The 69,932-nt window shown below is 45.8% G+C and overlaps 4 protein-coding genes and 2 long non-coding RNA genes across 21 annotated transcripts in view; 2 read left to right on the top strand and 4 right to left on the bottom strand.

Moving 5' to 3' along the window:
- SOX12 (SRY-box transcription factor 12) overlaps positions 1-1,330 on the bottom strand; it is a 3,226-nt gene extending 1,896 nt beyond the window's left edge. Inside the window, exon 1 of the mRNA XM_086332607.1 lies at positions 1-1,330. This exon is cut by the window's left edge and continues 1,896 nt beyond it. Coding sequence (XP_086188733.1) covers positions 1-899 — 899 coding nt within the window. The 5' untranslated portion in view covers positions 900-1,330.
- Positions 1,331-2,724: 1,394 nt separating this feature from the next.
- Positions 2,725-12,662, bottom strand: LOC147360463 (uncharacterized). Of its 5 annotated transcripts, none has more exons than XR_015139178.1 (5): positions 12,017-12,343; positions 10,119-10,196; positions 7,657-7,755; positions 7,417-7,549; positions 2,725-2,862 (listed from the first exon to the last, which is right to left on the bottom strand). It is a non-coding gene; the product is annotated as an uncharacterized LOC147360463 (long non-coding RNA). The 5 variants fall into 5 exon arrangements; XR_015139181.1 differs by having other exon boundaries at positions 7,657-7,814; positions 12,017-12,340; XR_015139179.1 differs by lacking the exon at positions 7,417-7,549.
- Positions 12,663-19,403: 6,741 nt separating this feature from the next.
- Positions 19,404-22,087, bottom strand: ZCCHC3 (zinc finger CCHC-type containing 3). Its single transcript, XM_086332606.1, has one exon. It carries the CDS (start codon positions 22,068-22,070, stop codon positions 20,856-20,858), a length of 1,215 nt encoding a protein of 404 aa, XP_086188732.1. The 5' UTR covers positions 22,071-22,087; the 3' UTR covers positions 19,404-20,855.
- Positions 22,088-30,410: 8,323 nt separating this feature from the next.
- C13H20orf96 (chromosome 13 C20orf96 homolog) lies at positions 30,411-50,437 on the top strand. 12 transcript variants are annotated; one of them, XM_086332595.1, is made up of 11 exons: positions 30,411-30,603; positions 30,893-30,941; positions 31,403-31,520; positions 40,806-40,918; positions 43,211-43,369; positions 43,853-43,952; positions 45,064-45,221; positions 45,302-45,403; positions 45,587-45,673; positions 46,356-46,474; positions 50,084-50,437. In XM_086332595.1, exons 1-11 carry the CDS (start codon positions 30,584-30,586, stop codon positions 50,142-50,144), a joined length of 1,086 nt encoding a protein of 361 aa, XP_086188721.1. In that variant the 5' UTR covers positions 30,411-30,583; the 3' UTR covers positions 50,145-50,437. The 12 variants fall into 12 exon arrangements, with proteins under 12 accessions (XP_086188721.1, XP_086188720.1, XP_086188726.1 ...); XM_086332594.1 differs by having other exon boundaries at positions 43,853-43,970; XM_086332600.1 differs by having other exon boundaries at positions 30,411-30,616.
- An 838-nt stretch (positions 50,438-51,275) lies between these two features.
- On the top strand, positions 51,276-59,926 carry LOC147360460 (uncharacterized). The gene is made up of 2 exons (XR_015139182.1): positions 51,276-51,817; positions 58,171-59,926. It is a non-coding gene; the product is annotated as an uncharacterized LOC147360460 (long non-coding RNA).
- A 2,247-nt stretch (positions 59,927-62,173) lies between these two features.
- Positions 62,174-63,949, bottom strand: DEFB132 (defensin beta 132). Its single transcript, XM_086332608.1, has 2 exons — positions 63,835-63,949; positions 62,174-62,382 (listed from the first exon to the last, which is right to left on the bottom strand). The coding sequence occupies exons 1-2, from the start codon at positions 63,947-63,949 to the stop codon at positions 62,174-62,176; spliced, it is 324 nt and encodes a 107-aa protein (XP_086188734.1).
- Positions 63,950-69,932: the final 5,983 nt, after the last annotated feature.

The raw sequence follows: 69,932 nt of genomic DNA, 5'->3' as shown, positions 1-69,932 counted from the left end.
CCTGCGATCATCTCGGTAACCTCGGGGGTGCAGTAGTCCGGGAACTCGAAGTGCGACGTGCCCGAGGGGGGCGGCAGGTCCGGATCGCGGTCCAGGGCGCTGCAGTCCAGGCCCGCGGGGCCGGGGGGCCCTCTGGACAGAAAGCCCAACGGCTCCTCCCCCGACGCCACCTTCTCCTCTTCGCCTTCCTCGGCCGCCGCCGCCTCCTCCTCCTCTTCCTCCGGCTCCTCGTCCTCCGACGGAGTTGGGGAGGCGGCGGTGACAGCCGCCCCCTCGCCCGACGGCCCTTGGGCACGCTCGGCTGGTCCTCGGGCGGCCCGCCCCGCCGGGACCATCCTCCACAGCTCGCGCCCGGGGGTCTCCACCAGGCGCACTTCCAGCAGCTCCTCGTCGTCTTCGTCGTCGTCGTCCTCGGGCGCCGCCGCGCCGCCCCCCAAAGGCCCTCCCGCCGCTCGGCGGCCCCCGCGGCCAGGCAGCTGCGGCCCGGGCTTGAGCCTGCTACCGCCGCCGCCGCCGCCGGGGGGGCGGGGCCGCGCCTTGGCGGGCGCCCCCTTGCTCTTTTTGCGCGGCCGGTACTTGTAGTCCGGGTAGTCCGCCATGTGCTTGAGGCGCAGCCGCTCCGCCTCCCGCACGAACGGGATCTTCTCCGAGTCCTGCAGCAGCTGCCAGCGGCGGCCCAGGCGCTTGGAGATCTCGGCGTTGTGCATGTCGGGCCACTGGTCCATGATCTTCCGCCGTTCGTGCTGCGACCACACCATGAACGCGTTCATCGGTCTCTTAATGTGGCCGCTCGGGGTCTTGCACCAGCCGGGCTCACGCGCCCCCTCCTCGGCCGGCCCGGGCCCCGGGGGCGGTGGCCCGCCGTCCCGCTTGGCCCTCGCGCCCCGCTGCTGCACCATCGCGCCTGGGCCCGGGGCCGCTAGACGCCGCCGGGGGCCGTCCGCATCCTCCGCGGCTGGGGGTGGGGGAGGAGGCAGCAGCGACGGAGGGGCGGCCCCGCCCCGCAGCTCAGCCCGGCCCCCGCGAGCTAGGGAGCGAGGAGCTGGGCGCTCCGGCCCAACGGACGGCGGGGGGGAGAAGGTCAGCGGCGCGATCTCAGGCGGGCTCAGCGCGCCCCCGCCGCCTCCGGCAAGTTGTGCCCCGCAGCACGCCACACATTGTTTTGCGGGGGGCGGAGGAACGGCACCCCTCAGGCCCCGGCGGGCTCTCCTTGCAGCCTCCTGCTCGGCTGCGGCCCGCGCGCGCCGCTCCCCACCCTGCCGCCTTCCAGTGTCTTTCTCCCCGCGCGGCCCCGCCGGCGCGCGCGCCACCCCTCCCCCTCGCCGTCTGCGGGCCGCTGCGGCGCGCGCGGGGCCGCCCCGTGTAAACACCGAGGTGCCCGCTCGGGCTGCGGCCGGGCCACGCCTCGCGTTCGGGCGACGCGTCACCCGTTGCTGGGCAGAGAACCTGGTATTTGCATCTCCCAATCGCTGGCTGCCGAAGCGGGGCGGGGCTCGGGCTGCCAGGCTGGGCGGTCTGGTGGCTGGGATTGGGGGTGTCGGATGAAGTCGGTTTCTTTTCTTAGGCTGGGGACTAGCGGGAGGGTGAGGGGACGCCGAGCAGGCTTCCCATCTGGCTCCCAAAGACAGTCCCCGCCCCGCGTAGCCTTTGAAATTTTAGCTTACTCAGTGACACCTGCCGCCAGGTAGGACCTCGGCTCCCTCCTTTTTAGGGGGCGTCCTTTTGAACCGTCCCAGAACAGGTGAGGAGACGTAGGCTCAGGAAAGCTCCTTAAGGGGACAACCTCATCGTGTCATTGATGTAACCCTTGCCTAGTATCCAGCCACATAGGGGCTCAACAAATGTTTTGGGTGCGATGAACCAAACCTCTTTCACATTTTTCTTCTCCTTTGAGGCACCACGCGAGTCCTGAGAAAGAAGGGCACATGCCGCCCACTTTCCAGGTACGAAACACCAAAGATCTGCAGATTAGGACTCTAGGCTCGCGGTCCCAGCTCTCTCTTCCCTGCTCAGCGCACGAAGGGGCCGGGACACCTCGCCTACCAACCGAGGGTCCTGAGGAGGAAGAACTTCCCGCTTTTCACAGTTCTTAGGCGAGGCTCGAAGATACGTGGGTGCCCCATTCTCAGGTCCCACACCCACATCGCGGCCAGCCGGGTGCCAGACGGGCGCGATTGCCCCTCCCGAGTCTGGAAAAGCGTGCGCGGGCACGGGGGCGGAGCCCGGCCAAGGGGCGTGTACGAGGCGCACGCTCGAGGCGCGTGGCGGGGAGGGGCTGCGCGCTCCCATCTCACCACGTGTGAGCCCGCTCGGGCACTGCGGGGCGTGTGCTGCCCCTGGGGGAGGTCACCTTCACCGCGCGCACGTGGGCCCGACGATGGGATGGGGCGCTGAAGCGTCGCTCCACGGAGTCGGGAGCTGGGAGGGGTCGGTGTGAGGGTCTCTAGGGTAGCATTTTGCTGGGGCATAGTGGGCAGTATCCAGGCTGGAAGGTGCCTGTCTCAGGCTGTAGACCTCACCCACCCCTGGGCGGGCGGGGGCTGAGAGCGCAGCCGGGAAGTCTGGGGTAGCGGGGAGGAAGGGTCGGGGTGCGGCTCCGCAGATGCTGGGGGCGGGGTGATGCTCTGGGTGCCCGGGAGGGAAATTGGAGCTTTGGTGGCGGGAGGGGGCGACTCTTAAAGGCACAGGGCTCTCGGAAGGAAAAGGCTCTGCTCCCAACCAAACTATTCTTCCGGCCTTTTATTGGAAGCTGAGGTCTGACGATCCCCGAGTTTAAACCTTCACAACGGTAGCCTGGACGGTTCAGTGCTCGATGGAGTGAGGATTCCTGTATTCATATCTCAACGCCTCCTTTTGCTTGCCCTTAAAATAGAAAAAAGCAGTTTCTTCCTCATATGGTTATTTTACAGATTAAATGGGATATAGATATTAGAATTTCAAGTACTGGTCTCCTGAATATTCCTCAAACACAGAAGGCTTGGACCAACCTCAGGGCCTTTGTACACGCTGTCTCTTCAGCCTAGAAAATTCTTCACCCCCATCCCCACATGGCTGGTCCATTTCATTCTAGCTTCAGTTCACACCGACTCTCCGGAGATGGCCTGCCCTGACCACTCTCTGCTGTTGCCCACCCATTCCCCTGTGTCTCAGGTACACAAAATTGTAGGTCTGTGACAGTTTTATCATTGCCCATGATTGGTTCGGGTCATGGTTGTATATACTTATTTGTATATAATACAGTAAAACCTGGTGACATCAGCAGCCCAACACAAGAACTGGAACATGGATAACAACCTACCTTCCCCTATGAACTCCTTTCCCATCCCATCCCCTGCTTCCTCTCAACTGATGTAATGTCTATCCTAAGTCTTCTCTTACACTTAAAAAAAGCTGAGCAGCTTTATTGAGATATAATTTACATACTAGACTATTTACTCATTTAAAATATACAATTCAACGAGATATTAAGTGAGCTATGCATCCATCACCACAATCAGTTTTAGAATATTTTCATCATTCCCCAAAGAAACTCTACTCATTAACTCCTCCATCTCTTCCTCTGCTGTAACCACCAGCTCTAGGCAACCATAAATCTACTTTCTGTCTCAATGGATTTGCTGCCCCATTTTACATTCCTATCAGCAGTGTATGAGGGTTTTGATTTCTCCTTTCTCTTTTTAAAATGTTTTCTTAAAAATACATTATCTTGCCTTTAGCTTTAGCATGAAGGTATGCTGTATGTAATGCAGGAGACCTGGGTTGGGAAGATCCCCTGGAGAAGGGTAAAGCTACCCACTCCAGCATTCTGGCCTGGAGAATTCCATGGACTGTATAGTCATTGGGGTCGCAAAGAGTCAGACATGACTGAGCAACTTTCCCATGCTGTATGTAATACTCTGATATTTACTTTCTCATTATTATAGTGGTAAGATTCATCTAAATGATTGCACCTGTGTAGGGTTCATTCATTTTTCCATTCCATTCCATCCCATGTACTACACTTTTTCTATCTAGTGTCCTGTTCCTGGACATCTGTGTTATTGCCAGGTTTTTGGTCTTATGAAGAGTGTTCCTGTTAACAATCCTAAATGTGTTCCTGGTCTCCCAGGACCTGGAAGGTCTCTCAGGTATCTTATGGGAAATGTGGTGGCTGCATCTGAGATATATGAATGCTGTACCAGTTTACTTTTCCACCAACAACATAGAAGAGATCCTCTTCATCTGGACATCTTGTCCAAAGTTTGGTATTGTTAGACTCTTTAATTTTTGCTTGCAATATTCTAACTCCTCACCCTTTCTCTTTGCTTTGTACCACTCACCGCATTTCAGAATATTTTATTTGTTCAGTTGTTTTTTGCCCTTCTCCCCTCCACTGGACTGCCAGCTCCAAGACAGCAGAGATTTTTGTCTTTTGTTTCCTGCTCTGTCCCTAGGAGAGTGCCTGGTGCACAGTGGGTACTCAATACATATTTATTAAATGAATCACAGTCAGTGGTCTAATATAAGTGTGCTCAGATTCCTCTGGGAGCCAAGGGAAGGAAGTGAAATTTTGAAACCCAAACCCCAAAACTCCAGGCTGCCACTGAGATGTGGTATTTATCTGTGCACACAGATTACCCTGAATCATTTCAAATAGGGGTCCCAGAGTCTAAACCTTGCAGGCCACAGGAGTTCAAGGTCGGGCTCACCGCTGAACTGTTTAATCCAGACTGTGGCAGATAGACGGTAAAATTCTCAGACAGGGTTTTCCCTGGTGGCTCAATGGTAAGAATCCACCTGCCAGTGCAGAAGACACGGGTTCGATTCCTGTCTGGGAAGATCCCACGTGCTGAAGAGCAACTAAGTCCGTGCACCACAGCTATTGAGTCTGTGTTCCAGAGCCCGGGAACTGCAACTACCGAAGCCCCCAAGCCCTAGAGCCCTGGTGCATCCGAAGAAAAGCCACTGCAGTGAGAATCTGCAGCACCACAACTAGAGAGTTGTCCCCACTCGTGGCAACTAGAGAAAAGCCTGCACGCAGCAACGAAGATGCAGTGCAGCCCCCCAAAAAATTATTCTTAAAAATATCTTTAAAAAGATTCTCAGAGAGATGCTCACCACCACTGCCCTTCTAGTCCAGACCACCATCATCTCTTATCTGGTACCTGTCCAGCCTCCTTTCTGGTCCCTGTACCCAGCATGTCTCCTTCCATTCCATTCTCCTCACTGAAGCTAGAAGGATGTTGTTTTTCAGTCACAAAACTGATTGTGCATCTTCCCTTCTTAAAACCCATCAGTGTTTTTCCCATTACTCTCAAGATAAACACCGGACTTTCACCTAGGCCAAGCATGATCTGACCCTGCTCACCTATCTGACTCTCCTCTTTGAGTTTCTCAGTCTTGAGTCACTTTCAATTTGTGGAAAAGGCTGAGCTGACTCCGCACCCAGGGTGCTAGGAAGTCTGTTCTCTCACCTTTCCAGCACTCCTGCCTCTTGTCTGCCTCTTTAGAGCTCTCCTAACCCCATGTTCCTTTTCTTCAGAGCACCAGTGACCTGCCTAGCTCATCTGATACTTATAACAGAAAATTAAAAAAAAAAAATTACTTGGCTGTGCTGGGTCTTAGTTGCGGTGCACAGCCTCTTTGCTGTGTGTGTGGGCTTTCTCTAGTTGTAGGAAGTGGGGACTCCTCTCTAGTTCACGTGCTCAGGTTTGGGTTTTTGCTTGTGGGCTCAGTAGTCGAGGTGCACGTAGTTGCCCCAAGTCATGTGAGATCTTAATTCCCTGACCAGGTATCGAACCTTGTCCCCTGTATTGCAAGATATCTTTTACCACTGGGCCACAAGGCAAGTCCCAGAACAGATAATTTTTTAACATCCACCTTCGTTAAATGACAGTATTTTCAGTAAGCATGAAACACAATGAATAATACTAATGGTAATGGCCAGATAAGAAATGTGGATGGTGAAAATATTCCTTTATTGAACTTTGTATATGTAATCATGTCAGTAAAAGTAAATATTGTAGTACAAAAAAAGGGAAAGAGTATTTGATCCATACTTTCCAATTACTTTAATATATTTCCTTGCAAAGATAAAGAAAATAAAAAAACATACCCACATAGCAATCTGTTGCAATAATTCCATTACATTAATTACATTAAAATTGAAAAATAAGAAAATACTTTAAGAATCAACTTTAATGTTAAATATATGATTCAAATTTGGTAAAACATAATTTTTCTAAATAATAATATTATATATAATACTATTTTACTAAAAAATAAAATTTGCAGTTACCACACTCTGCAGTTCACTGTTTCACTGTTTTGAATTTTAAATACAAACCTTCAAGTGGTCACACAGAATGGCAGAATTGAAGCAACTCAAGTTCTGGTTCTTCAGCTTCCTAATCACTGGGCTATCATTGTTTATTTTCAATCTATTGTTTAAACACAGCCATATGTTGTACCAAAGGGGCTAGAGACACAAGTACTCAGGAAGCGAGCTTGAACAATTCTGGACTGTTATGAACTTATTCTCAAAACTAACACGTATAACTGTGTCTGGCTTGGTGTGTGTTAGGGGCTGAATGTATAGCTGGGAGTGCTGTGATGTAAATCCCTGGTGGGTGATAATGTCGACTAGTGTACAAGTGATTAAAATATGCCAATTCGAAGCTTACAAATATATCATTAGGACTCAGGTTAGACCAACAGCTTGATTTTCAGGGAGGAATGTCTTAATCAGTGGCATGGTTTAGAATTGTGGGCACATGGTAATAATAAAATGCAGACAGATATTCAATCAGTTTTATTGTTTTCAGAGTCTCTGCAGACAATACACCCTCTCATTGCCTGCAGGGTCCTACTTGGTACACCATGGTAGAGCAGGAGCTCCATGGGCTCAGAGGACCCACCTGATTTCCAGTTTCCCCAGCACCTAGCACATCTTGGCACAGCACAGCCTCTTAATATCTATGTAGTGAAAGGAGGAAGGAGCCAACTCGACTGTGGGCATGGCTGTCACAGCAGCATGCAACTCTCCCCACCCTGAGTCTAGCTCTAAAACATCAGTCTTTGAACTGGCATGGTCCTCAAAGACATTAATAATAAAGAGAAAGCAACAGGAACAAGGGAATTCAGTTTTTGATTCATCTAAATGTCTTCTCTGAAAAATTCAACAATTATGATCATATGTGAATGTGTGTATATATTCCAGGGCTCTTTTACTGACTAATGGGAAAGAACTGTTCATGAAGGAACTGCACTGCTCTCGAGCACTTAAATATAGCTACTGCAAATTGAAATGTGCTTCAGTACAAAATTCTCACTGGTTTTCCAATAGCACAAAAAATGTAAACTATCGCATTAATATTTTTGAGATTATAACATTTTGGATATATTGGGTTAAATCAAATATATTAAAATTAATTTCACCTGTCTATTTATTTGTGGTTTTTCCTGGTTGCTCAGTGGTAAAGAATTTGCTTGCCATCACAGTTGACACAGGTTCAATTGTTGGGAAGATCCCCTCGGAGAAGGAAATGGCAACCCACTCCAGTATTCTTGCCTGGAAAATTCCATGGACAGAGGAGCTTGGTGGGTTACAGTTTGTGGGGTCACAAAAGAGTAGGATACGACTTACCAACTAAACAACAAAAACTTTATTTATTTTACCTTTTAAAACGTGCTTTCTGGGGTCTTCCCTGGTCGTCCAGTTGTTAAGATTCCAGGCTGTCAGTGCAGAGGGTGCGGGTTCCATCCCTGGTCAGGGAACTAAGATTCCACATGCCATGTGGCGTGGCCAAAAAAAAAAAGAAGATGAAATGTGGCTTCTGGAAAATTTAAAATAACACTTAGAGTTGGTATTATATTTCAAATAGGCAGTACGAATACAGAAGATGGAGGTTTCCCTCATTTTTACTTGGCAAAATAAAAAGCTGGCAATCTTTTGTCCATCTCCAAATTTTAAAATAAGTAGTTTTTTTCAAGGGAGGGAGGATTTTATATTTTATTTACTTCTCTGTGAAATCCCCCAAATCTTAAAGATCCTAATGGAATTATGGGTTGCCAGTCCATGAGATATAGTTTGAAATTCAGAGAAGCACAAGGCAGAGAAGAAAGACCAGACTGGGAGCACGTTCATGTGGAGAAGAGGACAGCATCAGAGGCATTTCAGCAGCACCAATAGGACTGGTGGACTTGGAGAATAATCATATTGGGAGAAGGAAGGGGAAGGAGACTAGATGAGGAGCTGACTTTATTTGGATATCTGGCACACCCCATTGGCACACTTCCACATCTCCTAGAATATAATTCTTACTCCCACAACCTGACTCTGAAATTCATTAGATTTTTCCTTTGGAGGTAACCATATTTTTTTTCATGAAAGGGGATACTATTACTAATTATGCTGGAACAGAGATAAACTGAGAGTGCCTGGGTAAACTGGGAAATAAATCATTCTCCTCTTATTGGCTATATATAGAGGACTCCCATAGATGACTGAGAAGTCAAGCATGGACATACTGGGGCTTTAAACAATCAACGCATCCAGGATGTGAAGTCAAACTTTGTTCAATATTATGAGACTTTACAAAGTTACTTCAACTCATGTGCCTCAGTTTTCGCATCTGCAAAATGGGAGAGCATAATAGTTCAGGACATGGGACATGGTAAACAGTCAATGAGTTGTAACATGAGCAACAACCAAAATACTCTATTGTGTGTATTCCCTTTTTTTAAAAAAAGGTACAAAAAGACAAAATATAGCAAAAAGATCTAATGGTTGTCAAGGTTTTCGGGGAGAGAGGGTTGAATAGGTGAAGCACAGAGAAATTTTTAGGGTGGTAAAACTCTTCTATTAATATATAGTATAATGGTGGATACAAGACCTTATGCATTGTCAAAACCCATGGAACTAAACAATAGAAAGAGCAAATCTTAATGCATGAAAAATTATAAAAAATAATTTAGAACATGGGGAGAATCTCAAAATGGAAAGCAGAATGTGACAAAGCAATGAAACTGTATCACAAACGTATGAAACAACCCCACTAAAGGCAGGGGTGTGGTGGGGGTCGGGGGGTGGGGGAGGATCCTGACTTAAGTAATTTTAGAAATGAGCAGAGTCTGTAAAACTAAAAGCAAAAGAAAGTGTACAGAAAGTTGATAACTTTTCCCACAGGGGTATGGGTTAACAATGCTGATACTGATATACATGTATACTAGAATTAAACAATTAAGTAAATGGCTGGTGGATGATGGGAGCCAGGTTTCTCATTGTTGGAGTGGGAATTTACAGATAAGCAAGGGGAGGAGGCTAGAATGATTCATGTGGTAATAGATCAGAGTTGAAAATATAAATAGAACCTCATAACAAATAGCTTAATATAGACGTAGATGGTTACATACAGAACTATTCATAGATATGTGTATGTGCACAGGTTAGCATATATACATGTATTTCTGTGTTTTGTTAGTTGGGAAGGCTTAAAAGAAACATCTGAGTAGCAATGAGCACACTTAGGGTCGAAATCTTGGTTTCTAATACCATTCTCTAATAGGAGGAATCTGGGTTTTTGAGAAACAGCTAATTTAGGACTGGGGCAGGGAATATACGAGATGAGTCTGAGATAACATACACTACCAGAAAGTAAGTGCTCAACAACAATAAAAAGACACACAAAGATGGGAATATATCAGAGGGACTCAGGAGCCAATTAAAAAGGCTCCCAAAGGCCAAATCGGGACCAATTTGAGCGACAAAATTAAGTAGTACTGGATTATAACCTAAAGTATGAAATAAACATCTGTGAGTCCACTGATGTAAATAATGACTGAATAAATAGAGGAAAAGAAACACACCTTCGGTGTAGAAAAATTTCAAATAACTGAAGTATAATAGATACTCCACACTCAAGGGGATAGAACATTCCTCCTTACTACTTAGTGTGGGCTAAACATAGTTCAGTTCAGTCGCTCAGTCGTGTCCGATCCTTTGCAACCCCATGAATCGCAGCACGCCAGGCCTCCCTGTCCATCACCAACTCCCGGAGTTCACTCTCTTCCAAAGAAGAGAGCAAGGAAAGGGGTAAAAGAAGAGTAACTTTAAGGTAGAGAAACCTAACAGACACTACCTTTTTCAGGGCATCAAGGTCAATGCCGATTGTGATAGTCCTGTTGATGTCTGACAAACAGCCACAGCCAAGAAGAATCTAAGGAGACATGAGATAAATGCAATGTGGCATCCTGAATGCGATCCCAGGACAGAAAAAGGATGTTAAGTAAAAACTAAGGAAATTGGCATCAGCTATGAAATTTAGTTAATAATAATGCATCAATGTTGATTTATTAATGGTAACAAATACACCATATTAATATAAGTGAAGTCCTCAATCGTGTCCCACTCTTTGCAGCCCCATGGACTATACAGTCCCTGGAATTCTCCAGGCCAGAATACTGGAGTGGGTAGCCTTTCCCTTCTCGAGGGGGATCTTCCCAACCCAGGGATAGAACCCAGGTCTCCCACATTGCAGGCGGATTCTTTACCAACTGAGCTATCAGGGAAGCCCATATTAATGTAAGATGTTGATAATAGAGGAAACAGGATGAGTGGAGGATATAGGAACTTTGTAGTATCTTCTAACAATATTTCTGTAAATCTGAAACTGTTCTCAAAAATAAAGTTTGTTTTAAAAAAGATGGCATAAGGTTTTAGAAACACGTTTAGTTTATTTAGACTTTAGAGTGTTAAAGTAATTACACAGCCTGCCTTAAAAATGGAATTTCTTCAATGGAGTAAAAGAAATATTCATTTATCCTACAGTTTCAGTATGTTTTGTCCAATAAAAGTCGACTATCAATTGCTTAGGTCAATGTCTCGGAACTCAGTAACAAATCTCAGCGTCTTTCATTTGTATGCATTTGAAATACAAAGAAAGAAAATTGACTAGCTTCTTGATCATTTTAAATTAAATGAAAACACCTATAAAGAAAGACATCCACATAGAGATGGTATCAACCCCACTGCCTAAATTTTCATTGCCTAAAATTGTTTTAGTAGAGAACAACATATACTGTGTAATTGGAACACTTTTGTTCTCCTTAAATAAAATAGCAGCCAAAGATTATTCAGGCTGCAACTGACAGAGGCGTTACTTCTAGTTCCTTCTAATTTGGAGAATTCCTTCTTTTGAAAAATCGAGTGTTGCTACATTGAATCAGGAGGGAGCAGGATCGAAGCTCACTGGTGGTGTCCCTAAGCGGAAGGCAGGACTCTAAGCCAAGAGACCTGCCCATTGGTGGGTTGCTGGGCAGCTGTGGGGCGGGGACGCCTGGATGGAGCTCGTGGCCCATTGGCTGCGTCGCTGAGGATGGTATAAAGGACCGCCAAGGCCTGTGCAGTCGGTTTCTACGGCAACGGAGGCTTGAAAGAGCCACTCATATTTCGGCGTTCGTTCCCAACTCCCCCCTTCCGGAGGGGGATGGGCGTCCTGGATTTGAGGGCTGATGGAGGAGGCGTGGGGGCTGGGAGTTAAGGGGACAGGGCCTTCTTCCGACCAAACCAACCTAGCCAAGCAACATTTGAACTGGGTTCGAGAAACCTGGCCTGCGTGCTCACTGGGGGAAAAAAAAAAAATCAAACAGTCCGTTAAAGATGTAAGAGAAAAATGACGAATAACTCCATCCTCCCTTGACCTCTCATTGATAACATTCAGCATGTGAACGAACACAAAGCCTAGCAGAGTAGGAAAGCGATACTTATGTAGGGAGGAAGGAAGAGAACAGAAGGAGGGAGGATCCCTGATGTGGGTGTGCAACGTGGCGTGAGACAGAGCGCCCTGCCTTTGGGGAGGAAAGTCCAAAGACAGACCCGAAGGGGTGTAAGAGCCTGGAGTTGAGCTTGGAGGAGGGAGGGCTGGCCGGCACACTGGAAGGACGGAGGGGGCGGCAAACTGGATCGTGACTAGGCATTTGGGAGACCTGTCTGCAGTAAGACCCCCGGGTTCTCATTCCCGCCGGCCCTACCACCTACCAGATGTCGATGCTTCGACTCTCCAGCTCCCAGTGTCTTTGTGTTTGGAGGATGATAAACAGTACCCACTTCGTTAAGTCGCTGAGTTGAGAACTGAGTTGAGATAATGACTGGGAACCTCTTAATATGGTGCCCGAAACATAAACTGTGGTCACCAGCAGCTATTCCTGTAATTGAAGAAGGACTGGATTTGACTAGGTGGAGAGAATAGGAGGTTATCAGTTCGTAGGTAACGAGGGAGGAGGAAAGAGCAGTGTGGAAATCTTACATAAGAAACCAGTTTGGATGTCACCTAGAAAATCTTGGGAGATGAAAAAAAAAAAAAAATCATGGGAGATGATAGCCAGAGGGCAAAAAGGAAAAAATAACGATGATAGCTACTGTTTACTGCGGGCCTGGCACTCTGCCAAACCCTTTATATGAATCTTTATTTCAATTTCTTATCAGCCCTGATAAGGCAGTTACCATTAAACCCATTTTTTTCTGGTAAGGAAATGGCTTGTCTGAGCTAAGAAATAACACCACCAAACAGGGATATTTGTAGTGCCCAGGACAAGTGTGCAACTGGAGGCCCATATACCATGTGTCTCTATAGTTAGAAGTGATCCATCAATTTAATGTGTTAAATTAAATATGGTATCTTCTCCTCTTTGACGGATCTATTTTCACCACCACCTGGGAGGGCCAGGTTCAAATTAGAATTCCAGGACCCTTGAAGATCAGAGAGGGGATGTGTCTGCCCAGGGAGGGCTGCTCACTGGATCCTGTTTCTAACCCTTGTCCTGCTACCTCCCACCCCATCAGACCCAGCATGCATGAATGAATACCCCAGCCCCCACATCCATTCGACTCTTAAAACAGCTACTCTGAGACCTAAGCCTCAGGTCTATAAGGGGTGCATCAGGCTGCACTGCCCTTAGCTGAGATGAACCCAGGGATGAGGCCCACGGAGGCTCTGAATGAGCGTAGAGATATTTTGGAAGGGACTTCTGAGGCTTCAGAGAATGGTCTGGAAAAGGAGGGCACAGACTCTGGGTGGGCAGTTCCTCTTGTGCCCACAGTTTCCCACCCCACCCCCTGAGGAGGGGCAGGGCTCAGGGCCAGAGCTACTCTTGCCAGGGGTAAGGAAGTGTTTTGTTAAAGCTAGGCATTCACAATCCACTGGGCCTCACAGTTTGGGGGCCATGCAGGCTAAGTTTCAATGATATGCCTTCAGAGGAATAGGAAGAATGGTCTGACCTTCAGGCTGAAGGAAACTCTTACCAAAGGGGAGAAGACCAAAGGAGTGAATTGCTTTAAAAAAAAAAATTATTATTATTTTAAAATTGAAATGTAGTTGATTTACAGTGATTCAGAACTCTCTCTCTCTCTTCCTATATATATAGAGAGAGAGAGAGAGAGAGAAAACTTTTCAGATTCTTTTCCATTGTAGGTTATTACAAGTTACTACCCCTTGTGCTGCACACTAGGTCCTTGTTGTCTGTTTTATATATAGTAGTGTGTATTTGTTAATCTCAAAATTTGAATTTGCTTTTTAAAGATGAATGAATAAGCCCTTATTCAGTAGAGTCAGTAACAGGTGTGCTAAGGGATATTTTGAATGTCATGTACATAGAACAAGGAAGATTACAGACTATATACAGTAAACAACAAGGACCTACTGTACAGGGAAGTACATTCAGTAACTTATAATAATCTATAATGGAAAATAATCTGAAAAAGAATATATATGTAAAACTAAAGTCATTTTGCTGTACAACTGAAACTAACACAACACTGTAAATCAACTATACTTCAATTTAAAAAAAGGTTAAAAAGGATAAGGAGGTACATATCCTGATCTGTAACTGTAGCCAAGTAATCTCTAGATTATCCATGCAATAAATATTTATTGGGCTTTTACTGTATGCCAGGTACAGTACACAATGTTGGAACTAAAACCAAGGGCAAAAAAAAAGTCATGTTCTTTGCCCTCTGGGAACTCAAGGCAGATATTAATCAAAACACAGCGTAAATAAACATATTGTACCTGCAGTGACCACAAAAAGGAGGGGAGAGTGTAAAAGGGTTTGGTCTAGGTTAGAGAAGGCTGTTTTTAGGAAGTAGCATTAGCGCTGAGCACCAGGGAAGGCAAAGAGTTAACCATGGGTCTAGAAGGGTGAATTCCTGGAATGGTTGTTGGGAGCCCAGCCAGGGGGAGCAGGGGAGGCTCAGAGGAGGCTGGGCAGCCAGGCAAGGCCTGGTGACACCCCGCAACCCAGGACACAGAGTCTTTGAAGGTCCTTAAGCTGGGCCTTGGAGAAGGCAATGGCACCCCACTCCAGTACTCTTGCCTGGAAAATCCCATGGATGGAGGCGCCTGGTAGGCTGCAGTCCATGGGGTTGCAAAGAGTCAGACAGGACTGAGCGACTTCACTTTCACTTTTCACTTTCATACATTGGAGAAGGAAATGGCAACCCACTCCAGTGTTCTTGCCTGGAGAATCCCAGGGACGGGGGAGCCTGGTGGGCTGCCGTCTGTGGGGTCGCACAGAGTTGGACACAACTGAAGCGACTTAGCAGCAGCAGCAAGCTGGGCCTTACTGTGATCAAATTTCACCTGGGGGACAGTTTTCCTGGGTGGAAGGAGGCGAAGCTTGAAAGTAGGGAGACCAGTGAGTTGGCTGTTCTAGAGTCTTAAACTTTCATATCAAAATGTTTTATTTTTAGAGAGAGAGAAAATGGACTCCTGTTTCTAAGGAGTCCACAGGAATTTCTTTCAAGTCTTGTGTTGCCTTTTCCATTTTGTTTTTGTTAATTTTTTTTTTGCCAGAGATAATACATGAAATAGAAACAACCCCCCACAGCCCCTACCAGGGATATACTGCGGAAAATGTTTTCCTTCCATCCCAAATCCTAAATAGCAGGTTCTTCTCAGAAGCTACAATAGTTATCAATTTCACTAATATCCTTCCACATTATTCTATACATAAATAAGCATGTGTATGTAATAATGTTTATCAGTTATCATATTGTACACTTTAAATAACTTACAATTTTGTCAATTATGCCTCAACAAAGCTGAAAAAAGTAAAATTGAATTGTAAACAGAAGCATACCATATCTTGCTTTGTTCACTTTAAAATGTGTCTTAGGAGGTTTTTAATAGCTGTTTAACAACTTCCTGCGACCCTAGAGACGGCAGCCCACCAGGCTCTCCCGTCAAGAACACTGGAGTGGGTTGCCATTTCCTTGTGTTACAGTATTTGAATGTACCATCTAACTACTATTGATAGGTAATTGATAATCAGGTTGTTTCCAGTCCTTGGTACCCCAAGTAATATATCAGTGAACATCATGATACATAACATCTTTGTGTCCAAGTTTAGCTATATATTCATCTTCTATAAATGACTGCTGTGTTAAAGATTATGTGAATTTAAAGTTTTTATAGTGCCAAACAAACTGCTTTCCAAAGATGTTGGTCCATGTTTTATTTTATAACACCACAAAGTTTGCATTCTCCTCCATAATGTATCTGTTTACCTTCGTAAAACATATCCTCCCCCAAATATTCTTAGTCACACTGACAAGCCAGCAAGTGGTGCTGTATGGGCTTTGCCCAAGGCTGATAATGCTCTCATGGAACTCTACCTTCAACTGGGTTTGATGAGACCCCTGGTCACCCTTAGCCTCCTCTTGTACCACTCTATACTTCATCATACTGAACTCCTGGTAGCTCTTTGTCAGCCATACCTGGAGTTGACAAAGAATAAGGTAATGGGCACTCTGGCTGAGAACAAGGTTCCAAAGGGGCCCAGAAGCCTTTCGGAAAAGGAGTTGTATGCTAGGCTGACTCCAAGAGCAACAGGGAGTAAAAGAGAGCGCTGCTGCTGCTGCTAAGTCGCTTCAGTCGTGTCCGACTCTGTGTGACCCTAGAGACGGCAGCCCACCAGGCTCCCCCGTCCCTGGGATTCTCCAGGCAAGAACGCTGGAGTGGGTTGCCATTTCCTTCTCCAATGCATGAAAGTGAAAAGTGAAAGTGAAGTCGCTTAGTCGTGTCTGACCCTTAGCGCTAGACTGCATTATAGGAAGATTATTAGTTCCTTAGTCCACCTCTTTCTCACAACACTCTAAAATGCCTTCACCAATGACCTCTACGTTATTCAATCCAATGGGCACCCATTCAACCAATCTGTGGGTCATGTAAGCATTTATAAAAGAATGAAGCAATAAAAAATATGAGTGCACCACCACCCACAGAGATAATACGATTTCTTTCTATATATAAACTTTTTTGTTTATATGTAAGTATACACATGTATATGTTGGATGGCTGCAATGTAAAATGTATATCCTTCTGTGGAATGTGGGTAGAGTTTGAAAACCACTGCTATAGGTCACTTGTGTTTATTCCTCAAGCCCGAGATCTGGTTAGAATTTAAGACCTGTGGATATTGAACCACACGTTCCACACCTTTTAGACATCCTCTACAGAGACCTCAAACTCAACACAGCCAAAATCAGACTCAAGACCTTCATCCAAAACTTGGATTTTCTCCTCTGTTCTCCATCTCAGGGAATGGCCCCAGTATCTATCCAAGTGCAGAGGCTGGAAGCTTGGGTGTCATCCTTGATACTTACTTCTCCTCCAGCCCATGTCTAAGTCCTGTTGACTTAACAATTTCTAGAAATCTCTTTATCCTGCCTGCTTTTTTCTCTGTTTGCATCATCCGGGTCCAAGGTACCCTGATCTGTCACCTTGGTGGACTTTTTTTACACTTGGGCTTCCCTCTGTCCCATTCTCTACAAAGTATCCTGGATGGTCTTTTAAAAATACAACCCTGAACACGTCACTTCCTTGTTCAAAAATCTTTCAATGGCACCTCATCATTCTTAGACTCAAAATTCTAAACGTGGCTGACCAGACCTCCCCAAGAGATCTGCTGTCTTATTCTGCACCATCACCCCCTGCCCCCTCTCTGCATTATTGCCACACTGGTTGTGCCAGGTGTGGTTGGTTAGCAGAGAGCTCCCATTCCTACTCTTGATGTGCCTTCTGTGCTACACGTGCTGGAAAGCAAAAGCATTTCCTGATTCCACTGAAGCTAGGGCTCCAACAATTAGGTATGCTAGCATGAGGTTTGGAAGGTGGAAATAGGCAGAAGTGGCTCAGAGGTTAAAGCATCTGCCCTCAATGTGGGAGACCTGGGTTCAATCCCTGAATTGGGAAGATTCCCTGGAGGAGGAAATGGCAACCCACTCCAGTAATTCTTGCCTTGAAAATCCCATGGATGGAGGAGCTTGGTGCAGGCTACTATCCATGGGGTCCCAAAGAGGCACGACTGAGTGACTTCACTTCCTAGTCTTTTGATCTCAGTTCAAACATTTTGTCTGGGAAGGTATCCCTCACCCCCAAGAACAGATCAATATTCCTTATTAAACATATCACTCTGTATGTTTCTTTCAGTGCATTATTACAGATTATAATTACTTATTTGCAGGACTCTAGAATTCGAGCCCCAAAGGACTTGACTATTTTGCTGTAATCCATTGCCTTGAAAGAGTTGGTGTGTTAAATGAACAGAATGAAGGAGGCCAGAGTGGAGGGTGTTAGGACAAAACCAAGCCTCTTCTAACACTGACAAGCCCTGTGTCACTTCCTCTGGGCCTTTTCCCAACCACATCTTCCTGTGACTCTCCAGCCAGCCTGAACACACCTTGTGCTCTAGTCTCCAGGTTCTTTGCACAGACTGCTTCTGTTGCCTGAATATCTCTTCCTTCTTCACCTGACTCTTCATTTGCAGGTTTCAGTCCAGACATCATCATTTCTTTTGCCAGACCTGTCCCTGAGGCAACTCTATACTCTTTTAAACATAAAAAATACTTAATATTATTTTAAAAATTGCTTATCTGTAGCTCCCTCTGCAAGTGCACTGTCTTTTTCACAGGTGTGTAAAAGCACCTTGTTTGGGGCCTTGCGCTAATGGCCTTCAGTACTGTTGAAAGTTGAAGGAATGAACGTCAGCTAGCCCATCAGCCTCAGTCTGGGGATCTGGACACCCTCCCCAGGAGCCCATGAACAGTGAGGGATTGTTATTTTGGGGACTGTTAGATCAGGAGAGGAAGTCGGGGGAGGTTTGTTCTGTTCCAGCCCATGGCCCAGTCCGGAGACGGCCAGGCAGGAGGCCCTGGAGCAGATTCTGGTGGGGGCGCGGGGGAGCAGGGAGCATGGGCAGGGAAACAGTTTGTTCCTCTGCTCCCTCCAGTTAGGGGGGAGGGGCAGAGAGAGGGAAGATTCCTTCCAAGGAGGCTCCTTGGCCCAGAGCCCGCTAGGAGGAAGGGGGAGGGGACTATGATGAATGCAGGCTTTTACCCCCATCAGGCCTCCTGCACTGCGAGGGAGGGAAACCTGTGGCAGAGTAGAAGAGGTGGGGGGGTAAGAGGACAGAGGGAGGGAGGGATGGAGGAGGGAAGAGTGTGTTTGCCTTGGGAGACAGGAAGGGAAGGAGCAGGGCTGAGCTGGCTCTGAAACTCATGATTCCCAAAAGCCATCCAGGCCTCAACTGCACCAGATCAGCTCTGGAAATACCCTCAAATCACTGAGTCAGAGAATCAATACGCTGGGAATGTTAATTCTTAGGATCAGATCATCTCATCATCTCAGAGACAGAAATTCCTTCAGAAGGTTGTGTTTAGAGTCTCCAGGGAGGCTTGGAGTTCTATGGGAAGTTTCCTGGACTTTCTTCCTCCCTTATAGCTGGAAAAGACAGCATTTTATTTTTAAGCCCATAAACAATCTGTATCCAATTCAGTACAATTACAATAACTGTAAGATGTGAAATTGACACCTTACCTTTGTCTATCCCACTGGTTTGTAATCTCCAGAGGGCAGAGTCCCTCTCATTCCTGTTAGTACTATTCAGAACTGTGGTCTCAAACTTGGCTGCCCAAGAGTTGCTTGGGGTGCTTATTAAATACATTTCCGCTCACTCCAGTGATTCTGATTCCTTGGAGGTGAGTTAGGACTTAACACTTTAGTTTTATATACTAAGTGATTCTGATGCAGAGGTTTGGGTAACAACTCCCAAGGGCCTGGGACAACATTTGTTGTTGTTCAGTCGCAGCACACCAGGCTCCTCTGTCCTCCACTCCCTCCCGGAGTTCCCTCAAATTCATGTTCATTGAGTCAGTGATGCTATCTAACCATGTCATCCTCTGCTGCCCCCTTCTCCTTTTGCCTTCAATCTTTCCCAGCATCAGGGGACAACATAGTAGGTGTAAAATGTTGCCTGTGGAGCTGGACATATATTTGCAAGGTAAACAAATGGTGTGTGGCAAGCCTTGGTTGAACTAGGGTCTGTGAACCTCTGCAGCCAATATTTTGAAAGGAAATAGTGCAGCAGCATTAGCAATACAAAAGATAAATATTTATTCAGAACAAAACTTTAAACAACCGATTTTACATTCTAAGCCACAAGGAAATAGCAAAACATAAAGGAAAGACAAAAACAGTAAGAAAAGCAGTGTACTGTCTTTTCTACTTTAACTTGGTAACACTTAGTAGACCCAATGCCCCCTCGCTTAGCCTATTTAACAAGTACATTTTAGAGTTAACAGTTCACTTAGAATTCCATTTTCTCCTGTGAGCCAGGAGGTTGCAGATGAGCTCCAGTTAGCTGCTTCTCTAGGGGCTCTAGCTACTGAAGCTAAGGTGCAAATGTAAACCTTTCTTTACTCAGGAGGGCTTCTACTTCTCACTGATGGCGATGACTGGGGAGGGGAAAGGTCACAAAGACCTGGACCACTTGAACCCAGATGTGGTACCCGGGCATCAGAGTGCACCCTGGATTGTGTTCCTTTGTCCCTGCCATATCTCCCAAGTGTTCTGAAGCCCCTGCCAAATCTTCTGCTTCCTCCCCCAGATGATGTCTTAGCATTCCCCTGGGCTCATTCTGGAAAGAGCAGACTTTCTGGGCCCTCAAGTGTTGAGGAAAATGTTGTGAAGTGTGAGAGGTAGTGGAATGAGCACCGGGCTTGGGGTCAGGGAACTCTACTCTAGGCTAGCTCTGGCACCAGACAGCTATGTGATTTCGACCCAGTCATATAACCTTCTCTGGTACTGTTTCATCTGTTGGAAAACCAGGGGATTGGTCTTAACCAACTTTTAGGTCCTTTTCAGCAGGAAAACCAGCTTCCATGATTCTGTGAAGAACGGCTTCTGAGCCACTGAAAGCGCTGTCACAAAGTCCATGCATTCTAATGCCATAGGAGAGGCCCGTGGCCACCATTCAGAGCTTATTGACTCAGGTTACATACACTTCTAACAACACTGGTTTCACAAATTCTCAGACCACACAGATTAGAAGCAGCAAATTAAAAGGGGACGGGATGAACTGCAAAAGATAAACACCCTGACAGAAGCCAGAGTCAACGATGTTCTCAATTCAACAAACACTGATGGAGTGCCTACCATGTGCTGGGCCCCCACCTAGCACTGGGGCATAAAGATGAGCAAGGCAGCTCCAAGGGTAAAAACCAAGGGAGAAGACAAGGCGTAGGAAGTAAAAAAGTACCAGAAAAAAAAGTCTCCGAATACAAAAATGAAAATAAAATTTTAAAAAGGGCAGGGCAACATATCTGCACACTACAGTTCTCGGTAGTCAATTCTGATGACAGAGTCACCAAATTCAGGAAAGGCCGAAAGGAGTAAACTCGATTTAGGAAGGCAGAGTGAGATGTCTCTTGTAGGTTTAAGAAAATCTCCTTCAAAAAACTATAAAAAACGGTTTAAAAAAAAGTTTTGGCACTTAACAGGGGTAAGCTGGCTCTGTGTTCACCCTGGCTGGTAGGCGGGTGTTCAGTGCCCGGCCACGCCGGTTAGCTGAGCTCCCACGGAATTGTGAACCGCTTTGGGACATTGGGCAAAGGCGTGTCCTCGCTTGCCACAGAGGTTACACACGATGCCCTTCCGGCAGTAAGGGCTCAGGTGCCCCTCCTCCCCGCACCTGAAGCACCTGTCCTGTGTGCAGCTGCCGCTCATGTGGGTCCGGGAACCACATTTAAAGCACGTCTTGGGCTGCCCCTTGTACCAGCTGTAGCCCCTCTCGGCCCCCAGAAAAAAGGCTCCCGGCAGGTGCCTGACCCCTCCCTCCCCCTGGCGCAGCTCGATCTCGCACTTGTACTCCCCGGTCCAGATCCCAAACCTGTCGGTCACTTTCACGGGTACGGCCAGCACATCGCAGTGGCGTTTGAGCCAGGTCACGATGTCCTCCACGTCCACCGTCTCGTTCCGGAAGAGAATGAAGAGCGTCTTCAAGCTGGACTTGCTCCGCCCCAGCACCACAAAGTTCTCCCAGCAGTCCTCCTGCTCGCGCTTCTCCTCGTAGACGCGCAGGAACAGGGCTAGCTTCTCCGCCGAACGGAAGCTCACGTCGAACTCGCGACTGCCCGGGATCTGAATGACCGCGTAGATGTCGCTCGGGTCCATGCCGATGGAACGCAGGATGAGCGCGCCCACTACGAAGTCCCTGGTTGGGCAGGCGCCCTCGTCTCCCTGGAAACAGATGCGCACGAGGAAGCGGCCCTTTCCCGGGCCTGCAGCGGAGCCAGCCGCCGTAGCCTGCTCGTCCTGGGGGGGCCGGTCGGCTGCGTCCTCGGCCGCGTCGGGCCTCGCCGGGGTAGTCATGGCTGCCGCCTCAGCCTTCTTCCTCCTGCCCGCCTCGGCTGCACCCTTTTTCTTGCGGGAGTCCGCCGCCTCTCCGGCTGGGTCTCTCCGGCGGCCCTTTGGGTCCCCGCGGCCGGCTGGGGGGAAGTCGCCGAGGCTCGGTGTCGCCAGACCCGCGGGAGCACCGAGTCCGCCTCCCGCGCTGCTGCCGCTCTCTTCCTCCCGCCGCGGCGGCCGCGACTCACGGAATTCGCCCTTCTTCTCGGCCAGGTTCTTCACCACTTGGGCCCAGCCCATCTTCTCGCGGCCGCCCTCGGCCTCCTCGGCCCTGGTCGAGGGGCGCGCGGGGCCCAGGAGCTGCGGCCGCCCCCGCTTCCTCTCCTCCTCCGCGCCGCCGCCGGTGGCCATTTTACCTCCTTCCCAGCATCCTCCACTCGCTCCCGCAGCCAAAGTGCGCCCATCGCGCGCGCCCGCCCGGGGTTGTGGGGGTTTGGGCTTTTTTTTTTTTTGAAATTCGATGCTGCTTTTCCCCGCCCAGCCAAAGTATCTACTTGAGGCGCTCGGGCGTCCTGCGGCTTTGGGCCGGGAACCCCCTGGTAAGGGCTGGACCGCGTTTCCGCTAGTGCTCGTTCCAACCCCACCTCCTCGGCTCCGAATCGGGATGGGGATCTTGGAGCGCGTCCCTGTCCGTCGCGAGGGTTTGGCAGCTTTGCCCTCGCTCTCGAGGATTTGTTGTTTCGCAAGCGGTCCTCGATGATTTCATTCAAGTGGCTTTGCTAACGGCCCACAGTCCGAAGGCGGGACAGAGTTGAGAAAGATTTCGCCCATTTTGTTTTCGTTTTTGTACCTTTTCTATTTTAAAACAAAACAGACAAAACTTAGCTCTCCCTCCTCCCAAAGCAGATCACAATGCATTATTTTTGCAACCCTGGATTATGGACATTTTCAAACACGCAGAAAGTAGAATTTTGCGGCGAACATTTTACTTTTAACATTTAAACTGTTTTAACTTTCTATCATTAAAATTTTACTATACCTTATCACACTACACCTCTATCCGTCACTCATTTTTTGAGACACTTCCAAGTAAGTGACATTGCATTATTTTTTTTAAAAAGACCTCCATCATATTCGTGATGGCAATTATATCGAGGACTTAAGTGTCCAATATTGTTCTAAGCACATTGCAAGCTTTATCACATGGAACCTTCCAAAACGGCACTGTAATTACACCCATTTTATAGGAAGCAGGGGGTTGGAGATAGGAGTTAAATCACTTGGCCAAGTGGCAGAGTTAACAGGCAGCCCCACGAGAAGGTGGCTTGTATTTCTTCCACTTTTTTGCTTCTGACATTGTGGAAAAAGGACTCTTTCGATTATACTCCCTAGAAAACCTCCTTCACACAGATTCCCTAACTAAAGCTAGCACTGGACACAATCTGTTACTCCTCCCTGTTGTCTCAACTTGTGTTTGGAAGCAGTGATAAAACTTGAGTGCTTGAAGGCAATGGGTTTAATATCTTTTGTCATCTTATTTTCTTTACCATAACTGCTTGTATTTCAGGGTGCTTCAGTGATCTTTCTGGGTTTAGTGAAAGAAAAGATGATTTGTGGAGTCAGGGAGACCCTAGTTTGACTGCTTCCAATCTCAGCTTTGTCACGTGGGGACAGTGACCTCGGTTTTCATAGCTCAATTTGCTCATTCATAGCAAAGGGTATATTAATATCTACTCTCAGAGGACTAAAGTGGGGTTTCTAGGAGATAATCTGTGTCAAAGAGGTTAGTCCACGGTGGGCTTCCAGAAAAGGTTTTTCTTCCTTTCTGCCAGTATTGGATTCTTTCCTATTTCTCTTGCAGTTCTACCTACCATCTGGGTAGGTAGAATCCCTGTGAGTTCTTTAAAAGCGTTCCCTTTACTCCACTTCCAGTACTGGTCTCAGGAAGCCAGCATCTCCAACTCTTGTGCTTCCGATTCCTTCACTTTATAACTCCTGACCTGATTTCCTCCATCCCTTCTCCGCCCCAAATGCCCAGGATCATATGAATTGGGATCATTAACCGGAAGTATCAAAATCTTAGATTCACACACTCAACTCTTTTATTCTTTGTTTTCGCCTGCTCATATCTTTTTCATGGTTAGGATATTTACATAACCAAACAGAACCTATGTATTTTATTTTTTTTAAGTTTTTTTTTTTTTTTTGGATGTGGACCATTTTTTTTAAAAAAAATATTGAATCTGTTACAACCCTGCATCTTTTTTTTTTCCTTTAAATGTTTGGTGTTTTTGGCCTTGAAGCATGTGGGATCTTAGCTTCCCTCCCAGGAATCAGACCCTGCACCCACAGGATTAGAAAGTGAAGTTTTAACCACTGGACTTCCAGGAAAGTCCTAGAACCTATTCATTTTTAATAATTTCTTTTGTTCCTCTTACCCTAACTCCCCACCCCAGGTAACTAGCACACAATCATTTATCTACAAGGCAAGTACTTTAAATAAAGAAATGGGGGAGCTGGAGGGCCCATAGTCTATCTGAAGGGGCAGCTGACAGTCAACTCCAGCTAATTACTGCTCCCACTGTGGCCAGATCTTCCTGTTTTTAAAGTGAAGCCTAACTCTAGTTTCTTTTTTTAAATGGGAAACGTTCTTCCTTCTCTTTTTTCTTTGAGGTTGTCTCAGCTATATTTGGATCCTCTATAAATTTTAGAACCAGCTTAGTAAATTCCAGGAAACCACTTTTGGGAATTTTAATTGGGTTTACATTGCATTTATACAGAATTGCCATATTATAATACTGAGTCTCCCCATTTATGGCCCTCTGGGATTCCTCGTTTATGTAAGTCTTATTTTATGAATTTCAATAGTAATTTATGGTTTTCTTCATAAAGATCTTGTATAATTTCGGGAGGGATTTATTCCAAGGCACCTTGGTTGCTATTGTAAATGGTATCTTTGGAAATCACATATTTGATGTTGGTGTTTAAAGGGAACACATTTGAATTTTTTTGTATTGTACTCATATCTGCCAACAATACTGAAATCTTAAGGTTTCCAATGGCTTTTAGAATCAATTTCCTTTTCTTTGTTGACAGTCATATTGTCTGTAAATAATGAACATCTTTCTGTTCAGATCTTAACACTTTTTCTTGTTTTACTGTACTAGACAGGACCCCTCACGGAATCAAGATATATTGGGCATTTTTGTTTTGTTTCTGACTACTGAGAGATCTGTTTGTATTTTGAAAAGATTTGATCTGTGGACTGGGGTCTGGCTGCTTCTCAGTTTTACTAACCATATCTTCTTCTGTCATAAGATTTTGCTGGTATGGGTATGGCCATTCTTTCCATCAATGCCTTTTTTCTTGTTAACTTTTGCAGATCCAAGTTTTGTCTATTCTCTTTTGGTCATTTTTAGTTGTTTTTCTTGATGATCACAATCACCACTGTGAATTGGATAAAAGACTAAACATTTATATTGATTTCTCACTGAATTTATTAAAAATATTGTCAACCATTCCCCTCAGTACTGCTCCAGCAGTCAGCTTGGTCTGACTGTAGACCAAGTCTATAGTCAGAGATCGCTGAAGATTGTAGAGATCGCTGAACCAGAAGCTGTGGGGCCAGGCAGGTATCCTGTGAGCAAAGCAGTCCAGATGGGCACAAAGGCCATCTGAAGAGGGCAGCCTTTACTCATTCCTGGCAGATTATTGCCAGAGAGGGTTATTAGAATTGGTAAGTTTGGCATCTCAGTCTGGATTTTAATGGACAGAGTTTTGAAATTTGCACTATTATTAAACGGCTAGTTAGGAGACTGTGGGGGAGGTGTGATTTGTGATGGCCTTTGAAAAAAGAAGCAGGTTTTGGAGAACAAGAGAGAAAAAAAATATGTGACTTAGAATTACTGTTCCTATGCACAGATGAGGAAAGTAGGGTCAGTCATGGAAGTGAATTGCCCAATGTCACGAAGCTTGTAGTAGTTTGAGTGATAGTCGCTCAGTTGTGTCCAACTCTTTGTGATTCCATGGACTGTACCCTGCCAGGTTCCTCTGTCCATGGAATTATCCAGGCAAGAATACTGGAGTGGGCTGCCATTTCCTTCTCCAGGGGATCTTCCCGACCCAGGCACAGAACATGGGTTTCCTGCATTGCAGGGAGATTCTTTACCATCTGAACCACCAGGGAAGCCTACTATTAAGAGATACTTCTAAGTATAAACACAGGGAGGCCTGGAGTGCTGCAGTCCATGGGATCACAAAGAGTCAGACAAGACTGAGCTACTGAACTGAAGTATAAAGACAGATTAAAAAAAAAAACAAAAAACAGGTTATCTTAAAAAGTATAAGCAGATACATGCCTAACTTTATCTTATAATCTATAGAATATGGAATGAATCCATACTCCTTTTCCAAAGGAATGCCTGACAGGAGTAGCAATAAAGTTATAAATGACAATCATCAATCAGATATAATAATTCAGGTGAAGCTTATCTCTCTCGAAGCAAGTGGGTAAGTGGTCAGGAAGGAAATACAATGTGCTTTAACTTTGTATGAAAAATAATGTTCAGTTCCATGTTGTTTAACATAGTTCTGTTTTTTCGATTGTCAAAATCTGTGCCCCCTCAAGCATATAAACTCCAAAGCTTATATGGTTATTCACTTATGTATTTCTGCCTCATGTCTGTGAAATGGAGATAACGATGCCTACATCAAGCTTACTGTTTACTGACAACTTACATTCATGGTTCTATCAGCACACAAGCTGAGGCTCTTTATCTTCCCAGGTGCTTATTAACATTGTTTAATTAATTAACAATGCAGCAATTTTAACAGGGTAACGTGGTCCAGAGAAAACTGTTACATTATGCACTTGACATTTCATTTAAAAATTTTCCTTAAAACTGAAAGATTTCATTATGAGATACATTTCAAATGTACTTTATTAAATCTGATAGCTAATTAGAGCCTAAGAAATCATAAATTACACAATAATATTCAATCAAAAGTTAGTTTTCTGGGCATATTGACATATTAATGTAGTTTTCTTAAAAAAAGTTAATCCCCAGCAAAAGCAGATATTTTTTTGCTTTCTGGGAGAGATCTAGGAGGACAGGAAAGGACTAGGAGTGTTTATAAGAATAGACCAGTAGCTCTTTCCGTCAGGGAGGTGGTGCTCATCAATATTGAGACTCAATACTCAGATGACTTTCTGGTTAAAATCATTTGTTAAGATAGGTGATAATTGGGCTATTTTTATCTTGACAACTGAGATAAAACTATAAACCGTCAATGTTTAGGGACCCAGAACCAATTTATTATTATTTTAGCATGATTATCCTTTCAAGTTATCATAATCTGTTACTGGCTTCTTATCTAAGAATATACAGGGCCTTATGGTAAGGTTTTAGGGTAAATGACTAGCAAGTAAAAATCAAAGACTGCCTTCAGGAGACCAAAGCCACACCCACTGCCTGATGGACAGGATTACCTATTAACCCCATCATTTTGGAGTCTGCCTAACACCAGAAAATCCTTTAAGTTCTGATAGCCACATACTGACAAGAAAGGCTGTTGAAATTTATTTAGTTAGACACATTGAGTTACTACTGCTGTTTGGAGTCTGTTTCTGAAGACTTTCCATTATAGGTTAGTATAATTTTTTTCAGGTAAGAAACTTGGTTTCAACTGTTTCTTGTTTAAATAGTCCTAAAAGTATTTCCCCTGGGATTTTCTCCACATAGAGAAGTTATCCATATAATTATTTTTAAACAGTCTTCCTAGCTTTGGGAAGACTTTGCCCTCCCTCCAACACACACACACATACACACACACACTTGAACATAACCAAATCAGCTGTAAAGTACAGCACACAGAAATGACTGTCGGCCTCCTGTGAGGACACTGAATGCCGTCTATCCCATAGGTCAGCAATCTGCATGTGTTCCTGAGGAGAAATCAATTGAGTCCCTCTGCTGTTGTGGCTTCTCCAAAGACAGCCCTTCCCATAACAGTTGTTCTGGACTTTATCCACCATGCTCAACTCATTTGCATTTCAGTGCTTCCTCCCACTCAACAGTCAATCCAAGAGTTCTTCAGAGGGACTTCCCTAGTGGTCCGATGGCTAGAACTCTGCACTCCCAATGCAGGGGGCCCGGGTTCCATCCTTGGTCAAGGAACTAGATCCCACATGCTGCAACTAAGACCCTAAGACCCAGTGCTGACAAATATTTTTTAAAAAAGAGTTCCTGGGAATTGTTGGAAATATTGATTGCATTTTACTTCAAAAGTCTTTCATCTGCTTCAAAGTTATTGTGAAGATTAAATAATCTGCTATATCTAAATGTCTGGTACAATGCATTGTGAACTCCCAAAGTTTTCCAGATGTGAAGCTGATCACAGCAACCCCACACCATGCATAAAGTGAGCCCCACCCCAGGGCTCGAAAGGTAAGGGAATACCTACTCTCCAGTAAGAATGCGTGGCCTTGTTGAGCCATTTAGGACTTTGTCTTTTAGCCAAGGATAATGTTGTAACAAATCCAGCTAGCATTCCTATTGCAGCATCAGTACCAAGGAGAATTCCACCTTTAACCAGGAAAAGCCAGTCATCAGTGGATACTAGAGCCTCCACCTGGCAGGACAGCTCTGCGATCCCAGTGCCTTCTGTCTCCATGTTTATCTAGTCTCCTTTCCTTTTAAGGGCATGACCAAAAACTGCACATGTTTCTTCTGCTCACATTTGCCAAAACCTAATCACATGGCCTCATGTAGCTACAAGGGAGGTTGGGAAATGAGATCTTTATTTTTATTTATGTTTTCTTTATTATTTATTTATTGAAGTATAGTTAATTTACAATATTGTGTGCTTTTTCCATAGCAGTCTTTTCTGTTAACCACAGTGTGCAGTGCTATTTAAAACATTTTCCTGTGATTTTTAAGAGGGGGAGAAGTTTGGGAGCTCTGGCCTAGTGTTCTCTCTCTTTTTTAAAAATAGATTTTTAAACATATAGAATGATAGGTTTAAACAATTTTATTTATTTTATTTATTTATTTTGGCTGTGTTGGGTCTTAGATACAAGATGCAGGATCTTTTGTTGTGGTGCATGGAGACTTTAGTTGCGTTATGCAGGCTCCAGAGCATGCAGGATTCAGTAGCTGCTGCATGTAGGCTTCTCTAGTTGCAGCTTGTGGGTTCTCTAGTTGCTCCTTGGCATGTGGGATCTTAGTTCCCTGACCATGGAGCGAACCCGCATCTCCTGCATTGCAAGGTAGGTTCTTAATTGCTGGATCACCAAGCCTTGTGTTCTATGGAAACATTCCCCTATTGAAGTGTGACTGATTTTAAATTAATTTGCTCCTTCCAAATTATTTTTTAAAACAGGAATGCACTTTTAAATCTGTGCTCTATCTAGCAAATCTGAGGTGTGGAGAGAGAACTGGAGTGCGGTAAGGGTGGGAGCTGGTACTTGTAGTCTTGGAGTAAGGGGCAAAGTGGGGTGTTTATTTGTATGGGTGGCGGTGGGAGTAAGCAGTCTGACTCTACATTACTTTGAAGGTATTGCTGACAGATTTGGATGTGGGAGGAGAGATGAGTCAAAAGATGAGTTAAGAATGACTCCAGGGGAATTCCCTGGCAGTTCAGTGGTTAGAGCTCTGCACTTTCACTACAGGCCACAAGCCTTCCTGGGTGTGGCAAAAAAAAAAAAAGACTCCAGGAAGAGAGTTGCCACTTTGAGTTGGCTAAAATTGGGGAAATACTGAGTGTTAGTTGCCTCTCAGGTACCCAAATGGAGATGCTGAGTAGGCAGTTGGATGTATGTGACTGGAAGAAGATGGAGAGGCTGGAGATGTGAGTCTAGGAGGCATCTGGGTAAAGATGGCATCTGAAGTCACAAGACTGAAAGGGAGCACGAATGGATAGAAAAAAAGAGAGGGCTGAGTCCGAGTCCTGGGGCAACCTGGGAGTAAAGGGAGAAAAAGAGAAAGCAGGAAAAGAGAAGAAAATGAGGTGGGAAGCAGCGCTAGAGTGGTTTCCAGGACACCATGTTTAGAAAGTGTGTCAAGGAGGGAGTGATCTATTGTGTCAAATGCTGCAGATCGGCTAAGGAAGATGCACACAGAGAAGTTTAGCAAAATGGAGCTCACTGGCAGCGCTGACAGTGGCAGTTTCAGTGGAGAGGTGGAGAGTGAAAGCCTGATTGAAGAGGCAAAAAGGAATGGGAAACAGTAGGCAAACCTCTTTAGAAGTTTTGCTTTAAAGTGAAGCAGAAATGGGAGGGTAGCTGGATGGGAAATGTTCGCTTTTTTTTTAACAGAAGAAATTAAAATATGTTGGTAAAGCAGTGAAAATACAGAGGAGAGGGTGATGGAGAAAATGGGGGAAATTCCTGGGGGAAAGTCCTAGAGAAAATGAGAAAGGACAGGTTTCAGTGCACAACAGGAATCGAGGTCAGCAAGCAGTTTACAGAGTCTCAGTAGGGAGGCATGTGGGTGGGTGAATGAGGTGATGTGAACCTGAGTTTACTGATTCCCATGATTTTCCCGGTGAAACAGGAAGCAACGTAATTAGCCAAGAGTAAGGATGGAGAAGGACGTGATGGAGGTTTGCTGAGAGGAGGAATATGACATAATTCTTTAGCATGATAGGCGGGGCCAGCTGAGGGGAATTTGAAACCGCGATGCGTGGAATGTGGCGAGAGCTACTTTTTCCAGTGCGATATTGGTCCCTCTAGGCGTTCGGTAGTCTGCGTCCGTTTCCTTGGAGACGGAGACAGGCGAGAAAGCATCAGGTCTCTCTGGGAAGTTTGAGTGGCCTTGGTTACCGCGCGATCAACGCTGAAACAAGGAAGTTGGAGAAGCCGAAGAAACAGGCATCCCCCAAAATCGGGGCCCCAAAGCCTCAGGACTCTTCTTCCATTCTCCCTAATGGCGCGCAACTTTCCAAAGTATGTGAAAGCGGTAAGGAGGGAGGTGGAGTGCGCATGCGTGGCCCCCAACCCAGCGCTGGCTGGGTCCTCTCCGGGTGTCGTCCCGCTCGTTTGACCCCGCCCTCTCCCCCCCACCCCCTTGTCTCCCTAGCCCCGCCTCTCTCGCGTGTTCTCAGGCTCCTGCTAGGTTTATGTCCTTAGTGACTGAGGTTTCGGGTTCGAGACCCCATCCCAGTTTCACGCTTGCTGCTTGCATCCTCACGGGTTGGGACTGATGGGAGTATTTTCCCGACCCAACACTTTGCAGACGCAGCCGCTCTGGGATCGGCTCCACAGTCCCCCAGTTCCAGGTTCTGGTGAGTCCAGAAGGGCTAGGGTCGGTGTGGGGTGGGGCTTGCTGACCCGGGGCGTGCCTCAGAACCTCAGTTTTCTCACTGTCTTATCAGGAGGTAAGGATATATTATGCTGCTCCCTTCTTTATCTCTGATTGCATATCTGCTTTCCTATCGGGTCTTTTCCATGTCTTCTGTTTCTCAGTTCTTAGCACCTCCCGGCCTGGATGTACTTAGTAAATTCTGGCTGGCTGATGCAAACTTGATAACATTTAGGGAGCACTTACCACATGCTTTACAAATATCTTTTGAAATGTTTGTACCAACCTATGGGGGTAGGTTTTTAAATTCGGTCCAGTTTACAGATGAGAAAATTGAGGCTCAGAGAGGTAAACCCACTTGGTCAAGGTTACAGATATCAGTAAGGGGGGAAGCTGGGATTTGAGCCCATGAGCTGTGTGACTGATTTGTGTTATGTCTGGTAGGATTATGTTCCATGGCAGCGGTCCAAGCAGAGAGCCAAGCCATCTGCTCTGCCTCCAATCCCACAGACTGTGGGCACTAAGAAAAGCGAAAGGAAGACCTGGTCTACCATCCAGCCAGGTGGGCAGAGGTCCTTGGGCGCTGGAGAAGGAGGTGGGGACAGGATCGGGGTAGAGGTTCTTGGCCCTTGGTGACAGCATTTATATCAGGGTAGGCTAACTGCTATAACAAACAGTCCCCAGATTTGAAGTATTAATACAGATGCTCGTTTCTCATTTATGTCAAAGTACATTTGTGGATCTGGGGGGAGGGCGGTAATCTTTTTCACATGATCATTCTGGAGTCTAGGCTCCATCACCTTGTGACTAGGACATCTTGTAAGGTCCTGAAGTCCTCTGTTGGGTCCTTTTGCATCCAGCAGAAAGAAGAAAGAGAGCAAGAATATGGATGATCTTGTGGACAGATCTTTTTCAGGGCCTAGACTTGAAGTGACAGACATCATGCCCACTCATATTCCGGTGTCCTTAACTCAGCCACATGCCCACCCTTAACCCCAAGGAAAGATGGGAAATGTAGTCCAGCTAGGAAAAGAAAACAGAGTTTGGTGAACTTGGGATAATCTCTGCCACATCACTGTCACGCCTTCCAGGGGAGTTCTGAGGCCTTGGCTTAGGCAGACATGGATTCAGATCTTGGTTCTCTCATCTGCTGTCTTGGGAAAGTCATTCATCTCTCTAAATTTCTGTTTCCTCATTTTTAAAATGAAGACACTAATACTTACCTGATATGATGTGAGAGTTAAATGAGAAGATCCGTGTAAAGCCCATTGTTATTCAACCTTATGAGACTCAGCACTCCTTTTAATGACATATATTTTGTAATATTCCTTTAATATCCTGAAATAAACTTCATAGATAATATAATCTACCTATGTATATAATTTAAAAGTTAATATAATGCCCTAACTGTAAAGTAAAAAATACAAAAAGAAATGAAAAAGAAATGCAAAATACCAAGAAAAAGAAATGCAAAAAGGCAAAATGGCTGTTTTAGGAGGCCTAACAAATAGCTGAGAAAAGAAGAGAAGCTAAAGGCAAAGGAGAAAAGGAAAGATATACCCACATGAATGAAGAGTTCCAAAGAGTAGCAAGGAGAGATAAAGACTTCCTCAGTGCTCAATGCAAAGAAATAGAGGAAAACAATAGAATGGGAAAGACTAGAGATCTCCTCAAGAAAATTAAAGATACCAAGGGAACATTTCATGCAAAGATGGGCACAATAAAGGACAGAAATGGTATGGACCTAACAGAAGCAGAAGATATTAAGAGGTGGCAAGAATACACAGAAGAACTATACAAAAAAGATCTTCACGACCCATATAACCACGATGGTGTGATCACTCACCTAGAGCCAGACATCCTGGAATGTGAAGTCAAGTGGGCCTTAGGAAGCATCACTATGAACAAAGCTAGTGGAGGTGATGGAATTCCAGTTAAGCTATTTCAAATCCTGAAAGATGATGCTGTTAAAGTGCTACACTCAATATACCAGCAACTTTGGAAAACTCAGCAGTGGCCACAGGACTGGAAAAGGTCAGTTTTCATTCCAATCCCAAAGAAAGGCAATGCCAAAGAATGTTCAAACTACCGCACAATTGCATTCATCTCACAAGCTAGTAAAGTAATGCTCAAAATTCTCCAAGCCAGGTATCAACAGTACATGAATGGTGAACTTCCAGATATTCAAGCTGGATTTAGAAAAGGCAGAGGAACCAGAGATCAAATGCCAGCATCTGTTGGATCATTGAAAATGCAAGAGAGTTGCAGAAAAACATCTACTTCTGGTTTATTGACTATGCGAAAGCCTTTGACTGTGGATCACAACAAAATGTGGAAAATTCTTAAAGAGATGGGAATACCAGACCACCTTACCTGCCTCCTGAGAAATCTGTATGCAGATCAAGAAGCAACAGTTAGAACTGGACATAGAACAACAGACTGGTTTCAAATCAGAAAAGGAGTACATCAATGCTGTATATTGTCATCCTGCTTATTTAACTTATATGCAGAGTACATCATGCGAAATGCTGGGTTGCATGAAGCACAAGCTGGAATCAAGATTGCCTTATGGCAGAAAGTGAAGAAGAACCAAAGAGCCTCTTGAGGAAAGTGAAACAGGAGAGTGAAAAAGTTGGCTTAAAGCTCAGCATTCAGAAAACTAATCATGGCATCCAGTCCCATCACTGCATGGCAAATACATGGAGGAAACAATGGAAACAGTGACAGACTTTATTTTTGTGGGGCTCAAAAATGACTGCAGATGGTGACTGAAGCCATGAAATTTAAAGACGCTTGATCCTTGGAAGAAAAGCTATGACCAACCTAGATTGCATATTGAAAAGCAGAGACATTACTTTGCCAACAAAGGCCTGTAGTCAATCTATGGTTTTTCCAGTAGTCATGTATGGATGTGACAGTTGGACTATAAAGAAAGCTGAGCACTGAAGAATTGATGAAGAATTTTGAACTGTGGTGTTGGAGAAGACTCTTGAGAGTCCCTTGGACTGCAAGGAGATCCAACCAGTCCATCCTAAAGGAAATAAGTCCTGAATGTTCATTGGAAGGACTGATGTTGAAGCTGAAACTCCAATACTTTGGCTATCTGATGCGAAGAACTGAGTCATTGGAAAAGACCCTGGTGCTGGGAAAGATTGACGGCAGGAGGAGAAAGGGACGACAAAGGATGAGATGGTTGGATGGCATCACCGACTTGATGGACATGAGTTTGAGCAAGCTCTGGGAGTTGGTGATGGACAGGGAAGCCTGGCATGCTGCAGTCCATGGGATAGCAAAGAGTTGGACATGACTGAACGACTGAACTGAACTGAATGGAATTGTAAAGTAAAGGAAAAGGCAAGTTATTTACATTTAAATAGCAAAGGTTTCATTATGTAAATGTTCAGGATGGCATGAGCAAGTCATCAGAAGCTTACTCATAGATGTGGCATCATGGTGAATGTAACAGTTGCAAATGCTGACTGACACATGATGGAAATTGGGGACTCAAATACCAAGAGGGATTTTTCATTGCAACCCGATTTCCAAAGTTGTGTCATCTCTTACTAGAGTTCTAAACAAAACAAGGCACAATCTTCCCCTGATTGTAGCTGCCTCATTGGAAAATTCAGCATTATGTTGTTGTTTAGTTGCTAAGTTGTGAATGACTCTTTGGGACCCAATGGACTACAGCACCAGGCTTCCCTGTCCTTCACCATCTCCCAGAGCTTGCTCAAACTCATGTCCGTTGAGTCGATGATGCCATCCAACCATCTCATCCTCTGTCACCTCCTTCTCCTGCCCTCAATCTTTCCCAGCATCAGGGTCTTTTCCAGTGAGTTGGCTCTTTGCATCAGGTGGCTATAGTATTGGAGCTTCAGCTTCAGCATCAGTCCTTCCAGTGAGTATTCAGGGTTGATTTCCTTTAGGACTGACTGGTTTGATCTCCTTGTAATCCAAGGGACTCTTGGTAGTCTTCTATAGTACCACAATTCAAAAGCATCAATTCTTCAGCACTCAGCCTTCTTTATGGTCCAACTCTCACATCTGTACATGACTACTGGAAAAACCATAGCTTTGACTATATGACGCTTTGCCGGCAAAGTGATGTCTCTACTTTTTAATATGCTGTCTAGGTTTGTCATAGCTTTCCTTCCAGGGAGCAAGCATCTTTTAATTTCTTGGGTGCAGTCACTGTCTGCAGTGATTTTGGAGCCCAGGAAAATAAAATCTGTCACTGTTTCTGTTTTTTTTTTTCCATTTTTATAGTTACATGTAAAACAAAATCAGGTTCTGGGATCAGATCATTATAATCGGATTTTACCTATGTCAGTATCTATTAGGACTTAGAAAAGTTAAACAAGATAGGAGAATTCTATGTTCTATGGGGTTGTCCTGTCTGGGAGATATTGGACCCTTAGTTTTTATGTGTACCACAGATTCCCCCAACAGTATATGTAAATATCCCTGTTGAGCTGTTGAGAGTCATTGATGTAAAGTGATAAGCACACGACATTGTGATAGTGACAGAAGTTTTGTCTTTGGTCCTATTCAAACAGCATCTACAAGGAAACGCTTGCCCTTTCCTTTCACTGGGAAAGCAGTGAGGTATGTAATAGACACAACCACAACCAGAACAAGAGCAATTAACATATGCCAAGGACATATGTGCTAGATACTATCTGAGCAATTTACGCATATCACTTCATTTAATCTTCCCAACAGCCCTGTGAGATGGGTGCTGATGTTATCACCTCTTACAGATGAGGAACCTGAAGCACAGACAGGTGCAACTCCCAAGGCCACACAGGTAGGAGGGGCACAGCCAGGCTGTGATATTTGGCAGTTTGGCTCCAGGACCCAGAGTCAACCACTGGAGAAATGTAGACCTGAGCTGGTGTTCCAGTGTCCCTTCTTGCTAGCAATTCTATTTGAGTTACTGATCCCAGCCTCAGTTTCCTTCCCTGTGGAAACGGGTACAAAGATTCCTGCCTTGTTCAAGTGTAATCTATGTAAATAACAACAGTTAGCATTTGCTGAGGACTCATTTTGTGTTAGGCTCTATTGTAGAGGCCTTATTTGTTCATTCATCCATTCATTCACTCATTCATTCATTCATACATCCATTCAGCAGCAGCCATTTGCTGAGCCCCCGGTGTACACAGCATTGGGCTGAGTGTTGTTGACTTAGGAGAAAGATTGGTTTCTGGCCGTGTAGTTCATAGTCCCAACCTCACACATGTAATTACACAAAACTTTACACTTGTAGGGACTTCCATGGTGGTCCAGTGGTAAAGAATCTGCTTTCCAATGCAGGGGACTTGGGTTTGATCCCTGGTTGGGGAACTAAGGTCCCAATGCCTTGGAGCAACTAAATCAGCTGTGCTGCAATTAGAGAGCCCATGAGTCACAGCAAAGTGCAGCTAAAAAGAAAAAAAAAATACACTTATAATTGAAGGAGGTCATGATCTCATTCATGGGCTTCCCTGGTGGCTCAGTGGTAAAGAATCCGCCTACAATGCAGGAGACGCAAATGACCAGGGTTCAGTCCCTGGGTCAGGAACATGCTCTGGATGAGGCAATGGCAACCCACTTCAATATTCTTGCCTGGGAAATCCCATGGACAGAGGAGCCTGGTGGGCTACAGTCTCTGGGGTCGCAAAGAGCCAGACACGACTGAGCAACTGAGCATGTACGCATGATCTCATTCACTTCTGGAAATGGTGTCATCACCATTTTACAGATGAGGACACTGAAGCTTGGGTTGGTAGCATGTCTTGTGGAAAGTCATGTCCTTGAGGGCAGCTTTTGAGTATTAAAAAAAGATAAATCTGCTGATTCCACCAAGATGGAGTAGCCCCATTCCTTCCTGGTCCTCCCTTTTGCAACTAAAAATCCCTGGACACTACACAACAGAGAGAGGCTCTGAAAACTGTAAAGAAAAAAGTGGGCTGCTAGAATGGGGAGCATACACCATCATCTGGCCTTCATGCTGAATTTCAACAGGAGATTGTCTGCTAAAAAGAAGATGAAATAAGATCCAGAGCAATATCTAAAACACCCAAGATACAATGAGAATCACCCATCATACCAACAATGAGAAAAATCACAACATGAATGAGAAAAGACAGACATCAACACTGAGATGAATCAGATAGAATTATTTGACTATTCTTATTTATAGATGACATGACTGTCTACATAAAAAATCTTAAGGAATCTACTATATCTAAAAAGAAACTAGAAGTAATGAGTTGACCAAGGTTGCAGGATACTAGCACAACACACGAAAACCCATCACATTTCTATGTACTAATAATAAATATGTAGAAATCAAAATAAAAAACGCAATATATTTACCGTCACACCAAAGAAAGTGAAATATTTAGGCATAAACTTAACAGAACATGTATAGGATCTGTAAGCTGAAATCTATATAATGCTAATGTAAGAATCAAAGAAGACCTAAATAAATGGAGAAACATACTGTGTTCATGGATTAGAAGACTCAACATTGTAAAGATGTCAGTTCTCAGATTGATTCACGTTTAATGCAATCCCAGTCAAAACCCCAGCAAGTTTTTTGTAGGCATAGACAGGTTTATTCTAAAATTTATACAGAAAAGCAAGGTCCTAGGATAGATAAGACAATTTAAAGTGAACAACGTCGGAAGAATCACTTTACCTGATATTAATGCCTACTATTTGGTTATAGTAATCAAAACAGCATCGTATTGTTAGAGAAACACATAGATCAATAGACTAAAAAACCAGAAACAGCCACACAAATACTCAAGCAATTTTTGACAAAGGTGCAAGAACAGTGGAGAAAAGAAAGCCTTTTCCACAGATGGTGCTACAGCAGATGGACATCCACAGATGAAAAAAGGAACTTCTATCGAAGTCTCACAACTTATACAAAAATTAACCCAAAATGTAAATTTAAAATGAAATCAAAATTAAATGTAAAATGTAAAACAGTAAAACTTTTAGAAAAAACATGAGAGCAAAATCTTTGGGACTGATGGCAAGTGAAGAGTTCTTTGTCTTCGTACCAACAGTGGATTCATAAAAGAAAAATGGAATAAATGGACAGGTAGGATTTCATAAAAATGTATGACTTCTGTTCTTTTCACAGTCTTCACGGAGATTAAGTATGAAGCTATGTACTTGGATAAAATGTTTGCAAACCACATACCTGACAAAGGACTGCTTTGTAGAATATATTGGGAACCCTCAAACTCAACAGAAAAACAATTCAGTTAAAGAGTTAAAGGCAAAACACTTGAAGAGACATTTCACCAGAAGAGGAAATACATATGGTAAATAAGCACAGGAAAAGATGTTCAACATCATTATCCACTGCTGCTGCTTCTGCTGCTAAGTCGCTTCAGTCGTGTCCGACTCTATGTGACCCCATAGACGGCAGCCCACCAGGCTCTCCCATCCCTGGGATTCTCCAGGCAAGAACACTGGAGTGGGTTGCCATTTCCTTCTCCAATCATTATCCACTAGGGCTATGCAAATTAAACCAGAATAGGGTGTCACTGAACATCTATCAGAATGACTAAAATGAAAAATAGTTATAATGCCAAGTGTTGGCAACAACGAGAGATTGGGTCATTCGTTTCTAATGAAACCAAGCACACATTTCCCATAATGATCCAACAGTTGCACTCTTGGGCATTTATTCCAGAGAAGTGAAAACTTACGGTCACACAAAAACCAGTGCATGACAGTTTCACTTTAGCCTGATTCATAATACCCTCAAACTGGAAACAATCCAGATGTCCTTTAATGAGTGAGTAGTTAAAGAAACTATGGTGCATCCATTCCACATAATACTATTCAGAAGGAAAAGGAAAGAACTTTTGATACTTTCACTAACTTAGATGAATCTCCAGTGAATTACGCTGAGTGAGAAAAGCCAATCTTAGAAGTATCATATTGTTAGATTCCATTTGTATAAGATTCTGGGAATGACAGAACTGTAGAAGTGGAGAATAGATTCATGAATGCCGGTAGTGGGAGGAGGATGGGAGGAGAGGGAAATGCGTGTGGCCCTACAAGGCCCCAGGAGCAATCCTTTGCGTCTGTGGAAGTGTTCTGTAACATGCTGTCTTTCAGTGTCCTGCTTGTGATACTGTGCTTGGTTTTATAAGATGTTACCATTGGGAGTAACTGGGTTGAGGAAACACAAGATTTCTTTGTATTACTTCTTAAAACTGCATGTAATCTGAATTTATTTCAAAATTAAAAGTTTAATTAAAAAAAGATAAATCAGGGCTACCACCACTAATGAAAAGAAATACACGTTATTAAACCGACAAATCTTCCTAAGTATTTAAGTTCAACCTACAAATGTTATAATTTTTAAAAACCCTCGTAAAGGAGGTTTTGGAACTTGGTTAATTAAATTCCCTTAAATTGTTGAAGCTACGTTTAAAATTTTATATATACATTTTCACTTTCAAAAAGTTCACTTGTTCTGATTAACAAAACCATTGGGCATGTAATGTAATTCTTGTATATCTAATAAATAAACCTCTAAATGTGGGTAATCTTATGTTCTCTTAAAAGTTGTGGTAATTTATATACATTTAATAAGATTGTATTAAACCTTGCAACTTAAAACAAATCTAAATCAAAATCTCATTTACGTATTTTGAATTAGAATCACAAGGGACTTCCTTGGTGGTCCAGTGGCTAAGACTGAATGTAAGGGGCCTGAGTTCCATCCCTGGCCAGGGAACTAGATCCCACAGGCCACAACTGAAGATCCTGCATGCCGCAACAAAGATCAAAGATCCCACATGCTGCAACTAAGACCTGCATGCCAGTGCAGCCAAATAAATAAAAATAAATATTAAAAAAATTAGAATTACAAGAGTAATTATTAATCACTCCATCTCTCAAATAGTTTCAAGTAAATATCAGATAATTCATAACTTTAACTCAAAAGTACTCTAATTTGCTTTGTCACCTCAGTACTTAATACTAAATTATGGATATCAATCCATTAAAGAAATAATATTTTTCAAAATGAATTGGGTTGCACCTCTAACAGGGCCTTTGAGGGCAGCATTTGTGATGTGATGGTTTGTGTGATTTGCCTCACGCTGGTGCAGGACACGCCAAGAGGAATCAGGGATTCTTGGAACATGCCCTCTTGAGTGTCTTCTGCTCTGAATTATTTTCGTGTACTTCATATCTGGCAGGACCACAGGTTTTACAGGTATTTCAGAGACAGTGTTTTGCTTGGCTCCTGTATCTATCTGATGCTGTGGTCCTGATCCCAGTTCTCAGGTCACTGGTAATAACAGTGACAACTGGTAATTTATATTTGCACTGAATATGTGTTAAGCATTATTCCAAACACTTTAAAGGACAGTAACTTCTTATTTAGTCCTCACGACAATCCTGTGAAGTAGTCATGATGATGATTCTTGTATTATAGAGTAATGGGGAAGTGAGGGGCAGAGAGGTCATGTGAGCTGCCAGATTCAAACCCAGGCTGTCTAGCTCGTTAGTTATTGCTTTTAACCTCTTTCCTTCCTGAGCTTACCATTGGCCAGCTTGGGGGGAGAGATGAGGGTGTCTGGCCATCCTCCCGCTACTACCCCTCACTGTCCCTCTGTTCAGCCACACAGTCAGTATGGTATGTGGAAGTTCCCTGGGCTTCGCTGTCCTTTATAACAAGGACCAGAGTGGGGCCTGGGAGCTTACTGATGGATGTGAGCTTTGGCTTCTGTCTCACTGTCATACACTATAAGGCCATGAGTGGATGCAGTTGGGGCCTGGGCTGTCTGACTTTCTCCTGACTCTCTCTCTGTCCTTTCCCATGCCCTAGGGTGGCAATCCAAGCCTACCTTGTGGATGACAAGCCAGCCGAGGAATCCACTAGAGCTGCGCAGAGGAAAGTTGGACTCTGGGAAGACACAGGCCACAATCCGACTAATGAGAGTATGAGCATCCTCCCACAGGCACTGGGGGCCAGGGCCAGGGGGTGGGGGATGGTCATAGCAAACATGCCCTGAGCACTTCGTGGGTGCCTGCCTGCAGTCTTGTTCTCCTCACAGCAACCCCATGGGCATGCTTATCATCAGCCCTATTTTACAGAAGGGAAAACTGAGGTGCATGGAGATAAATGACTTGCACCAGATCACACAGTTAGAAAATACAGTACCAGGGGTCAAAGCCAGTTAGACAAAGATTTGCCTTTGTGTTTAAGATACAGGAAAATGATTGGAATCATTTTATTTCATTGCATTAGGAATACAATCTAGTGGCTTGTTCATTTACAAACTCTGGGAAATTAACCTTTCATGAAATACAGTGCATCTTGAAGCAAGACTTAGGAGCTTCCTATTAAAACTTTTCACATCAACTGATAGAACTTGATCGTTCATTTTCTCAAAATCTGTTGTTTATTATGGCTTCTGAACAATGTTTCAAAGTATTTGAAATGAACTAGAAGAAGTGGGGGCATTAGTGTCCATAGCAGAAAGTAACATACTAAATACTATAACTACTACAAAATATTATAGAAGAGTTCTTAACTTCTTCAGGAAAGTTTTTAATAGCTCAATGAACAATGACTGTTATATAAAGAAATAGGGAGAAATGTATTTGCCTTGAAATCGTTTTTTTCCCTTTAACCTTCAATTTTGCAAAAATGAGTTATTAGAGGCAGCCCAGTATTCTTAAAGGAGGAACTCATATTTCTGATGTTATTTTTATCCTGACTTTAGAAGGGTTATGTGTTTTTGATATGAAACATGAACCTGGACAATTGGCTCTAAAACCTGTGCTCCTAACCAGTTCCTAATACTCTCTCTTATAATCATTCATTTGTTTAATCAACAAATATTTGAGCATCTACTGTGTCCCAGACCCTGTTCTAAGTGTGGAATTCACCAGTGATGTGGCCTCTGACCTTAGGGAGCTCACAGGGGAGACAGATAACAAACAAGATAGATATGGCACGTGTAGTGAAGACAAGAGCTGTGAAGAAGTATAAAATAAGGTTAGGGGGCTAAAGGACCACCGAGGAGGGGGTGGCCATGACCATTTTAGGAGGGTGGTCAGGGAAGGCTGTCAAGGTGGTGACATCTGAGGCACGAATGCTCCAGGCAGAAGAACTGGAACTGCAAAGGCCCTGAGGTTCATAGGAGTCCCCGGGCTGCTGTTGCTGTGTGCAGAGTGGGCTGTGGGGACAAGGGGGAAACAGAGCAAGAATGCAGAAACGACCCAGTTGGTTTGTTCTTGGAGTTGGAGTAGGATTCTGACTCTGCCCCTCAGCCTCAGGACAGTGTTTTATTCAAGCACCAACTCCCGAGAGTGCCAACGATCTGTCAGGCACCAAGCTGGGTGCTGGGGAGATAGCCATGAACATGATCCCAGAATCCCTGCTATGATGGAGCTTATACTTTAGCATAACAAATTAAAAAGGGGAGACGCATAACAAATTAAAAAACCTCCAAAGAATATTTACTCATCAGTTGATTAAGCCCACCCTTATGGAGCTCTAGGTACTGTTCTGTGTGTGTGCTGGAGATACAGCTGTGACAAGACAACCAAAGCCCCTGCCCTCCTGGCTGTAAAATTCTAGTTGGGAAGACAGACAAGAAAGAAGAAAATAAGAAAAATATGTTGGGACTTCCTTAGTGGTCCAGCGATTAAGACTTCTTTCAATGCAAAGAGGGCTTCCCTGGTGACTCTGGGTAAAGAATTCGTCCGCGATGCGGGAGACCTTGATTCCATTCCTGGGTCGGGAAGTTCCCCTGGAGAAGGGAATGGCAACCCACTCCGGTGTTCTTGTCTGGAGAATCCCATGGACGGAGGACCCTGGTGGGCTACAGTCCATTGGGTCGCAAAGAGTCAGACACGACTGAGAGACTAACACACACATAATTCACTGATTCTAAGAAGCCACTGGTAATAAGGCGCACCTTTATCTTAATAACTCACTAATTAAATATTTTTCAACTAGACTGTAACACACCACCAGCTGTAAGATACAGCTCCACCCCAGAGCATAAAATTATGGGGAAATGGGTGTTTCAGAAAGGATGAAATAATTCAAGGTGCTCTGACCCGCAGACAATAGAGAACAGCCGCCCAGCTCGGGTGGCATTTATCAGTCGGGGCCACAAGGGGGCGGATTGCGGCGGGAGGGACGTGGTCCTTGGGCTCTGGGAGGTGCCGGCCGGCCCCGCGCATCGCCACTTCCCTTCCCTGTCTCTCCGCCCGCAGACAATGCTCCGGAACCGGCGAACCTCGTACCAGGAGCTCTGCGACCACGAGGAATTCCTCACCAACCACTGTGGGGAACTGATCAAGACCATCCAGGACACAGAGGACAGCGCCGCCCTGAAAGTGCGGATGCTGCTGCAGCAGCAGGACGTCTACATGGTGATTCTCCCCGCCTTGGCCCCGCAGCCCCGCCTCCGCCCTGAGCCGCGGTCCAGCCCGCGACACCGCCCCTCCCGAGCCCTTGGGCGCCCTCTCCTGCTTTCTCCCGGCTGGTTGCATAAGCTCCTTCCTCCGTCTGGAAGATAGCATCTTTTACACACTCCACTCTCCCCGCCCCCCGCACCCCTACCTGGGTCTTGGAATCAGACTGGGGGTGGGGTGGGGACTCATCCCAGTTCAGCACTAATTAGCTGGAAGGCTCTGAGTCAACCTCTGAGCCCCATACAAGTGGGGCACAATAGCGCTCACCCCGAAAAGGAGTTGCACCTGGCACACAGGAGGTGTGGGCCCCAGTGGGATTGGGTCTGGGGACTCCTCTGAGAAAGTACTGAGTTCTCTGACGGTCCCTGCTTTGGCAGCACCAGTGCAAGCGGGGGTGGTGGGTGATGGTGGTGGTGAGCTAACGCCCCCCCACTCCCACAGACCATCACTGACATCTTGGAGTACTCCAACAAGAAGAAGCTGCACCAGATGAAGTGTGAGCTCCAGGAATGGGAGGAGAAGGAGGAAGCCAAGATCCGCAGTAAGAATCTCTCCGCGGGTTAGTTGACCCTCACCTGGCTCTCTAGGGGAAGCCATCAGGCCCACCACCTCGCTTCTGAGGCAGAGGGGACTGCTAAGATGCACAGCGACAGCTTACTCATCACTTAGCACTTGCAGGCCCTGTGTGCTCTGTTTTTATGGGCATACTTTCAGTCCTTACAACTACCTATAAGGCAGGGGAAGTTTTTCTTTTCTCCCATTTTACAGATGAGGAAACTGAGGCTAAGGGAAGTGAAGTAGCCTGCTGAAAGTTATACAGCTAGGAGCCAGCATCCAATCCCAACCTATCTGTTTCCTGCCAAGGTTCCTCTGGGAGTTGGTGGCTGGGCAGGTCACTGGTCACAGAGTTGTTGAGCCTGTGGTTTTTTTCCCCTGGTGTGTCAGGCAGCTTCAGACACTTGGGATCCTCTCCATGGAGGGTGGCAGGATAGACTGCCTTTTTTTTTTTTTTTTTGGCTGCGCAGGCTCTTTGTTGCAGCTCGAGGACTTTCTCTAGTTGCGGAGCACAGGCTCTGGAGTGCACAGGGCTCAGTAGCTGCAGTTAGTAGGCTTCTCTAGTTGTGGTGTGTGGGCTTAGTTGCCCTACAGCACGTGGGATCTTAGTTCCCTGACCAGGGATCAAACCCTCATCCCTTGCATTGGAAGGCAGATTCTTAACCACTGGACCACCAGGGAAGTCCCAGGATAGGCTGTCTTAATCCTGCCCTGTCACCTCATCTCCCCAGGCTTGGTGTGCCCTGTCACCTCATCTCCCCAGGCTTGGTGCCTAGGATCCGGCACCAGGATAGTTTGTTTCCTCTTTTGGGTAGGTTGTTGCTGCTTCTCCTGTGGAGGCAAAGCTCTTTCTGGGGGCTTACCTGTCCTTCTTCTCCTGTGGAGGCAAAGCTCTTTCTGGGGGCCTACCTGTCCATCACCTCCCAGCTGTGTTTGGGCTTGTTTCAGCCCAGACCCCAATCCAGATGAGATCAGGCACGTTCAGGCTGGTACAGCCATAGACCCAGACCCCAATCCACTGGCTAAGGAGAGCTTTGCTTCTTGGGTGGCCCTGGAGCGGTCCTTGAGGGACGATCCTGCCTTCTGTCCCTTGTCAGACCTGGAGCAGCAGGTGGAGCAGCTGGATGCCCAGATCGAGAAGGTCCGTGAGCAGGTGAGCTTCGTGAGCACGTACAAGGACCACGAGTACCCCATCAAGTTGGTACAGGTGGGCAACCTCGTGCGCCAGCTGCAGCAGGTGAAGGACAGCCAGTTGGTAGGTGAGCCCCTGGTTTTGCCTCACCTGACCCTGTGGGAGGCAGGGTTGGTGGCCAACACCTTCCTGCCAACCCCTAGGACGAGCTAGATGAACTCAGTGAGATGTGTAGAATGGTCCTGGCGTCTATGTCCAACCAGATTCAGAATAAGAAAAAAAACCTTCTGAGGTCTCTGGTGGTGGTGAGTAGCCAGCCACTGTGGCAGGTATCCGGGTCCTGCCCCCAGCCCTGCTTTCTTAACCCTGTCCTCTGCCCTCAGGGCCACCACATGCCCATCTGCTACCCATCTGGGGCCAGTCTAGGCGGCCAGACTTCTAGGGGGCCCCTTCTAGGGGGCCAGAAGAAGATTTCCCTTTTTCCACAGAAAATCCAGCGTGCCAATCAGGAGACTCTCCTGCAGAAGACCTGGAATACCCGGGTTATACTGAAATACATGGACAAGTTCCAAGAAGTGAGTGGGTGGCGATGGTGGTGATCCCCGCTGTGTGAGAGCAGGGGGAGTGGGTGGTCTCCAGGACCTCTGGGGGGGTCAGGCTTGTCCTGATCTGGGGCTTATGAGGTCTCTGGTGTTAGTCTTCCTCCTTGGCTGTGCCATTAATGTCTTCCATCTGAGAACGGAATTTGTCCAGGACTAGGCCTTGCCTCATTAACCAACACCACCAGCCGTGACCCATCGGCAGCATCACCAAGCTTCACCCACACAGCCATCACTTTACTATCACTACCCACTCTTTGTCTTCACCTCTTAATTCTTGACATTGACCATCACTCAAGACCATGTTAATGAATTCCATGATCACCACCCTCTCATGGTAATTTTTGTTATCTTGCACCTTCATCAGTTGTCTGCGTGAATGACCTTCATCACCTCCACCAGCCCCCACTAATTCTCACTGTCGAGCACTGCCACCCCCTTGCAGCCTGTCTCCCCTCACCTTTTTCAGCACCATCAAACGTTGTCAGTAACTCATGAGCCAGCCCTGCCCTGCAAGGAGGGAGCCCCGCTTTGGAGTCCAGAAGTCCCAGTGACAGAGCCTAGGCTATTTCCCTAGATGTCCTTATTCACGCATTTTGCCCTTTTCTTCTTTTGGTTGGGGGATGTTTGGTTTCTCAATTTCACCTGCTTTCCTCAGTTTATAGACCGTTTTGAGGAGGAAATACCCAGATTAAGGGCTGAGATGGAACAGCTGGAATTTCAGATCTGGGAACCCCGAGAGATCGTATTTGCGGACGTTCTACTTCGGAGATCCAAGTAGGTGGTCCTTGAGCAGCACCTCTTACACTAGCCATGCTCTGGGCTTGAGCAAGCTCTCTGTTCTTGGGGGGCAGCCTGGGGGAGAAGGCAGGACCTGTGCAGGCAGGAGACTGGGTGTTTGCCTCTGACTGTGCGGCAGCCATGACCTTTTGCCATCTCTTGGCCTGAGTGTCCATCTGCACGTAGCAGGCTGAGTTAGGTAATCTCCTTGGCCCCCTCAAGTTCCAGATTCCGTGTCTCAACCAAGTGGGTGCACCCCTGAGCTCCCAGGCTGTTCAGGAAGACGGTGTTGAGTAGGGTGGTTGGCTCCAGCGAAGAATGGCCTGGAAGGCACCCTGCGAGGAGAGAACGGTGTTCTCTCTGTGGGGCAGACTTCTGGGACCCAAAGGAAGAACTTCCTTCCAAAACCAATTCCCTGCCCGACCTCCCAGGGGCAGGCCGTCCCTGTTTGAGCATGGGGATCCCACCAGGCCATGCCAGGTGGGGCAATTCCTGCCATCTGCCAATTATTTTCCTTCTCCTTAGCTTCTGTGTCTGTCTCCTTCTCTTCCTCTCCCTTTCCTTCTTCCTCCTCTACCTCTTCATTCTCCTCTTAAGTTTCCTTAAAAAGTGCTGTCAGATCTACGACGGGCCTATGGAGCACCAGGCGTGGTGAGGGCAAACAGTCCTTGGCTTTGTCACCACAGCCGAGGATGGGACCAAACATGAATCGATAACGAGCCGCAGATAAATGTCGCAGCTGAGATGAGAGCTGCTAAAGATGAGATGTGGATGTGGTGACGGGAGAGCGTGGCCTGGACAGAGGGGTGTCTGGAATGGCAAAGAGGTCTCCCTAAAAATGTGATCTTTTTTTTTTTTGGGCTGTGCTGGTCTATTGTGGCGCATGGGCTTAGTTGCCCCACGGCATGTGGGGTCTTAATTCCCAGACCAGGGATCGAACCCGCATACCCTGTATTGGAAGGCAGATTCTTCACCACTGGACCACCAGGGAAATCCTGAGAATGTGACATTTTTAAACTAAAGTCTGAGGGATTATTCACAGAAGTTCACTGGGCAAAGGGGGCTGAAGGGGAAACTGAAGGAAGAGCATTTCTAGGTGGTGGTGCTGGCATCTCGAGATGTGCCAAGTAGGCTCCATTGTCCCTACCTGAGCTCTGGACACACTGAAATAAGAATGAAAGGGGCAAGGGTGACATGGGCCAGACTCTCACTTTTATCTGATAGAGCTGATTTTAGAGAATGTAGCTTATATCTCCAGGCATGTTGGCTTCTGAATACTAACCCAGAATTAGGCAAATGGAGTTCCGTGGTCAGCTGCATGGAAGCAAAGGAGACTGTAGTCCTTGCAGGCTGCTCAGTACTGAGAGAGAATGGGGCAAGGCTACCCAGGTCCCATTCCTCTCTCCAGACTCTGTTCAGGTTGTTATACCTCCTTCCCGGGCAGAGTGAGTAAAGAGATGGAGAGAGGCCAGGAGCAGCATGCCCATTGATGATGTATGCGCACTGATGACAGTATGCCCACTGATGCCCTTCCATGGGCAGGGAGACGCCAGGAGTGGGAAGAAGCTGTCTCCTCCTAGGATGTGGGAATGGCACGCTGCTAAGTAGAACTTTTCCATCCAAAACATGCACTGGAATCACCTGGAGATCTTGTGGAAAAGCAGATTCTGAACTGATAGGCCTGGAGTGGGGCTCAGGAGTCTACATTTCTAGGAAGCTCCTGGGAGAAGCTGAGGTGCCGACCCCTGGACCACAGGCTGAGCAGTGAGGCTGTAGATGTGTGGTAGGAGGGAAGTTGGTGTTTATGAGGAGCTGAGTGAGGTTGGACTGCAGAGTGATGGGGAGAGTAATGACAGCCCCGCCCCTAGGGACTTCCGTGCAGGGCCCTGTAGACCAAAGATATTTGATCCTGAAAGCAAAGAACTTTTTTTTTTTTGCCCATACTACTTGGCATACAGCATCTTAGTTACCCAACCAGGTATCAAACCTGTGCTCCCTGCAGTGGATGTGTGGGGTCTTAACCACTGGACCACCAGGGAAGTCCTAAGTAAAGACTTTTCAAGCTCAGTGATGACATCAGATTTGCATTCCAAGAAAAGACACTTTGAAAAGAATATGGAGAAGATGTTGGAGAGGCTATGTTGGGAGTCCAGTTGGTTGTGATGGCGGTTGTGTGTGGAGGGGGTGGCTGGGAGTGACTTGGCCAAGATGGGTGGCAGAAGAGAGAGGAGAGATGGACAGAGTGGAGAAATATTTAAGAAGGTAAATCTGTAGGACTTGGTGATATTTGGATATGGGAAACACAGTACAGGGAGGTGTCAAGAATGACCCTTGGGTTCCTGGCTTTTGTAACAGGATGGGTAGTGGTACCAAACCCAGAGAGAGGGAAGACTGGGACTGGGGGTGAAGGGTGCATATGTAGGTCAATCAGCAGTTGATTTGGACACTGAGTTTAAGTTATGGAGACCTGAGCGTGGACCTGACAGGTAGGGAGCTGGGGGTATAAGAGTAGATCTCAGAAGACAGACTTTGGCTGGAAATGGAAATTTTGGCAATGCCAGTACAATCTGGAATCAAGGTTGTTGGGAGAAATGTCAATAACCTCAGATATGCAGATGACACCACCCTTATGGCAGAAAGTAAAGAGGAACTAAAGAGCCTCTTGATGAAGGTGAAAGAGGAGAGTGAAAGCTGGCTTAAAAGTCAGCATTCAGAAAATAAAGATCATGGCATCCAGTCCCATCACTTCTTGGCAAATAGATGGGGAAACAACGAAAACAGTGACATTTTATCTTCTTGGGCTCCAGAATCACTGCAGACAGTGACTGCAGCCATGAAATTAAAAGACTCTTGCTCCTTGGAAGAAAAGCTACAACAAACCTAGACAGCATATTGAAAAGCAGAGATATCACTTTGCCGACAAAGGTTCATATAGTCGAAGGTATGGTTTTTTCAGTAGTCATGTATGGATTTGAGAGTTGGACCTTAAAGAAGGCTGAGTGCCAAAGAATTGATGCTTTTGAACTGTGACTGAGTGACTGAACAACAGTGCAGAGATGCATTTTTTTTTTTTACTATTACTTTGAGCGATTTCAAATGTATAGAACAATTGAGAGAATACTATGATGAGTACCCGGTTACCCATCTAGATTTAGAATTTGTTATATTTTGGTGAATCAACTTCATCTTCATTTCTTCCGGACCCTCCCCATTTGCCAGGTGAGGAAACAGAGGCTCGCCTGGGGTCTGTCCCCAGTGAAGGCAGGAGGCTCAGAGAGGAAAAGCAGTGTTTGAGGCGACTCAGAGCCAGGCTTCCAAAACCGTCACTCTGACTCCAGAGAGCGCGCTCATCCTGAAGGGCCCCAGCGCTTGAGAGCTGAGCTCCTGCTCCCTGTTGACCTCAGACCTCTGTAGGGGAACATGAGTCTTGCCAAACCAATTCCTGTTTCATTTTGATGTGCATATGTGTGCGTGCGCACAGGTTGTTTTGGAATGGGGCTCCCCGGTACCAGTGTTCGAAAGAGCAGGGTTCCCCTGAGGCCACGCTCCCCAACCTGCAGCTCTAGTGCCTGGCCTCTTACACCCCCGCTTTGCTCCTCCCTACAGGTGCACCCCCGACATGGACGTCGTCCTCAACATCCCTGTGGAAGAGCCGCTGCCCTTCTAGATGGTGGGGCTGGAGGCCAACCCTCCTTCCCTGGTTTCTTCCCCCTACCTGGAGCCTTGAGTTCTCCCCTAAGGCCACGTCCCCATCCAGGTGCCGGTCTGCAGTTCCTTCCCTCCTCACTCCCTCCCTCTTTCCCCACTTTCTTGCTCTCTCTCCCTTCCTTTCTTCTTTCCTCTCCTGCCCCTCATTCTTTCGGAGCTGCTGCTTGGCCCAGGTAGGAATTCCTAGGCGAGTCCTTTTTACCAATAAAGTTGGGCATGCCCTGGTCTTTGCCAATGCCTGGGGCTTCCTAAGGCATGGTAGGAATAGATTTTGTCTTAAGATAAGAGGTGGATAACTGCTGCCTGCATCTGGGGCTCAGAACTTCTCAACAAGTGCTGGAGGGACCCCTGCCTGAATCTCCATGGTTCTGTGGCTCCAGCCGCCCCCTCCCTGGTGCAGTGGGAGCCCAGTTTTCCCCCTGATTTGTGCCCAGATCTTTTGAGACCAGTGCCCGGGTGGAGGGGGGATGCCTGGAGTTTGAGACCCCTGGGAACTTGCTGAACCTTCACTGCTGCTCGTCCATCTCTCTTACAGTCCAGTCGTCTGTCTGTCTACCGCCTGTATTCTCACTGTACGTGGACATGAACACCAACTCACCCTTGGGTGCCTGGTCAGGCACCATTCCCCACCACATAGGCTTCCAAGGTGGACTTAGAGGGGTGATGCCTGGACCCCCTTCAAGCAAGGGCTTGTTGCTCGGGTTACTGGGAGGGGTATTGGCAGGCATCCTCCAGCTGTCAGTCCCATAGGGGTTTGTGTGAGGTGCTGAGAGCCCTGGCCCCTTCCCACCTCTGATGATGCTTAATGTGCAAACACCAAAGGCTCCTCTGGCTCCACAGCTCCCTGGAGGGTTGGCGGAAACTGCCCCTGGGTCTGCGCTGTAGCTCAACTTCCTTGTCTTCCCAGCCCTGCCTAGCCCTCTCTTCTTTCCTTCAGCTGATCCTCAGGACACTCAGTAATCAAAGCTTGTACCCTATGCTCTGTCTCAGAGTTGGCTTCCCTGGGGACCTAGTCTACCCCCTACTCCCAAGAGCCTCTGACAACTCACAGATCCACTCTGTGTGTTGGGAGACTTTGGGTTACAGGTGACAGAACACCCAAGTCAAATTGGCCTAACCAGTAAAGGGCTCAGGTACATATTTCTAGATGAGGTGAGGCTTTAACCAGAAATCAAGTGATGACACCAAGGACCTGGTTTCCCTTTTTTTCCTTTGTTTTCCACGTGTTTCCCCTTGCTGAGGTCGGCACTCCCTGTGGTCCCAGAATGGCTGCCAGCATCTCCTAGGGTGTTATGATTCTTTGTTCATGTCCTGCTAGAAAGAGAGAGTGTTGTCTGTATCCCAGAATTTTCAGCCAATGTCTTTTAAGATTCACTATGACAGGATCAAATCACAAGCCTACTGGGAATCAGCCTAGGAGGTGAACACGTGCTAGTTTAGTCTAGACCCCTGGAGCAGGGGCGGGCGTGGACGGGCGGGGCACATGACCCAGGCTAAGCCAACAGGCACCCCCAGAAGCATATGGATCTCCAAACAGAAATGGACAGTGTTGAACATCATCATAGCAAATGCTTAGCTGGAACTTCATACATCTGTCAGCTCATCAAATCCTCACAGGAACAACCCTAGGAGGTGGGTATTGTGAGCATTTTCATTTTTACGGAGGAAGAACCCAAAGCATACAGCTGTTTAGTGACTTTTTCAAGAGTCACCAGGCTGAAAGTGGTAGAGGCAGTTCACTCTTAATCAGTGCGCTCTCAGGACCTCAGCCGGGCTGGAGAGAGCTGAGCCACCAGGTGTCATGGGAGCCAATTAAGACAAGTGCAGGACTTCCCTGGTGGTCTAGTGGTTAAGAATCCTCCTGCCAGTGCAGTGGACACAGGTTCTATCCCTGGTCTGGGAAGATCCCATATGCTGGGGGGAGACTAAGCCGGTGAGCCGCAACTACTGAAGCCCACATGCCTAGAGCCCCGTGCTCCACAACACGAGAAGCCACCGCAATGAGAAGCCCGTGCGCAGCAGGGAAGACCCAGCACAGCTAGGAAAAAAAAAAAGAGTTCAAATGAAAGTAACAGTCCAGCTTCAATTGCTCGCTTCTGTAGCATAAGGAAGAGGCTACTGAACTGGAGAAGCACTGACATCGCTCCCTTGAGTTTTCTGCTTGGGATGAATGGCACCATCGGGTGGGGTGGGTCAGCACCAGGGGTGTTCTCACTGTTGGGGGCCTGTGAACCTGGGGGCCAGAGCTGGGGATTGGGGTGGGGGTGGGTGGAGTGGGGAAGGGAGTGTAGGGAGGGCTAGGAGCAGGAAGGTCCTGAGTCCTGAGTCAGAATGGAGACAAGTGTCTTCGAGGTTTCTTCTCTACCCCTGACTAAGGGGGAGGCACCTGAGGAGGGCCTTGACCAAAGGCTACCCCTCCGTTGCTGAAGGTCTCTGAAGGAAGCTGGGCTAAGAATGTAGGATGGGCCAGGGGCTTGAGCCCTTGGCTGTGACCCCTCAGAGACTGCATACACTGGCAGGGCACCACGTTGGTGTGTGGGGGGCGGGCAGACTTCCCCACCAGGCCTGCCGGGGAGAGCCTTTGTAATGGCCTGTGGTGGTGCCTGAGAAGTTAACAGGTGTACACTATTCTATGGGGCTTCCATGGTGGCTCATCGTAAAGAATTGGCCTGCAGTGCAGGAGACAAGGATTCAATCCCTGGGTTGGGAAGATGCCCTAGAGGAGGGCATGGCAACCCACTCCAGTATTCTTGCCTGGAAAACTCATGGACAGAGGAGCCTGGTGGGCTACAGTCCATAGGTCGCAAAGAGTTGGACAGGACTGAAGTGACTGAACATACACACACATATGCGCGTACACACACACACACACACACACACACACACTATGGGCTTTCCCAGGTAGTGCTAGTGGTAAAAAACCCACCCACCAATGCTAGAGACATAAGAAAAGTGGGTTAAATTCCTGGGTCAGGAGGAGCCCCTGGAGGAGGGCATGGAAACTCACTCCAGTACTTTTGCCTGGAGAATCCCATGGACAGAGGAGCCTGGTGGGCTACAGTCATGGGGTCGCAAAGAGTTGGACATGACTGAGGCGACAGCACACACATACACACACGCACACTCTGTATAAAAATAGATGAACGAACTATATTCAATATCTCCTAGCAACGTCTGATGGAAAAGAACCTGACATCTATAAATATCATGTATATATATATACACACACATATATATGCATGCATATATATATCTCACTTGGCTGTACACCAGATATTAATACAACATTGTAAATCAACTATACTTCAATTAAAAAAAATACTTTAAAAAAGTCAGGCATAAGTTTTTGGCCAGAAGCTGGATTCCATGCTTTTCCCTCACTAGGGGATGAATGAGTTTTGAGGGGGAAAACCAAGAAAGGACGACTGAGCACATGGATTCCCTGACGTCACGCACAGCTGTGGTGCCTCCAGTTGTGACAGAGTGACCGCATACGTGCATAGCTGTATGTAGATGTTCTCTCACTTTTCAGAGCTTCACATGGGTGGATCCTCACGTGCACATGTGCACACAGATACACACCAGGACTGCCCTTATCAATAAAAAGACTGATTGTGTGTCTTATCCAGAACTCTGTGTTAGTCAGCTTTGTCCCTGTTAGCACGGCTGCATGAGAAGCACCTGCAGAACTCAGTGGACTGCAGCAATGAAAGTTTATCCTCTACTCAGGGTCCTCAGGTCGACTGCACTTTGGCTGAACCCAGCTGGGCTGGTTGGGCAGCTCTGCTTCAGGTTGTGGGTCAGCTGGGTTTGGCTCCAGACTGTGGATCAGGCTCAAGGATACTCCTGGGCTCTGGAGTTATCTGGGGTGTGCTTTTCAAGGAGGATCCTGGGAGCAAATGAGTCAGGTCTTCACTTAAGACCTCTGCTTTCAGATGTGCGAGTATTTCACTAGGCAAAGGAGGTCGCAGGTCCAGGGCCCAGATGACTTAGGGAGGGAGGTAGATCCCTCCCCCACCAGCTCTCTTCACCTACCCATGGGAGGGTAAGGGGAGTGGATGTGTGCTGAACAGTAAACTAGACGATCGTGCTTTTCTGTCTATAGAGGCAGGGACTGAGCTCCTGGCATTAGTTTTCTATTGCTGTTGTAACAAATTATTGCAATCTTAAATAAGGCAACACAAATTTATTATCTGACCTATCTGTAGGTCAGAAGTCTGACACAGATCTCAGAAGGCTAAAATCTAGGGGTCATCAGGGCTGTCTTCTTTACTAGAGGCACTAGAGGAGAATCTATTTTCTTGCCTCTTTCAGTTTCTAGAGTCTGCCTGTTCCTTGGCTTGTGGGTCCTTCCTCCGTCTTCAAAACCAGTAACAGCAGGTTGAGTCCTTCTCCTGTCACATCACTCTGGCCTCCTCTTCTGCCCTTTCTTCTACTTTTAACGACTCTGTGATGACACCGGGCCTACCAGGATAATGCAGAGTAATCTCTCCATGGGTCAGGTAATTGGCAACCTTAGTTTTATCTGCAATCATAATTTATCTTCGCTGTGTAGCATAACACACTCCCAGATTCTGGGGATAGTATGTGGACATCTTTAAGGGGCTATTTTTGGCTCAGCAGGTAAAGAATCCGCCTGCACTGTGGGAGACCTGGGTTCGATCCCTGGGTTGGGAAGATCCCCTGGAGAAGGGAAAGGCTACCCACTCTAGTATTCTGGCCTAGAGAATTCCATGGACTGTATAGTCCATGGGGTCTCAAAGAGTCGGACATGACTGAGCGACTTTCATTTCACATTATTCCTCCTACCTCAAAGATTCACGTCTGTCTTACAGGCAAAGTATACATTCACCTCTTCCCAAAGTCTCATCCTGTTATCGCATCAACTCAAAGGAAAAGCATCTCATCTAAAACCCATCAGTTCAAAAATCCCAAATATCATTTAAACCAGGTAGAGGGAGGCTCTGAAAAGACTTTATTCATCCCTGGACACAATTCCTTCCCATCTGTGAACCCGTGAAACTCAAAAAACAAGTTATTTGCTCAGAAAAGGCAGTGGTGGGGTAGACATTAGATAAAAGTTACAGACTTTCTCATTCAAAAGGGAGAAAATGAAAGGAAAAAAGGAGTCCCAAGCGATTTCAAAATTCAACTGCTTTCTAGGCCTGGGAATAATCCTCTAGGCTTGTATCATCACAGAGTCCTTAAAAATGGAAGAAGGGGACAGAAGAAGAAGCTGGAGTGTTTTGGGGAGGCCGTGCGGGGGCAGGGCAGTGGTCGGCAGTCCAGCGGTCCTTAATAGCCTGCAAAGAGTGGGGGGTAGAGGGCAAAAGTCGTGGAAATTCTTAATTTTTGGAAATCATCCACCCAGGAGAGGGTCGCCACTGATTTGCTCTTCAAAGGGTGGGGTTGGTCTAGATTTTTCAGAACAGCAGTCCCCAGCCTTTTTGGAATGAGAGATCGGTTTCGTGGGAGACGGTTTTTCCACGGATGAGGTTTCTGGGTGATTCAAGCACATTACGCTTACTTTGCAGCTGCTCCCCAGCACTAGCATCACAACCTCGGTTCCACCTCGGATCACCAGGCATTACATGCTCGTAAGGAGCACACAACCTAGATCCCTCATATGCACAGTTCACATTAGGGTTCCCACACATACGAGAGACTAATGCTGCCGATCCTACAGGAGGCAGACTCAGGAGGTAGTGTGAGCATTGAAGAGACTGTGAATACAATTGCCTGTCGCTTTCCTCTTGCTGTGTGCCCCCCCCCCATCCCCCATCCCCATTCAATATTGATCCGTGGCCCAGGGGTTCAGGAGCCCTGATCTAGAGAATCTACATCTGCCTCCACACATTTAAAAGCCCTCAGATCTTGTGGGGTAGATTTATGAAACAGGTTTGTGTAAAGCTCTCTAGCAGGGAGTCATTAGCCCGCGTGGGTCTGCTTCGTCCATTTTCCTCTCTCTGCCTAGGAACTGCTGTGTTCACGGAGGGATCTCATCAGAGAATTCAGAATTTTGCACAGAAGAGATTAGCGTACTCTGGGTGGGTAGGCAGACACATATTCAGAGACTAAGTGCAGAAGCCAAAGCTTGAATACACAATGGTCCAGTGCATCAAAGTTTCACTATTGATCTGGGGCAGCAGGGCTGGCGGCCAGTTGGGCCTGGACTCTGCTTGTCTTAACTGAATGTGTTTATGCTGGGGTGTGTTGGGGGCCATTCCCCATCATCAGAGATGTGGGACCTGCCTAGATTGGTTGAGAAAAATGCCGGGGCAGTCTAAGTGCTGCAGTGGTCCCAGGGTGTCATCTGGTGAGCAAACCCAACAAGAGGAAAGACAGAGCTTGCAGGGGGCCCACATGAAGCAAGGTCTATTCTGTGCCAAGGTCGAAATTAGGGTCCCAGCTCATGGTGGTGTCCTAGGCAATGCTGTCTCCTGTGGAGTCTTCTGAAGGGGTGATGTCACCTTAGGTGAAATCCTGTGGAGAGGCGATGTCCTCTCATCCACTCAGGTGCAAGAGGGGAGACGCCCTGAATTGAGGCCATTAGGGCCTGGTTGAGTCCAGAGTGTAGTTATAATGGGGAATTGGCCTCTGAATGACCTTGAGACATAGAGCTTTGTTGGGCAGAGGTGGGGGTGGTCGCAGGTGCATTAACATTTACTCCATAGGTTAGTGTCCCCATTTGTCTGGGGGGGGGGCTTCCCTGATAGCTCAGTTGGTAAAGAATCTACCTGCAATGCAGGAGGCCCCGGTTCGATTCCCGGGTTGGAAAGATCTGCTGGAGAACGGATAGGCTACCCAATCCAGTGTTCTTGGGCTTCCCTTGTAGCTCAGCTGGTAAAGAATCCACCTGCAACGTGGGAGACCTGGGTTCGATCCCTGGATTGAGCAGATCCCCTGGAGATCTTAACTGTTGTCAGGTGCATGGGAAAGGGCCAGGGGCCAGGGCAGTCACCCTGGGCTCACCAGGAGTACATCCTGAGTGACACCACTTGTGGGGAGTTTCCAGAGCATATTATTTGAGGGTATTTTCCACATGTGTCAGTTTTAAGTTATTCTGCCCCCTGATCACCAGCCATACCATATTGTCTGCAGGGCTGGGTACAATTACCTCCTCTTCCAGTGAAAGTTCATAGTTATTACTGGCTTGAGTTGGCCCTTGTATCCTGGAATTTAGGCAAAGCTTCTGCCTTAAGAAGATTAGGATTCCAAATCAGCATACTTGGGGCCGTGGGTGGGGGGAGGTGGAGCACTCCATAATGAAAGAATCCCACCCTATTGTCTGTCCATCACCCTTTCCTGGAGTATTGGATGGTGGCAGGAGTGAGAGAGGATGTGTATGGGGAACCAGGGGAGGAGAACCAGGGGAGGGGAAAAAGACTAGGTATCACCTTTGACAACAAGAACAGACCATTGGGGTGTCTTCTGAGCGTTTTGCTGGGTATCTCCGAAGGGGGAGAGTTTAACAAGGTGAGAACTGTGGGCAGGCATGAACCAGAAGCTAAAATATTAGATGACCAGGCACTATTTCTAAGTTTTAGTAGGGGTTGTTTGAAAAGCCTATTCTGGTACTCAGGCCAGCTAATCGGACAAAAGGAAGTTTCCTGTTTTTTTTTTTTTTAATTGTTTATTTATTTGGCTGCACTGGGTCTTAGTTGTGGCGTTGAGACCTAATTCCCTGACCAGGGATCAAACTCAGGCACCCTGCGTTGGGAACAGTCTTGACCACTGGACCACCAGCAAAGTTCCGGAAGTTTCTGTTTAAAGGCCCATCTCTGTGTATCTTGTAAAGTGCATTGTGAGCTTTGATCTGAATCTAGTTTAAGGCACATGTGGAAATTAGAGGGGCCCCGGAGCAGTGGTGAATGTCAGATTATCCCCACAATAAGCCCGTGTGTTGACCATGGCTTGTATATACTGAATATCGCCAGCAGATGGCGGTACAGGCCCAATAAAATGAACCTGTCTCCAATTACAAGGGCGTAATTGGAGGGAACGGCAGAGTATATCACCGGAAATGCTGGACTGAATAACTCACAAGCTGGAATCAAGATTGCCAGAAGAAATATCAACAGTCTCAGATATGCAGATGATACCCCTTTAATGGTAGAAAGTGAAGAGGAACTAAAGACCCTCTTGATGAAGGTGAAAGAAGAGAGTGGAAAAGATGACTTAAAACTCAACATTAATAAAACTAAGATCATGGCATCCCGTCCCATCACTTCATGGCAAACAGATGGGGAAAAAATGGAAACAGTGGAAGATTTTATTTTCTTGGGCTCCAAAATCACTGTGGATGGTGACTGCAGCCATGAAATTAAAACAGGCTTGCCCCTTGGGAGAAAAGTTATGACAAACCAAGACAGCGTATTCAAAAGCAGAGACATCACTTTGCTGACTAAGGTCCGTATAGTCAAAGCTATGGATTTTCCAGTTGTCATGTACGGATGTGAGAGCTGGACAATAAAAAAGGCTGAGTGCTGAAGAATTGTTTTCGAACTGTGGTGCTGAAGAAGACTCTTGAGAGTCCCTTGGACAGCAAGGAGATCAAACCAGTCAATCCTAAAGAAAATCAACCCTGAATATTCATTGGAAGGACTGATGCTGAAGTTCCAATACTTTAGCCACCTGATGCAAAGAACTGACTCACTGGAAGACTCTGATGCTGGGAAAGATTGAAGGCAGGAGAAGGGGATGACAGAAGATGGGATGGTTGGATGGCATTACCAACGCAGTGGACATGAATTTTAGCAAACTCCAGGAGATAGTGAAGGACAGGGAAGCCTGTTGTGCTGCAGTCCATGGGATTGCAGAGTCAGACACTGAACTGAGTGACTGAACAAGTTAAAGAATTTAAGGCTTTCCTACGTATGGGAAAATGCAATAGTCTAGGCTTGCTGAAATCATACCTTTCATCTGCATCTCAGCTATCTAGGGCCGGTGCTTACAGTCACCATGGGGAGTGGCTAATGATTGCCAGATAGATGGCATTGTTCTCCCTGGGTGCCCTCTGGGCTCAGAAATTCACTTTTGGAGAGCCTGAATCGCAGATGGCTATGACATCCTCCTTGTTTATTGATATGGCAGTAAATAACTCCGTTTCATGGGGACTTCCCTGGTGGCTCAGTGGTAAAGAATCCGCCTGCAATGGAGGAGCCACAGAAGATATGGGTTCAATCCCTGGGTCAGGAGAATACCCTGGAGGAGGCTATGGCAACCCATTGCAGGATTCTTGCCTGGAGAGTCCCCTTGGCAGAGGAGGCTGGCTACTTGGCATGCATACACACACTCCGTTTCATCATCCTCAGGAATCTAGACAGAGAGTAGGGGAATGGGTAGAAAACTGGAAGACACGTGGCCAGTTTGAGTTGTGGTATGCTTTATAATTCGGAGAAGGCAATGGCACCCCACTCCAGTACTTTTGCCTGGAAAATCCCATGGACGGAGGAGCCTGGTAGGCTGTAGTCCATGGGGTCGCTAGAGTCGGACACGACTGACGCAACTTAGCAGCAGCAGCATGCTTTATAATTATTGTGCCTCTGTTAGAATGTTACTTTTTCCTGTTAATATGTTTACTGTAGAAAAATTATACATATAAGTAATCAATAAATAACACTCGTAATTCCATCTTTGTATCACTTTAGGGCCTCTTGCTATCAGAAATGCATTTATATGATAAAAATATATTTATAATCCATGCTATTTTCTAAAAAGATTAAATGCTGTGAAAGGTTATTGCTTGCTGATCTAGTTATGAATATAAGGATGTGACTAGGAGAAGCAGAGAGAGGGCAAAATGGCAAAAGGAGGGGAGGATCAGATGGGGTGGGGGTACTGAGTGGAGAAGTAGAGTGACTTCAAGACCTAGGGTCCATGGGCTGAGGTGTCAGTGGCTAAAAAGAACTTGGAAAAAAAAAAAAAAAAACAACTTTAAAGGGAATTGTTATGAAATTTTGTTGGATAGGGGTGATGCAAAATTTCTCCCACATCTCCCCATGGCATCTTCAGTACAACTTGTATTTCTCATGACTCTATTGTAGAGTTGAATCTATTTTGGGATGCCCTGTATTTCATCTTTGAGGAGGGTGTGGAGTAAAAACGGTAGCTGTTGAGAGCATCCCAGTGTTTTGGGTAATGGTTTGCGTGTGTGCTTGTGTTTTTGTTGTAAAATGGGATCAACTTATACATATGATTTTTAAAATTGCTCTTTAATAGCACATCAAAGTTATCCTTTATGACTGAAGAGAACTCTAAACTTATCCTTTAAGGAAAAAATTGTTTATTATTTATTTGGCTGCATCAGGTCTTAGTTGCTTCATGAAGGCTCAGTAATTGCCCCACAGTGTGTGGGATCTTAGCTCCCTGACCAGGGATCAAACCTGCATTTCCTGCATTGCAACGTGGGATTCTTAACCGCTGGACCACCAGGAAGGTCCCTAAACTTCTCCTTTTTAAGAGGTACATAGTATCCACATTATGAATCTATAGCTACTTTGCTTCACATTTCCCTCATCCCTGGACATTTAGGCAGCTTCTGGTTTTTCATTATTTTAAACTATGCTGTTAAGGTTATGCCTGTTCACACATTTTTACTTTAAATTTATTTGGTTGCACCAGATCTTAGTTGCAGCATGTGGGATCTAGTTCTGCGTTGGGAGCGTGAAGTCTTAACCACTGGACCACCAGGGAAGTTACCATCCATCATTTTAAAACTGCGGATCCTGGTTATTTCCTCAGAATACAGCCATTCCTTACATTAGAGTCTCTCAGCCAAAGAACACGAACAAGGTTTAAGGTTTTTAACTTTTAAAACATTTTTTAGAAAGGATATAGATTTCCAGAAGTAGCATTAACTGGTTTAAATGAATAAAAGACCTGTTTCTTTGTACTTGTTTTCACTCGGCCTTCTGATAGGATTATGCCAACTTTACATGATATGGCTATCACTGACTCGATGGATATGAGTTTGAGCATGCTCTGGGAGTTGGTGGTGGTCAGGGAAGCCTGGCGTGCTGCAGTCCATGGGGTTGCAGGGTTGGACACAACTGAGTGAACTGAACTGATGTGATATATATATGATATGGCTGGGCACATTCAAGTCACCAGCATCATTGCCTTGCTTTCAGAAACTGCTACGAATGTCAGATCTATGTATTTTTGTCCATTTCATTATGCAAATGAGTACCTCATCTGTTGATCCACATGGAGGCCAAATACATGCATTCAGCTCCTTTCTCTCCCATGCTTTGTGGCAGGCATGGGGTGCCCCACTCAGATCTCCCGTCAGGAGAACTGTCTTGAGGATGTAGTTGGTGGAGAGCCTTCAGCTGCCATATTTCCAGATGTGCCGTAGCATTCTCCCCAAGGTCGTGTTCTCCAGGGGCTGCTCCCAGCCAGTGACTGAACCCAGTGCCTAGCCATCCCTGCCCTGGGTGGGGCTCCTTTGAGGAGCAGTTCTTGTTTTGGGGCCTTGATGGGCTTGGCTGAGACTTTTCTTCAATCTTCAGCCTCAGGCTCCTCCTATCCAGTCCTCTGTCTGTCTATCTTTCCTTTTCAGGTATCAGACCAGTAATGTAGTATGAGGACTCTCCCTGTCTACTCCTTCTCACCGCCTTCCATCACAGGTGTTCCCCCTTAATAAATGGTTTTGTGTCTAATTCTGTCTTGGCATTGGCTCTTGGAAGACCCAAGCTGACGCACACCCCATGGATGAGTCCACAGAGCAGCCGTTACTGTAGGATAGATACAAACTCCAAATTGTTTATTTATTTTTTTTTAGTATTTTAAATTTTATTTTATTTAACTTTACAATATTGTATTGGTTTTGCCATATATCAAAACGAATCTGCCACAGGTATACATGTGTTCCCCATCCTGAACCCTCCTCCCTCCCCAAACTGTTTATTGAGTGAAAGATGCAGAGAGACAAAACAGGAGCTTTAAGTCATGATAGTCCTTCGGCTTCTTGAAGATTCTATTGTCTTACCCATTGGTCCTTGCTTTGGCCAACTGTGTATCTGGTTTGTTAGGCTTCTGGATGGGTGGTTGCATCACGGGCTGTGCTATGAAGAGGCCTTTGACACAACACTGTTTGTACCTGTCACACATGAATATCGTTTTTTCCAGGGAGCCGCATTCCAGCTTGCAGTGTCCCGCGATCTTACGCCCACAAATTGTCCCGCCCCCTTTGGCTGCAATGGAGAAGAAAAGATAGAGAATCCAAGGTTAGAAACAATTGAGGGACTGCCAAGGGGTTGGGGCTTTTTTGGTTTTTGGCCCCACTATGGGCATGTGGGATCCTGAACTCTGACCAGGAATAGAACCCTCACCCCACTAGACTGCCAGGGAAGTCTCTAAAGCAGACATTTTATCCTCAAATGTATGCTTGAAATATGAGTCTTGAGAAGAACGCAGGAGGAGACAGAATTTCCCTTGATGGATGGCCTCTGGGAATGCAGAAGAGCTCTTTGTCTTTGCCAGCATCTACATCTTTGCAACAGCTAAAGCTTCTCATTTTTGCTGTAGTTTGTACCACAGAACGTCTGAGTGAAAAGGGGACCGGGGAGCCAGGTCTTCATTGTTGGGGAGGCATTTGAACACTCCAAGGGGTACTTGTGGCTGTTTTTACTCATCCCACATCTCCTTTTTTTTTTTTTTAATTTATTTATTTTAATTGGAGGCTAATTACTGTATAATATTGTAGTGTTTTTTGCCATACATTGACATGAATCAGCCATGGGTGTACATGTGTCCCCCATCCTGAACCCCTCTCCCATCTCCCTCCCCATCCCATCCCTCAGGATTGTCCCAGTGTACCCCACATCTCCTTTTAAAGGTGTTCCTGCCTCACTTGTTCTTAAGGATTATGAACTTGTCAATATCAATCAACCCAGAGTGGGGGAAAAAAAAAAGTTGAATCATTACAGAGAAAATAATGGTTGCTATGACAGGCTATTTTGCATTCATACACCGTTACCAAGTACAACCTTCTCATCAAACCTGAGGGCTTTGTCTCTGTGCTCTGTGTCCACCATGGGCCCACAGCCCTGGCATCTTCTGAGAGGCTTCTCCTCTGGTTCTTCACACCCATTGCCTGGCTCTCTGAATTTTCTCTCTGGTTCTTCATTCTCTTCCCCCAGTGTTTGAGCTGAGCACCTCCTTTGACATTTTATGTACACTTACCTTCTTAAGAGGTCTCCTGTTCTCCCTGCCAGCCCTCTTGGGTGTAGGCAGGTGCTCCTGAATTTTTTACCCCAGGGCTTGGTCTCTCCTCTGAGCACAGACCTGGGTCTGATCTCAGAGGCTGCAAATGTGGAAGAGAGACGCCTTCTCAGCGTTTTAGGAGCTTAGATGTAGAGAGCTCATGTAAGGGGAAAGGGAGATATTTTGAACCAAGTTGGGGCTGACTCTTGTTTTAGAATGGGAAAAAATTGGGATGGATAGGTTTTGGTATAGGGTATAGGTTTGATGGATGGATAAGGGGTATTGGGGACAGTGGTGGATGCTGGGAGACCCCCACTTTAGGTCAGAGCTCAGTGGGCTGAGCCCTGCCTACTTCCAACCTGGCTTGTCTGTCACCAGAGAAACCAGATCTGCTGGTGTTCCTGGCTCCCAGTCCCTTCACTCTTCTCCATCCAGTTTACCTGGGGTCACCAGGAATCCCAGGGCTGTAAAGACCAGGAGCAGGAGCTTCATGGCTGAAGGGCTGGCCTGGGGAGTAGATGGTGGTTTGGTGGAGTCAGGGTCCTCTACTGTCATATGCTTGGAGCTACTGCCTTTATAGGGTCTACACAATGCCAAGCTCCTGGGCAGTGAGCCAGGAGAAGTCTCTGAAACCCAGAACAGACAGGTTAGATCAGAGTGTCTAATAGCCTGTAGCCTGGATTGATTTATTGAGCACCTGTATTCTAGGCTATTAGCAGTGAGAGAGAAACAGAACAAAGAGCACCCATCTTTGAAACTGTCTTCTAGCCAGTGTTGGTGAGGGTATGGGGAAACGTGTTCTCTCGAAATGTTGCTGGGAGTTTTGCTTTTGTAGAGCAATTTGGCATCAGAAGTCTTAAAAATAATGCTAACCTTTTGACTCAAGAGACTCTGTTCTTTGGACTTCTGTCTGATGAAATAATTAAACAAGTACACAGAGAGATTTATCTCAACGTTGTTCACAGTAGCAGAAAACCAAAAGCAACCTAACTGATGGTAAAAACAAACTATGGAAACAAAATACATATCTAGTATGATTTACCTATAGGAATATTACTTTTTGCCTGTTTCAATATGAATACATGTGGGCTCAGTTGTGTCTGATTCTTTGTGACCCCGTGGATGGTAGCCTGCCAGGCTCCTCTGACCATGTAAGTTTTCCAGGCAGGAATATTGGAGTGGGTTGCCATTTCCTACACCAGGGGATCTTCTCGACCTGGGGATAGAACTGGCCTCTCTTGCATCCCTTGCTTTGGCAGGCAAATTCTTTACTACTGAGTCACCTGGGAAACCCCTTCAATATGAATACTCTCATTGAAACTGAGCAGGGCCCTGAGGGGCCCTCTCAGATACAAAGCCCCTTTATCCCCTGCTTCTTATAAAAAATAGCTTTAGTGTCCAAGCCTTTCCTGAGTTCCAAAGAGCAGGCACAGGCGGCTACTATTCAGGGAAAGGAGGGAATGCAGAAAACACAGGAAAAGCAAGAAAACAAGAAATGTAATGACAATAATTTAGCAATTAAAGAGTCCTAGTTCCTCCTCAAGGGATATACATAATAATCTAATACATATCTTTGTGCAGTTCTTTGAGAACTAAGATAGACCACACACATCCCCCAGGCCCCCTATCCTGGACTCTAGTTGATCTTTATTTTGATTAATCTGCCTAACCTTTGTCCCAAGGGACTGTGGGTCAGGTTTCCCATTGTAATATCTGCCTTCCAGCTTTTAAAATTATATTAAGGCAATGGCACCCCACTCCAGTACTCTTGCCTGGAAAATCCCACGGACGGAGGAGCCTGGAAGGCTGCAGCCCACGGGGTCGCTGAGGGTCGGGCACAACTGAGCGACTTCACTTTCACTTTTCACTTTCATGCACTGGAGAAGGAAATGGCAGCCCATTCCGGTGTTCTTGCCTGGAGAATCCCAGAGGTGGGGAAGTCTGGTGGGCTGCCGTCTATGGGATCGCACAGAGTCGGACACGACTGAAGTGACTTAGCAGCAGCATACTGGGATAAACAGAGAAGACTTGTTTGGGGTCCTTAATGTTGGGGGACCAGCAGGGGGTCCCTTTGGCTCACCCAGCCTTTGGTAGTGCTGCATTAAACCTTTGTTTTAACTCATCCATGACCATTTTAGTCATTCTGATGTTGGCCAAAATCTTGGCTTTTTCTGAAAACCGAAGGTGAATAAAAAAATACAGAGACAAAGTTTACAAAAAATAGAAAGGGGGCTTTAATTCTCAGCCGACGGAGAGGGGAACACAGTTGGCTCATGCCTCAAGAACTGTCCCCTCGCTCCTTGAGGAGTCTAGAGGCTTATATAAGGCAAGGGCTTGGCAGTCAGGAATCAGCTGGAAGTCATGATGAGGAACAAGTGTGATAGAATCTTGATTTCTTCCTCTTGCATTCTTTCAAAGACAGTCATAGACTGGTGTCAGTAACCCAGTAATTGAGTCTAGCAGTTTGGTGGCTCTGCGGCCTTCTTTCTGATACGTAACTACAAGGGAAAGGGTGTTTGTAAGGGTAAACCCCAGATACAGGATGTGTTTAGCATAGAGTCCAAGGAAAAAATGAGAATTATAGCTCCTGCAGAGTTAGGGGGCCGAAAAGGAAACTTAGTTACACACGTTCAGAGTTAGGAGCAGTTAAAGTAAAAAACAAGAAATCAGGCCTGCTCACTGTTTTCTTTATTTGTGTTCTCAGGAAAAGGAAAGAGAAAAGCTAGTTCCTCTTTTTTCCTTGTTACTGCAACAATTCTATTTCTTAGTAACAGTCTAAAGACTTCCACCTGCTGGGATGAGTCCCAAGACTCTCCCCTTTCTGTTTCCTGTTTGTTTCATTGCTATCAATATTTGCTTTGCTTATCTTATTTTTAAATAACTCTTTAAAAATTTCAATCTTGTTGGGAAGCATCCCCGGAATTCTCCTTAGCCTCTCCCCATTCTCTTGTTCATTAATTGAATGTTTTTATTAGCATCTGTTATACCTGTGAGGGGGCTTCCCTGGTGGCTCAGTGGTAAAGAATCTGTTGCAGGAAGGGGGACTGCTTTCAGGGCCCGAAGCTGGGCTCTTGTCTAACATTCGGAAATGAATTGTCTGAGGAGACACATGTGCTGACAAGGCAAGAGATTTTCTTGGGAATAGGGCACCCTGGTGGAGAGCAGCAGGGTAAAGGAACCCAGGAGAACTGCCCCACCATGTGGTTCGTAGTCTTGGGTTTTATGGTGATGGGATTAGTTTCCGGGTCGTCTTTAGCCAGTCATTCTGACTCAGAGTCCTTCCTGGTGGTGCACACCTTGCTTAGCCAAGACGGATGCCATCGAGAAGGATTCTGGGAGGTGGTTGGATATGTGGTGTCTCCTTTTGACTTTTCCCGAACTCTTCTTGCTGGTGGCTTATTAGTTCCGTGTTCCTTACCAGGACCTCCTAACAACTCATGCAAATGTTTACTATGGTGCCCAGCCAGGGTGGGCTGTTTCAGTCAGTGTGCTTCCCCTAACAAATCTGCCTGCAAGGCAGGAGCCATAGGAGACGTGGGTTCGATCCCTGGGTCGGGAAGATCCCCTGGAGGGGGGCATGGCAACCCACTCCAGTATTCTTGCCTGGAGAATCCTATGGACAGAGGAGCTTGGAGGGTCGCAGAGTCAGACACTACTGAAGTGACTTAGCACGCAAGCATACCTATGAGGGGAAACTGAGACAGCAAATTTGAACTGTTTCTGGTTTTGCAACAAGTTTATATTGGGTGTCCATGTGAAAGGGGCTCCCTGTCAACTACAAATTGGCAATTGCCATCTGACTTTACAAGGATTAAGTCATATGCTGCTGTAGCTGACCCATCCCCTGAAAGGAGTTCAGTGTGGAGAGCAGAAATGAGGGACTCTGTGCTCAGGGGACAGCCTGGCAGAACAGGTCTTCAGATAGTTATTTCCCCCAATTTATAAAATGCCATGTAAAGACAGTTCATAGTTGCTTACTTCTTAGTTTTACTAAAATTTTCTGGAAGAGTTTAAGCAGGAAAAGTTTAGCAGGATAGGTTTAGTTTGCTGTGCTGTGCTTAGTCGCTCGGTCATGTCTGACTCTTTGTGACCCCGTGGACTGTGGTCAACCAGGCTTCTCTGTCCATGGGGATTCTCCAGGAAAAAATATTGCAGTGGGTTGTCATGCCCTTCTCCAGGGGTTCTTCCCAACTGAGGGATCCACCCCAGGTCTCTTGTACTGCAGGTGGATTCTTTACTCTCTGAGCCACCAGGGAAGCCCCTAGGTTTAGTTTAGCTCTTCTCTAAACTTTTGGTAGAATTCGCCTGTGAAGCCATCTGGCCCTGGGCTTTGTTTGTTGGAAGATTTTTTGTTACAGTTTTGATATAAAATGAATTATGAGAATAGTAATTTAGGAGCTGTGTTTTTGGTTTGGACGGTGGAGTGGAATAGTATATTTGGGTTGAGAGGTCCCACAGCTCACTACAGAAAGGGTAGCAGAGTTTGCCACCCCAAAATATATCTCTTTGACAGAAGGATTACTTTAGGTTAATTGTTTTTAAGAAAGCATCAGACATATGAAAAGCTCTGAAAACTAAGAAGTTACCCTTTTGTAAGAGATATTTACAATTCTAAGGGAAATTTTAAGGGTATTTCCCATCCCAGCTTTAATTACCTTTTAGAAGTAGAGATAGCTCATACATATAAAGTGTACATGACATAAACAAACCAGAGATCTCATGGCTTTAGTAAAAGCTTAGATATGAACCAGGTATCACAATATTGATATAAGCTTACTAGTTAATAAACAGTTGGAATATCTTAAAGTTGCTTGCTCAGATGATTAAGGCTTACTATCTGTAACAGGGAAGCCTGGCAGGCTGAAGTCCATGGGGTCGCAAAGAGTGGGGCACAGCCCGGCGACTAAAGAACAATCATCTGTAACGTTTTGCAGTGGGAACAGTCTCAGTAATTTAGATTTAAAATTGCCACTTTTTTCCCCCTTTGGTCTTTCAGGTCTTGCCTGCTTAATTGGGCTTAGTCTAGGTCCTCGTGGCCTATATTCATACTCTGGTTTAGACATTTGTGAGACAAAGGCAGTTGCTTAGTTTTTCAAATAGTTTTGCTGCCTAAAGTTACTAAAATCAGTGGCAAGATTTTTAGCAAACTGAAATGTAATTTATGAAGTTCTGTGTTTTATAACTTTAGAGCTTTAATTTATCACATCTTCAAAGGTTTGTATAAGTCATTTAGCAAAGATCTTTCTGAGTTTATAAATTAAATCAAAGCAAAATCATTATTTTTATTTTATGAGCCCCTGTATGTTAATTCTCAGTTTTTACTTATTTTGTATAGCTCAGGTTTCCTCAGTACTTTTAGTTAATATTTACTCAATGCAATTGATATGCCTTATTTATCCCACAATATAATTAAATAAGAGCTGTAAAATTCCACCAACTTTTTCCATACCTTTAGTTTTCATAAGGAACTGATCAACAAGCTTTGGTCTTAGGGGAGCATTTAGAAGGCTTTTTCTTTTTGTTCCCTGTCTATTTTACTTTACTTTTATATAAAAGGCCCTGGGATCCCCAGAGTTGGGTAAAGTTGAGGAAGTCAGGCCTTTTGGCCTAACTGTCCCAAAATAATTGGTAGGATATCTCAGTGTAAATTTTTCTAGTCCCTTAAATATATAAACTTAAACTGGGGTAATAGAACAGACTTGGTTAGTTTTTATTGTTGGGGACCAGTAGGGTGTCCCTCATGGCTCATTAGCTTTGGGTAGTGTAGTAATATTGAATCGTTTAATCACATAAATGTCTATTTATCCCATTCTAAGTAATCATCCAAAGAATTTTTTATTCATTTTAGGTAATGCCTTAAAAAATTTTTTTTACCTCGTTGAAATAATAGCTAGACTTTTTTTCCCCCTCCAAGTTGTTTGTTGATATTCTTAATGCTCTTATTAGCATCTGTAAGGCCCATTGAGGGGAAAACCACAATGAGCTTCCTAAATCAATTTTTCTTCCTCAAGAAAAGTTCTTCAGTTAATTTGACTTTTATAGGTACCAACAAAACAGTTGTTTGCAACGAGAGCACTCTAGATTTAATAACTTGTTAGTTTCTCTAATTTTTAAAGACTATATCATTTTACCACCAATAAATATCTCCACAGAGTTGCCAATGATTAAAAATGCAAAAAGACTTCTTATAGGCTAACACGGACAAACAGAACAACCTAGGAAGGTCAGATACATCTCAAAGACACAGAGACATCTGAGCTTTCCCCTAGAAGGCCTTGTTTAAGGTTTTACCGAGCCAGCTTTTAATTTTTAACTGCATACGCATTAAAGAGCCCCCTCAATATTTAGGGTGAGATTTGTTGTTACCTACAGAGTCCACGCTCACTCTGCTCCCCGAACGATAGGCCAATGGACCCCAGAGACAAGGTGTCGAGGCAAGGAAGAGACTTTAATCGGTGAGCCGGCAAAATGAGAAGATGGCAGGCTAGAGCCTCAAAATTACCATCTTATTGGGGTCTGGATGCCAGGTTCTTTTATA

Source organism: Bos grunniens, chromosome 13 (genome assembly GCF_055505025.1).
Source record: "Bos grunniens cultivar Pamir isolate PY7600 chromosome 13, Bosgru_T2T1.0, whole genome shotgun sequence".
In the NCBI taxonomy this organism is placed as follows: domain Eukaryota; kingdom Metazoa; phylum Chordata; class Mammalia; order Artiodactyla; family Bovidae; genus Bos; species Bos grunniens.
The sequence above is the reverse complement of the archived record's forward strand: the minus strand, read 5'-3'. Positions and strand labels throughout refer to the sequence as shown.

Excerpts from the sequence above, each read along its gene's own strand:
- ZCCHC3 (XM_086332606.1), bottom strand. The coding sequence starts at position 22,070 with ATGGCCACCGGCGGCGGCGCGGAGGAGGAGAGGAAGCGGGGGCGGCCG.
- C13H20orf96 (XM_086332592.1), top strand. The coding sequence starts at position 30,584 with ATGGCGCGCAACTTTCCAAA. Across the intron at positions 43,370-43,852 it reads AGCAGCAGGACGTCTACATG|ACCATCACTGACATCTTGGA; the intron begins GTGATTCTCCCC and ends CCACTCCCACAG. Across the intron at positions 43,971-45,063 it reads CAGTAAGAATCTCTCCGCGG|ACCTGGAGCAGCAGGTGGAG; the intron begins GTTAGTTGACCC and ends GTCCCTTGTCAG.
- DEFB132 (XM_086332608.1), bottom strand. The coding sequence starts at position 63,949 with ATGACAGTAGAGGACCCTGACTCCACCAAACCACCATCTACTCCCCAG. Across the intron at positions 62,383-63,834 it reads GGGATTCCTGGTGACCCCAG|CCAAAGGGGGCGGGACAATT; the intron begins GTAAACTGGATG and ends TCTCCATTGCAG.